This window comes from Ochotona princeps, chromosome 27 (assembly GCF_030435755.1).
Source record: "Ochotona princeps isolate mOchPri1 chromosome 27, mOchPri1.hap1, whole genome shotgun sequence".
Taxonomy (NCBI): domain Eukaryota; kingdom Metazoa; phylum Chordata; class Mammalia; order Lagomorpha; family Ochotonidae; genus Ochotona; species Ochotona princeps.
Genome location: NC_080858.1, coordinates 23,259,735 through 23,331,823, shown reverse-complemented (window position 1 = coordinate 23,331,823; position 72,089 = coordinate 23,259,735).

The following is a 72,089-nucleotide window of genomic DNA, read 5'->3' as shown; positions in this document are numbered from 1 at the left end:
GCTATCTCTTGGAGGATAACAGAGTCCTTGCACACAGAAAAATGTTTCACATGTCGTCATCTGGACCCCTGCCTTACAGCAGAGAGCCAAATGGAAAAGTTAGGAAGTGCATCACCCCACCACTGTGTTCCTCCCAAGTGTTACCTTGGAAACAGATACAGAGTAGGAGCAGAGTGGAAGCATGTCAGAGCTGACCATAGCCTGGCATAGGTCCTGTCCAATTTAAGGCCTCAATGCCAAATATGTGGTGCTCCTGAACATTCTCGTTGGAAAGAAATGTCAGCCTTTGGCACCTGGTCTGCTATGAAAACAGGCACAGCTATTTCCTCCAAGCTATTTGATAAAATGTCAGGTGCCAAAGAACAAAGGCACAGAGGCAGTTGGGAGACAGACTCCTAGGAAAAAGTATTTTATATTTAGTGCCAGGGCGGGAATAAAGAAGTCTGGCAAATATACACGTCAGGTAAGGACAACATGTTCCGATGCCTTTGTGATACCAAAGGGAGAGACGGTGGTAATTGAAGGAATGACTTATATCACCAGGTGGCAAGATAATAAACCTGCAGGCAAGCTGAGAAAGCCCTGCCTTTCAACTCTGTGCTGGGCCAAATCTGGGCTTCACTTCCTCCCAAGCTTCTGCACTTCTCGCCAGGCGAAGGCCCACAGATGGTGCCTCTCCAGGTTTCAAGACACCTCAGCACTTCCCAACCAATTCCTCACTCCAGAACTTAGGACACCCCTGAGCCAGCTACCTATTGAATGGGTTTGCATAGGGAACTACTTATGGGAACCAGCTCCAGTCTTTCTTTCCTTCTTGAAAGTGCCACAAAGCTAGACCCCAACCTGACATCATACTGTGTGGTGGGCACAGCACTCCCACATCCGAATGTACCAAGCCCATTAAGTTCCCAACACCAGTCAGAGCTGCCTCATCCTGCTCAGCAGCACTCACTGCCTGATGCCTATTTCTGAGCTTATGTCAAATCATATTTACGTTGTAGAGACGCTGTTACACATTACCTTCTGTTGTCCCACAGAGCACAGGGATACTTCTCTGATGGGAAAAAGAAATTTGATTTTGACAGAAAAAAAAATTTGAAATACATGGATTTTTATAACTAGCTTTAATTCATAAACTTGTATACAGAAATTTCAAAAATGTCCTGCAATAAAATAAACATCTTTTAATTCTATTTTCTACTAACATTTTGAAGTAGATTATCCTAATCAGATCAGATTGATAAATGAATTGATTAGCAATGGGGAAAATCATAAATATGTATTGGTTAAAATCCAATTAAAATATTAGAAAAGAACTGTATCTTATGGAAGTGTTATAGGATTCTAATGACATCCTAAGAACAATGTTCTCATTTTTCATGATTAAACAAAATCAAATATCCAAAACAAAATAATGAGAACTTGCATTCTACTGTATTTGACAGGCAAAGGGACCGAGATGTCCTCAACAGCTGAGACTGGGAGAAGCGGAAGCAGGGGCTGGGAACTCGATTCACCCACTTGCATGGGTTGTTGGGACCCAAACAGTTCGCAGCCTCTAAGAATGTGTATCAGCAGGAAGCTGTTCATAAGTGGGGAAGGCAGGACTCAAGCCCAGGACTCAGAAATGAGAAGGCAGCCCGAGAGGTGTCCTAACCACCGTGCCACCTTGCCACCTGCCCCCCCCCCCGCCCTCTGCTTTTCTGTGACCACACCAGCACATACTATTTGGTGCTGAAACCCTAAAAGACTCTGCTTCACCTTGAGTCCTTTAAAATTCATTGCTAGAAAAAATGGATTTGGTTAGAATCATAAAGCCTGTAAGGAAAGATTCCCCAGTCAAGTCTTTGACCTGGATTCTCATTCCCACAGCCCCAAGCACAGACAGCATACAGTTCCTGCACACAGAAGCCCTGCACTATCCTGCTGGCATGGGACAAATGGATTCACCCAGGTCTCGTGGACACCAGGAAATATGCCTCCACTTGTTTAAGAGCATCCAACTGGCAATGCAGGAATAATTAGACTGGCCCTGAGAACTGATGTGAGAGGACCTGTGTGCTTTCAACCCCTCTCCTATGTCTGTACAAGGAGGTTATAAATGCAAGAGAAGCTGTGTTTGTGAAGTTAGATATTAAGAGTTTTGTAAAGCTACATTTTATGCTTTATTTTTCAAAGAAGAAATAACACTGGAATTGAGTGCCTTTCTGTTCTGGTTCTCAATTATAATTCTATTATCAGCCTGAAGGAGTGTGCTTTCTCCCAAATGCCATCTAGACTCTCACTAGAAAAAAAAAAACAATTAGCAATATCATCATCAGAAAACAGAAAATAAAAATTTCCTCAACAGAAAAGAAAAAGGGTGTTGGATTAATAATCAAGCCACTACATTACTATCCTCTTATTTTTAAATCATTAATCTTTTCATGAGGATTGCTAACATATGTCTCCTGTGTCTACTGGGTTCACCAGTTTGTGATGCAATGGAAGGAATATTATAACCATCCCCCAAATGGTTACTCTGAGGCACCACATGCCAACATTGCAGGAAATTAGCCCGAGTCTTTTCTGCAGCTCTTTCTCCCCACCTTTGAGTCCCAGGGAGTCTCTGTCAGTTTTGTGCTACTGCAACAACATTATAAGGACAAAAAATCCATTAAGGATACAGTTTGCAAATTGGAACTCCCAAACTGCAACACCACTCTAGTTCAGCCTCTGAAAATGGTGGGAGTTGGTACATGTGGAGAGAAGGCTGTGAGGAAAGATCACATGGGATCCCAGTTGTAGAGAAAGCAGCTGGGTTCAACTCAGGCTTTTTGTGGCCACCCATGTATGAGAGCCACCAAGGGCATGCCCCCACCAGCCCCACCAAGACAGAAGGGCCTCCTGCTGGGCTCACCTGTGAAATACTATAGGTGGATTAGACATGCACCCTCTTTGTGCCATTAATGAAGGACTTCCCAGATGAAGTATATGCATAAGTTCAAGAGACTCATACCTGAAGGCCCTGCTCCACCCCTAGGCATTTTTCCCTGGTGTCCACCTACACTGAAATCCCTGTTACTCCCAGTATCTGCCTCTAGGCTAGAAAGGTGCCTTTCCCCTTTGTTCTCTGTCCTGCTCTTCTGTCCCTCTGCACTCTGCTCTTTCAACTCCTTTCTTTTCTCTCTCAGTCTCCCTCTATTCTGTGGCTGCCCTTCCTTTCAAAATAAAGGCTTGCTTATTGTGTCTGGTGTCTTGGGTTTGTGGCAAAACTATGTAACATATAATGGTTCACATATCTCACAGCAAGGTCCTATATGTACTCTGTCCGTAGACAGATTTTGTCCTTTGTATTTTGTTCCCCCAATTCTGGAATTCTCAAAATTCCATACCATTAGGAGGGCTGAACTGAACATATCCCCAAACTGAAACCAGCTTTACTTCCATAAAGAGCCAGATTAAACATTACAGGCTTTGCAAGACAAGCAGCAAAACCAAGGATACTGTGTGAGTCCTTAATCATGTAACATGTAAAAGGCCATTTTTGGCTCTTCTCTCTGAAAAAAAAAAAAAACAAAAACACGTCTTTCCAAAGGCTGGGTTAGGACTGCAGGTGATGGTTTTCTATCACCTGTCTTAAAGCAACTGAAATTATTTAAAATTCTACTGACCTAATTCTTGAAGCCAATCCAAAAAAAAACATTAAGTCTCCTCTTAATGTTCAGTTACTTTTCCCTAGCTGGCCATTATTTATTGCTAATCACATCATCTCTCTTTAATGTAGTAACAGGTTTCAATTACAGATGGGTCCTTTTCAAGTTTACAGTTTCAACTAGTCTGTGGCACCTTTGGTGAAAGTGCTTTGTGTGGGAGATTCCACAGCAAGGCAGGAAACACTGACAGAAAATTTGCATTGATAATGAGTAAATGTGAAGCCCAAAGTCATAAGGAAAGTGTACAATTTGGAAATTTCCTTCACCTCAATCATAGGATATCTTCTTACAAGAGTATAGTAATAAAATTAGGAGATAAATACATAACAGTATAAATGTCTTTTAATATAACAAAAGAATTCATCTTCAATTCCTTCCAAAGTCTCAACCACTACAGGTTCTTTCTGGGGGCTACACATTTATCTCATAAACATTCCTCATAATGTTCTCCCTTACCTATTAACTCTGAATGCAAAATAGCTCTTCATATTTAGGAGGCAGATGTTGCTATTGTATTAATGAGTGACTCCACATCTATGATCCTAATTGACCCTAAATTGATCCTAAAATGATCCTAATTAGATTTATTTTGGGTTCTGGATTCAGGCAACACTTCATTCCATAAACATGAGAACATTTCCCACTTCAAATGTTCACCCTCAAATGTCTACTTCACAAATGTGTTTATGGTGTGTTTCCAAGAGACTGAGTCCTGAGTTAGAAAATTCTCTGCTACTATTAATAGAAGCCCTGAGGCTGCCTTGCACTAAAGAGGGGTTTACTTATGTCATGGTTTTGGAGGCTGAAGCCAAAGATCAGGAGACCCCAGTGATTCAGTTTCTGAAGAAGCCTCTCAGGTGTGTCACACCATGGGAGCTGTCATCCTGTTAGTGAGAATTGTTAACAGTGGGATGGCATTCTATTAATGCCACAGGAAGAAAGAGGGTTTCTACTCCGGAGCTGGCTTTGCTCACCCCCTCAGGGTTAGTAGCTCTAGCACAGCAGCATCCATCCATTTTGAGGGTAGAGTACCCAAAAACCTCGCTACCTCTCACCTCATACAGGTTTTAGCACCTCAACAGCACCACACAGGGAGCCAAATTTCCAGGACAGTGACCACTGGGGGACACATACAAAATCAAGTCCAAAGCATCACAAGTATCTAGGGAAATACTTAGAACGTTCATTTCCATGACTGTTGTGTTCAAAAACACTGGGTCACAGAAGCCATTCTCACACCAGCCTAGTTAAGGACAGGTGTGGCCAAAGCACTCCATAGCAGTAGGACCAACAGAAGGGCTATTAAAACAGACTGGAGGGCTATGCAGCCTGTGGAGCCCAGAATAAATAAGAAACAGTCTTCCTTCAAAAGAAAAAGGTCTCATATGTGGCAATCTAGATAAACAAATACGAAACCATTGGGAAACTTCTGTAAGAATCCTGACAGATTTTAGACTTTGCCTATGTTTCAAATACCACAGACAAGCACTAAGGGGGTCCTTGGAACAGTCCACCATTTAGCAGGCTACCTCAGTGTTCAAGGATCTCGAAGATATCCTGCAAACCCTTCCTTACAAAGATAATCACAGGCCTTAAACAGCTAGAGTTAAGAATCCACACTAAACAGGGGAGAAATAGCAGCTATCTTAGGAAGAAGGATAGGAAAGAGGTGTGGAGACAACAGATTTCAAAAATGACAGTAACAGGAAAACAAAACATTCAGAAGAACATGGCCATGCAGCCTATCACAACAGGGAGAGGCAAGACAATCTCCACTTAGTCTAGGAAATCAGAAAGTGCTAAGCAAGGAGGCCGTATTTTTTCTTCATTAACATTACTCAACCAAAACAGAGCAGAGGGCCCCATATATGTGGAGGTGAGGCGGCAACGAGCCCAGTCATTCTTCCGCGAACCCAGTGCTCTGAGCAGTTGATTCCAGGGCTACCTCAGGGTCTCTCTGACCTTTGACCCACCACTCCAACCCTGAGTCTCCTCTTCTAGACACTGGGAGTGGCTTTGCCTCAAGTTGCTGTATGTGTATAAGTGCCAGATCTGCCAAAAAGAACACCGTTGCCTTCAGATCTTCTTCCTGGAATCCAATTAACCAATGAAAGTCAAACTCACGCCATGAAAAGACAGAGAATCTAAAGGGACTTTGTTCTGGCCATTGTGTGTGTGTGTTGGGGCATCACCAAAAGCAAAGGAAGTCAAGACCAAAATAAACAAATGGGACTACATCAAACTAAAAAGCTTCATTACAGCAAAGGAAACAATCAACAAAGTAAAAAAAAAAAAAAAGCGACCAACAGAAGAGGAGAAAATCTTTGCACACTACTTAGGGGTCAAGGGACTAACATCCAGAATATACGAAAGAACTCCAGAACAACCATAACAAAAACAAACCAGTTAAAAAATGAGCAATGGAAATGAGCAGACACTTCTCAAAGGAACAAATCCAAAAGGCCAACAGACATACAAAATAATGCTCAAACTCCCTAGCAATAACAGAAATTCAAATACTTGACAGCTTTCATATCTGTGTTATAATGACAGAAACTCAGAAGTAAAAATATCCTAGTCTCAAATTCCCATTCCCAAAGACTCAAGCTACCATAGCTTTGAATGCTGCCCACCCTCAGGCTGGCTGGCTGGCTGGCTATAACCAAAGGCTTATGTGACAAAACATAGAAGAGGCCAGTGGTATTAGATTGCAAACATGAAGTTTCCAGAAAGGTGGGAATTGGACAGAGTTAAAAAATGTTATTACAGCTAATGTTCATACGTCTCTCTAGATTAGATGCTTTGCTTAGAAATCTCCACCTCATTTAACCCTCAAAATAATTCCACAAAATAATATTTCTGTTTTTTATAAGTAGCAAATTAAGATTATGTGAGTAATGTAAAGTGGCATAAATGAAATTTAGACCCTTTTTATCCTAGCGCTTGAGATCTTTTTCAAATATTTAAAATGTATTTATCTGTGAAGCAGAGAGAAGCTCTCACCTGTGGGCTCACTTGCTAAGTGCCTGCCACGGTTGGGGCTGAAGCCAATCACTGTGAATTCAGTCTAGGAGAGTGACAGACACGTGAGGATCTGAGCAGCATTGCTGCCTCCAGAGTACGCCCTAGCAGGACCCTGGAGTAGGAGCTGCAACTGGGATCCTCCCCAAGCTCTCCAACATGGGGTGTGGGCATCCTGGCCACAGGGCTAGACACTGCTCCTGCAACCTAAGGTCTCAATTTCCCTATTCTGTCACCTCAGGCAGAAACCTCACCATGCTAGGAAGCCCTTTTCCATTTCCTATGAAACAGGCATTGTAAATTACACACTGGGAACAGAAAAATCCTGTCTACCTTGAGTAGGCACACTGGCTTGGAGGAAATATTTTGACAAAAATTTCAAATCTGGTGAGACTACTCAAAATAAGCATACACAATTATTCATGTGTGCAAGCACACACAAACCACAGAAATACATGCCTATGGTAATATAAGCAAAAATACCATCTCAGGCTTCCACCTGAATAAATCAGACTTTTATTCCTTCATGCATGTAATATTTTTAGATTTTTACATTCACTAACTATCATGTCTAGGTTATATGAAATGATGTAACACTAAGTCAGATGCTGATGGTTCTGACACAGATGCAATAACAACCCCTTATGGATAATAAAGGGAAGGCATCCATCAGGATAAAGTGTTGTGACTGTAGAACACGGAAAATTCTGTCTGGAAGAGACAGATCAGGCCAAGATTTTATAAGGCAGCAGCATTTTAGCTTCACCTGGCAGTCGGTGTAAACAAGCTTATACAAATGGCATGATCACTCTATCACCTCAGTTAGGCAACCTTAAACACAGCAACTAAAGCTGAAATGAAAGTCTTGTCTTCCTGCCATAGACGCTGGTTTTACAAACTGTGCTTTCCAAGACTCCTGCTCATTTCACAGCACAGACAAAGAAAGAGACAATCACAGGGCAAGATATTAGCAAAGAAACAGAGTGGCAACTTGGCCCCAGAATTTTAAAATATATATATTTACTTAAATATTTTTTTAAAAAATTTTATTTTCATTGGCAGGTCAAATTTACAGAGAGAAAGAGCTTCCATAAACTCGTTCATTCCCCAAGTGGCCACAACCACCAGAGCTGAGCTAATCTGAAGTCAAGAGCTTCTTTAAGGTCTCTCATGTGGATGGTTTGGGGCCATCTTTGACTGCTTTCCCAGGCCACAAGCAGGGAGCTGGATGGGAAGTGGAGCAGCCAGGTTATGAACTGGCACCCATATGGGATCCTGGTCCATGCAAGGTGAGGATTTAGCCACTCGGCTACCACGCCAGGCCCTAAAACTCTTATTTATATTAATTTCACAAGCAGAGAAGTAGATCTTCCACAAGCTGTTTAACTTCCTACATGCCTCCAACAATCAGGACTGGTCCAGCCCAGAGCCAGGAGCAAGAAATTCAGTCTAGATCTTTCACATTGCTGGAGAAACCCAAGTATTTAAACTCTATTGTGCTGTCTTCCTGGTACACGAACACACAGCTGGAGCAGAAGCAGAGGATGAGGTCCATCTCAGGCACCCCGAGATGGGATGGAAGCGACCCAAGTGACAACTTAACCAGTGTGCCACAGCACCCACCCCAGAAATGAGTAAAACCCATAATCCCAATCTGTCCTGCCAACCCTCATTTTCAATCTTTTAGGTGGAGTCAGCTCTTAGCTTAGTGTGCTTACCTGTGCCATGTTCTCTGCCCTCTCTGATGTGACCACTGTCCATACCCAACCCTCTGCCTTCCTTTTTTCATAACTGTAATTCTTTTTCACTTCTCTTTTTCCCTCATTCTATTTTCTTCCCTTTTCCCCCAAATTCTTTCCCATTTCCTGTTATCCTGATCCTCTGTGCCTGTTACAAGTCATGATCTGGGCAATCTTTGGATCACCACAAGAAATATAGTGGTTTCAAGGGCAAACACAACAGCAGCTCTTTGAAAAGCTTATTTATGTGAAAGAGATACAGCAGACTTGGGTTTTAAACTTCTACCTAAATCTAAGTATTAGCCACAGCCCTACATTTATACACCATTGGAGTGTCAGTTCTAAAGTCTCTCCCGACTTCCTACAGATCCCAACCCTGCAGACAAGATCACACGGTGACGATAAATACACACTGCAATTCTCAATGTGTGTCGACTCCTTGCCATTTTCCAGCCATGTGTGCCTGAAGAATTGCTTTTTTCAAAATGGAAAGAACAAGTGTCAAAAATAGGATTATGAAAGAAATTTAATCCACAAGCAATTAAGGCCATACCATTTTAAAATAGAGTAATCTTTTAAAAAGAGCTGTTAGTCCAGTATCATTAGTGAGATTGTAATCACTTGTTTCTTCAAGGAAAGGTATATTTGTCATAGACATACCTGCAAAATTCAACTTCACTATACTCCATTCCAGATTCAGTGAAACTACACAGTAAAGTAACTTTAAAAAAGCAGGGACTATGAGTTAAAATTCAAACTTTCTCATTAGCTAACTTTCAGATCTTAGGACATCAGCTTTATAAAAAATAAGTCCATTTTTAACATCCCATGTGTGGTTTCCATTGTTTTATTAAAGATTTATCTTATTTACTTGAATGACAGAAAGACACCCATAGAGATGATCTTTCATCTATTGATTCATTCCCTAAATCACCACTACACCTAGGGGGCTATGCCAGGATGAAGCCAGGAGCTAGAAACACCATCTGGGTCCCCCATGTGGTGAACAAGGCCAATGTTCACCAGTTGAGCTACTAGGGAGAAGGGCCAAAATTGAGTAACTGGGACATGAGCCAGCCCTCCAGAATGCCATGTTGGTGTCACTGGAAGGAGCTTAATCCACTGTGTCACAGCATCAGCTCAATTTACATGGTTCTCCAAGTGGATAATGAGTAAAGGTAATAGAGAAATATGTGGGAATCATCTGGTTTTCTAATGGTGCACACCTTGCCCCATGCCCCTTTCCCATTCTACACACACAAACACACATACACACACACGCCAGTACCTGTGTGTACATCTCAGATTCCTACATGTGTTGCCACCAGGGGCAAATTTGAATCTTAGAAAGCAGATCATTAACGCAAGAGAGAGGGGGTCAGCTTACATACGCAAGACCAGTACATGTTCCTCAAGCACAGGTTCATATCTGGTTCTCTCCCCTCATTCCTCTTCCTAGTCTAAAACTGAGTTATTTGGACTAAGGCATTTTCTTGCCCATTTCTGTTAAGTTATGTCTATGTAGCAATGGCCATCACATTTGTCTGCACTTGGGTATATAGAACAGTTTGGTTTGCCTCTACTTTTCTCAGTTACCAAGAGCTGAAAATGAGTAAGTTTATCCACCTCATACTTAGACTTCTTTAAGAATTCAATGAACATTTTCTTCTCACATGTAGTTCACTTTAGCTCAACACAAATCATTTAAATGGTCAGAAAAACCAGGAACCTCACTCAGGTGCAGAGTTTTGTGGGCTGTGTACTGCACAACTTCTAGGTGGCCTCATTCACACTGTGCGAATGGTTCCCCTGGTTTGTACAGTGCACATCCTGCATAGCTTTATCAGTGCTGATTCACCCTCCCTTCCTTGGACTGATTATTATGGTAAGACAACATACATTATGGCATTACAATTCCTCATCCTGGAACATTTTTTAGAACAAAAAAGTTCAAAATGACTAAGCAGTAAAGCAAATATTTGCTTCCCTCCGACTATTCCCAATTTATAGTTTTCAATTAATCATTACAAATAACCTTTGGGTTTTCCTACAAAATGATGTACACTAAATGTATGCATATAAATATGCATTATATGCAGTATGGCCATATCTCAATTGACATAGTATATATTGGATTACACGAAGAGTGTGTTCAAAAGATACAGATGCAACCATTTTTATAAACATAATCTGCTTTTTTTCCCTTAATACCCTTATTGTGTAGAGGAGTCATAATAACTTCAGGAAATGGCTTAATCTTTGCAATTACCATCTTCACTTCTGGTGTCATTGCCACATGTCCATCAGAACAGAATAAAATGATTACTGAGCACTTGTAAGCTATTGAAATCATTACTAGGCACTGAAGACATTCACAATGATTGAAATGTCTTCTTAACTATCGGTCACCCCAACCAATCAATAAAACATTCCACCTTTGCACAAAAACTAATGAAAGTGGGAGTCAAGATCAAAGACATTATCAGGTCATGGCATAAAGACTGCTGGCTTCAGTGTAAGAAGGAAATGAGAAAATGCATTTGTGCCCATGTACCACGTATTTCTATACTGAGCAGAGCACAGAAATTCTCTGAATTTCTTATTCTGGATAGTTTCATCTACAACCCTTTCAGAATGACCTAGCTTGAGCCAAGTATGTCTGCTCTGTGTTAGATATTACACTGGGTTGTGTTCAAAACAGGACTTTGGTGACCTCCTACCTCACTCCTTCCCCCATTCTTCACATCTCAGAAATCCAGCAGTCACTCAAGCCACACATCACAATCATTCTCAATTTCCTTCCTCATCCCAACAATCCTCCCAGCAGCAAATCTCATCCTCACATGATCACCTCAGAGCTGGTATCCTGGGGAATCACAGGAAATTACTGTTATGGTGACACTCCGAAATCTTCAGTGCACCGGTGACATAGCAGCTGCCCTGCAGCAGCATGAACACAAGGAAATGATACAGGCTGACTTTGGAAGCGAATTTTATATCCCTCACAGGGATGCCTGGCACCTAACGGCTTTAACAGTTCACAGCACCAATGACTGCTTTTCCATAAAGCAAACATTTTTTAAGGTTTGTGAATAGCACGTTGTTCATTTATGGTATCAACAGTTACAGTGCTTATTAAAAGCACTGAAGTGACAAAGTAATGAGAACTAATGAAAAGTTCTGGCAGATTTTTCTCAGTAAAACCTGACAGCTTTATAAAGGACAAGGAAATTTCCTCTTTGAAAAACAGTATTTTCTGGAACACTTGGTGCAGTTCTGAAGGAAAAAATGGACTGTTTTTAAGAATCTTACTTTCTGGCCGCAGTTGAGAGCAATCCGATTGGCTATTTCATTCTACTATTGACAACAGCTTTGAATTGTCCCTTAGTCATTGTCTTTTTCCTGCTATCATGGAAACTCGGCAACACTGGGATGGGTTTCACATTTCTAGTTATTAATCACCTAGGAAACCAAATATTAAATTCTTTACTCAGAGGCTGAGCAACGGAGAGGTACAGCAAGTTTTCTGAGGAAGAACTGACTGTATCATCACTGAAATGCCCACTATCAAGAGAACACACAGTGCACAGAAGCCCTCTATAAACATTTGCTCACTGAATGAATAAACGCACCAAGAACAAGGTGCCTTTACAAGTAGCCTACCGTGTTGGCCTTGCCATTATAGTTCACACACTCCTCTTTGCTAGCAGTATTCCAGTTATATCCAAGGCACAATAAGACAAATACCTGTTGCATTCTCTTTTTCCTTTCTAGTTTCTTCATCCTGCCTGAGATATGGCATCTCTGAGTAAGTCAGCAGATGGAAATACAAGATCATGAATGGCATTGGGCCCCACCAGGATGTGGTCACATCATGGAGTAACTGAGGCAGCATATACCAAGGACACAGCAGGAATGGCCACCTGAACTTCCCCGACAAGTGCAGAAAGCTAGCTCCTGAAGTGCCACCTGATAAGGATCCCATGTCATTTTGAGGAGAAGCCATACTATAATTCCACATTGGACACACAGTCCGTGTTACTTACAGCTTCTTTCTGAGCCTATAGCTTCTCACTGTTTCTAAGTTTCTAGACAGACATTTACTTGAAATATTTGCCTAGCATTTCTAGGAAGGTCACTGTAAGAAGGAATTGCTTTGTCATTCAAAGGACCAAGTCCTAGCTGAACAGAAGCTAAAGTGATAATGACTGTTTTAAGGAAAGGCGGTGGGGGAGGGAGAGCTTTCATAACCCACGGGCTGCAGTGTTTGGATTCCACGAGTGCCACTGTGAGTCCCAGCTGCTTCACGTCTGCTCCAGCTCCCTGCTAACATTCCTGAGAAAGCACCGAAGGATGATTCCAGTGCTTGGATTCCTGTACGCACATGGGGGACCTGAAGAAGCTCCTGCCTTAGGCACTGTCCACTCCTGGCAGCTCTCTCTGTTCACTGCTGCCGTCTTAGGGGAGTGAACCAGCAGATGAAGATCTCTCTCCCTTTTTCTACCTCTCTAACTCTGCCTTTCAAAGAAAATAAAAACAATGCTTAGAATTTAAAGGAAAGGCAGACTTACCCCTCCAGAATTGAGAGAATCTATTTGAATAGAAAGCTTTATTTTGAAAGAAGGGAATAAGGGGCTGGAGAAATGACTCAATTGGCTAATCCTCTGTCTAAGTACTGGCATCCCATGTGGGCATCAGCTCATGTCCTGGCTGCTCCACATCTCATCCAGTTCCCTGCTTATAGCCTGGGGAAGCAGTGGAGGATAGACCAAAGCCTTGGGACCCTGCACCCACATAGGAGACCCAGGATAAGCTCTAGGCTCCTGGTTTTGGATAGGCTCAGCTCTGAATATAAGTCTCTCTAGGAATCTGTCTTTTTTTTTTTAAACAAAAACAAATCTTTTTAAAAGGTAGTAAGCAATAATGTATTTTTGTTGATTTTCAATAGAAGGAAAACTTGTTACCATCTTTATAGGCAAACACTGAAGGGCCACCATTTCCAAATGTAGAACATGATTTCAGCAATGCAACAGTCACAGTGGCAGGTTTCCACTGTAGAACACTGCTGCTTCAATTGTATGAGGAATTTTGCTAATATTGGCCTTAAGAAATTTCAACTAGAGCTAGACATATTCCATTGCATCTGAAACTTCATCCATTTTATGGCACATAAGAAAAAATTAAAACAGAGCCAGGTGTGACGGTTGTTGCTGCCCTCCAAAGCACTAAAGATGAAATATATCTTGGTATACAAAAATGTAGAATGTCACTCCAGAGGTGAGGTTAAACACAGTCTTACAAAAATAGCATGGGAACATGATCATTGTTTTTACGATATCATCCAAAACACACACAGATCAAGAATACACATATATATGCACATGCAGACGACATTATACATGACAGGAAAGCATCCTCTGCCCTAGAGACTATTATTGAATACATTTTCTTACATAATCACAAATGCATAGGAAAAGACACACAGTTCCTTCGTGGGGAACAAATGAATCACTACCACCTAGTTGCTCTCTAAAATTCTAAGCAAACTCTGGATAATTCCTTTCAATGCAAGGCAAACATCCCTCATCCAAAATGCTTGTTGCCCAAAGTCATCCTGGCTGCAAATGTATTTTGGAATATTTGTATATACAAAATAGAATTTCTTGTGCAAGGCACTTAAATTTAAAAATGAAATAATGTTTCATATACTATTGTAGAGGCAGTCTGAAAGAAATTTAATAGAATGTTTTTAGTTCCAAATTTGGAATTTTTGTACTTTGAAGCATAATATCAGTACTGAAAATTTTCAGATGTCATGTTTCTGGATTTGCAAGGTTCAACGAATATAGTATTAGCATTCTGTGGGCAAAATAGACATCGCTGTAGATATTTCAAAACAAGATATGACTCCCCACGAGGCCTTTCTGAAGACCGCAGGGGTTGTAGCTTGTGGGGGAACAGACTTAACAGATGTGGTCTGCAGAAAGCAGGACTGGAAGAAGCAACTGTCCCCACTGCTGGACCACTGCTGGCCTGCAGGCATACAGATGTCTGCTTTCATCCGCTGCTGCAGGAGTGCCCTTGGATGACTGCCCTGCTCAGCTGCCTTTACAGCTGCTGAAAACCAAGTTGCTAACCTCTTTTCAGCTCCCAGGTTCAGACAAGCTTTCTCCCTCAGCAGGATCCTACCTGCACTCTACTCATGACAGAGTCCAGGTTCCAGGAACTACGTAGGTTATTCATCCATCTGTACTACCCTAGTTCTGGGATGTTAAAAAATAATAAAATATATAAAAACAACCATCACATGATAAGAAAAAATATACACAGGTACCAGACTATTGTCATGCAAAACTTATTTCCTATGGGAAAACTAGGAAATTGTAGAAACAATAAGATCGAGTACATGTATGTTCAGGCATGTATCACTGTCCAATCAATATTCTAAAACCCCTAAATATGCTCACTCATCTAATCCTTGTAAAACCCTTACGGGATGGAGTACTGTGACCATCTTCCTTTTACAAATGAGCAAACAAAAACAAAGAACAGTTTAGTAAGCTTTATCCAAATTCATCCAACTAGTACTGGCAAAACTTGGACTTATATCAGTTTGGCTCAAGCTACGTTCTTAAATCACTATGCAAGCTATGCCTCCAATTCCCCAGTACAGGAAGGAGATACAAAATGTTGAAAGAGCACACACACATACAAGCCCTGTGTCATCCACAAAGGGGACCAAGCTTCCAAGAGAATGTACCATTCATATGGAATCCTTGAGAATGAACAAGGTCATTACCAAAGAGGGTGGGTGACCTCACCGGAGCACAGAGCAACATGTTCTGAGATCATAAAAGGCTGAGCTACACATAGAAAACCGAGAGAGATTCAACAGTGAGCTGGGCATAAGGCATATAGAAGGTTGTGGGGTGAACCAAGCCTGGAACGGATCCTGGAATCCTTTTCTGTGAACCACGCGTAAAGCACTCAGCATCCACTGAGCTCCACCCCACAGTACCTGGGCAGTGGACCACAGCTCCAAGACCAACATCCTGCAGCAATCAACCCTCATGCAAATCAACACCCTGTCCCAGTATAAGCTCCAGTTTTGTGTACCCTGCGTTTTGTGGATAGACTAGCGAACAAGCATTTTTCAGGTGATATTTCAAAGGGGGCAAAAAGCAATGGCAACCAAGTAAGTTGACTGCTGTGCAGGAAAATGCCCAAGATAGCAGAGCTGAGGGAAGGCTAAAGATGAGTACAATTTGTAACTGTATCCATAAAATTCTTAACAGACCACCTATGTAGTAACAATCGCAAAAGGTTATTCTGGAGCTATAAAGTTTGCACCACCTACTCTACTTGCTGTATCTTTATGTGTTTGGATATACACACACTTCAGTGATGCTGCTGCCTACAATATGTTCAGCACAGCACTGTAGTCTATAGGTACATAGTCTGGCATCAATAGGCCACACCATGTAGGCCAGGCATGCGCAGCAGGTTACAGCATCCAATTTTTTACAAGTACACTCTGTGAGGCTCAAACAATCATGAAATCAACTCACACCGCGTTTCTCAGAGCACCTCTCTGTTAAGCTGCATGTCTGCATCCCAACAGTAATCTCTGGGTCCATTTTCAAAAGCACACTTTTTTATCTGAATCACACAAATGGTTCTTTTGAGTTTTTTATTTCATAGGCTTTTACTGAAGAACTCGATGTGTGTTGAAGTCAAGGAGGAACCCATTGTGCGTCAAAAACAATGAGAAGTTCTAAGATAGAAATTTAATAGCACAGCCTCTGCACCTGAGAGGATTACATAAGTGCTGAGATTCACAAATCTTCTCAAAGAGTTCCTGCCAGCTCAACCAGAGGGAAAGGACATTGACACTGGTCTCTGGCCTGAGTCTGCAAAGCTAAGTTCCTGATAGGCAGAGAAAGGCAGCCTGCCTGAAGGCTTGGGGTTCACAGAGGCAGACCTGTAGGACTGTGATCAGCAGGCACTCATTCTTGCTTTCAAGGACACACAGGCAAGACCAAAGGAATGGCAGAGATGCTTAGGAATATAGACACAGGTGGTGAGCAGGCAGTTAGTAAACACCACAGAGAAACCCAGAGAACACTGACTTGGTCCTGAATGACACACATCTAGGGAGAGAACAGCCAAGACAAAAACCTTCGTGCCTGCTCCACAGTGCTGTCAGAATCAGCCCCACTCACAGAGAAAACAACTTGATCTTAAATCTGTTCACTACAATTTTCAAGAAGAAACTTTACTAAATAACTACTAAAAACCATCTAGACTGAAGGAATTAAGACGAAATACTATTCCTTCTATTAATACCATTAGCTGGCAGTTAATGAGATTGGAGGAGCAAGATAAGATAAAGCTGGCCATAGCATCCTGAACTTGCCTTCTAGAATAAAACTTCAATGGTTTTGCTTCAACAAACTTACCATGACCTCTCTTCACACAGTTAAGGAATTTGTCTTTGTTCACTTGGGGAAGTCAAACCTTTTCATGGGCTAATCTGTTGGCCACAGATCACACAGGGTCTGGTCAGAGGCCAACTCTTGGATTTTTAAGGGCCTAACATGAGAGTAAACCACCAAGACAAGTAAAAATGTTCTTTGGTGGTCTCCGTTTCTAGGGGAATGTTTGTGCGTGCCTTTCCTGTTTCTCCTGTAAAAGACTGTTACCTTAATTTTTCTGTCTTGTCTGGGTGCAGTGATGGTTTTGCTTTTATGTATGTATGCATGCATGTATGTATGTGTGTGGATGTATTTATGTATGCATCCATGTATATGTGCTTGATGCATGTGTGTAGCGTGTATATGTGTGCATGTGTATATTGCACACATGTGTTATGTGCATGTATGTGTATTATGTGTGTAGTAGGTGTATGTATGTGTGTAATGTAGCATTGCATGCATGTATTGCATACGTGCATTGTATGTATGCATATGCGTGTGTGTACATATTGTGTAGGCATGTGTATGCATGTACATATATGTGTATGTGAACGTGTGTGCATATCTATGTGTGTGTGTGTATGTAAGGGTCAACAGAAATGTATATTTTTACCAGCAACATTAACAGGAAGCTGACATTGGGGCCAGGACTTTCAGTGAGTCACTCCAGGACGACAAGTTAACTGCTTGTGCCAGATGACCACTCCAGGAAGTATTTGTTTCAAGGTGATGTGAAGAAATAGCATTTTACCTTAGAGTGAGGCACTGCTTATGTAAGGAGCACTCCTGTGTCTTATTGTACACAGAGGACAGAACACACTTGAGCAGAGCACACTGAGAAAGCCCGTGTATCAGTCCCCTGGGACTTGTTATCGCTTCACATACAACGTCTGCTGAAAGCACACACGTGACATCAGACTTACAAACACAACCCCAACAAGGCAAGCATCCGCTTCACTTGTACTTGCTGATCACGTGTGAGCCGAAGGTGCTCATGCACCTACAAGTGAAAGCAGTGTGGTAATTTGTTCACAGTTCATGAAATTCTCCTCATTCAAAGAGTCCTTGGATGATTTAGGGCTTGCCGTAAACAAACATTCTCAAAAACACTTTCATGAAGTGTGGATGAGGCAGCATGCAGAAACGCCGCTTTCAATGGTGCTTACAATGCCAAAACTAAACAAGAATTCTCAGAGCTCCTGGGGTCTCCTGACAATCTGAAGGCTTAGCATTATGTATGCTGAAGACATGGAACACGATTGCAATCCAAGGAAACATTCCTAAAACCAGAAACCTACAAAACATGCAGGAACAAAAATGATGGGCAGAAATGAAAGAAAATGGGCAAGATAGTTTTTGTAAAATCATTTCGGGAACCAAATGAGCACATCTATAATTAAATTATTCATCTACTCAGAACTCTGCTGTATAATGTGATTTCTAGAAAATGATAGTCATGCAATGTTCAAGCTTGGATTTTTATCTTGTGTTTATCCAATCAGGCTAATTCTCTCTACATATTGGATAGTTAGAGAAACACAACGTACCCAAAGGTGATCTCTTGATGCACCCCCTTCCCCACTAAGCCTTGAACCTGAATGTTTCATTTCTGCCTGAAGTGCCGTCTCAGATCTGTGTGATCCAACTGCTCCCCACCACACGCTCAAGGATCCAGAAATTTCTACCTTCTCAAGGCTCCAAGGGAAAAACATAGTTTCCTCTTATAGTCCCCAAATATCCTAAATGTTCTCTTGTACCCATTTGCAGAGTCAACCAGTGGGTGGAGGATTTTTTTTCTCTCCCTCTTTCCTTTCTCATAATTTTGCCTTTAAAATAAGCGTGTAAAAAAAACCAAACAGACAAAATTAACACGGGAATAAAGGATCTTAAAAACTTCCAGAAAAGGAAAAACAAAAGATTAAAAAAAAACCAGGCTACATGCAATGGACAGAGAATCACAAAGGTGTTGTTAACCACTCTTTTAACCAAAATAATTAGTGAAGCATGGAGGTTTATTTTGACTCACAAGGGCCTGGTGATCACACTGGTTTAGGCAAGTGGTGAGGCTGGAGGATGGTGCAAGGATGAAGACATAGAGATCCAGGCTGCAGAGTCGCAGGCTGCACATCATTTCCCCACAGTTATGTGTCTCTCTGTATATAGCTACAATGATTGATGATTGCAACACAGGGGTTCCCTCCCAACAAACTGATCTAATCACTTTCCAAGCATCCACCATCAGCCACCATGAATCAGTTAAGTTCCATCCTTCATCTATTGACATAAGATTGAGGGAATCAACATTTGAACACACAATGAACGCCTGAATTGTTTTCCAAACCATAATGAGTGTCATGTTAGGATAGTAAGAAAGAGGAAAAAGTAGCAATGCCTTTAAAAAGTCTCTGTATGTTTTCTGGAGGCTGTAGCCTCTGGACTAACTCCTCCTATCAAAATTACTTGCAGAGCAAGAGAGCTTATAGCATATGTGTAGGATGTACGGAGGAATCTTTATTAGCCAAGTTTGCAGTGTCAGCTCCCGCTACACTCTAGGAACCACCTTGTGCCACATGGCTGAAGTCAGGGGTTTTTAATCTCCAATTGGCACACCACAGTCAGGAATTTTCCAGTCAACTCAGGCGGTGTGCATTATAAATCATTCATTCAGCTTAACTGGCACACAATCCAATCAGTGTGCACCTTAGGCCAATCAGCTGGCTAGCATGTTTGCAGAAGTAGGTAACTGTGGTTGGACACACTGGAAGCCTAATTAAAGAACCAAAACTGAGTGACACGTACTCATTGCCATGGGACACCAACACCCAGTTGCACCCCGCCATCTTCCCTCTTACCAGGGTGCAACCGTCATGACCCAGACATCTCCCAGATCCCTCACCACCTCCTAAACCCAGCACAGAGATGACAAGGTGTCAACATGGCAAGTTTGGGGGAAGCCACCAATATTCAGACTTCTTCCAGTGTATGCTCACTGACTTTTCAGAATATGCCCGTCCACATGTTCAACACACACATGTAGTCAAATAAAAGCTCAAAAGAAGAAGTGGCTTCAAACCATAGTTACTAGAATTTCTATTCTGATTTTATTAGCCATCACTGAGCCACCTTCCTCTGAACATTTACGAGCACGCTGCACCTTTCAGTTGCCTTCTTCAGAAAAGGTCTGAAACCGTTCCTAAACCAGCAACTCTCAGTCTCCCAAGAATCCACACCTCACATGTCTGGAAGCATTAGTTTAAACCTTCAGCTTTAACTCAGTGGGGTCAACTTAAAAGGGGCTATAGTGATTGCTCCACTGGAAAACACAATATGAAACAAGAAGTTTTTTTTTTTTTATTTTTTGTGATTAAAGAAAAATATTGTAAAAATGGTACTTCCTGGGGAGAGGGTAATATAACAAAGTCTACAGTAACGAAGGTGATGATTTTGACAGCACTTGTGCCCGAACAACAGAAAGTCCTGAAGCCAACCCAGTCTGTTTCTAACCCACTTCCAGGAACAGCACAGAGTGACTCAGAAGCAGAAAAAAAAAAAATACACCGTAAGGTGTTTTGTTTTGTTGCTTTGTTTTTTTATGCATAGGTCAAATCTCAGAAACTACCTGTTCTATTGAATAGCTAGTTGTCTGCTGTGTTGCTAAGGTATTAAGTGCTTAGATTATGTAACATCAAGTCAGCAAATCTCTTGGGAAAACAGCCTGAGTTCACTCTTTTCCCTCCTTCCTTACTGATCCACCATTCAGAGATCACCTGTAAGAACATCAGCACTCTGAGTCACAAAACCAAGCATCTGATTCTGCCATGCCAACCAGAGACTGCTACCAGTTATTAAGCCCAGAAAACACAAATGCAGTCTATCACAAAAAGACCTGTCCCCAGAATTTTGCTCTGAGTATTGTTCTGAAATGGTTCTAGAGACCTAGAACTGTCTAAATGACACTCTCTGGGCCTCACAGCTGATTGTCACTTGGGGCACCCGCACCCCTACCAGAAGGCAACGTTCAAGTCTCACACTTTACTTCTGATCCAGTTTCCTTCTAACACACATCCTGGGACACAGCCTGGTTTCCACCTGCACCACCCCTGAGCATCCTGTGCAGAAAGACAGATCTCTCTCATCCTCTCTTTATCAAAGAAAGGAAAGCATTTATTGCCCTCTAAATGGACAATTGTGGCCAAACTTGTGCAGAGTAAACACTGTTAAAACACATTCACAAACTTTTTCTCCACACATTAAAAAGCTCACCATCTAATAAGGAAAAGAAAAAATGTGAATTATTAATGGTAAGGTGTGGTATAGTCATATAATGAACACTTGACTGCAATTAATTCAATCAATTGTGGCTACCCATAACAACATGAACAAACCTCAGGAACATGGTATTAAGAGAACAAGCCAGCTGCAAAGGTGAACACAGTATGACCCTGCTTACATCAAGTCTAAAGTACACAAAACTGGACTATATTTTGTCTAGGGATACAAACATAAATGACAGAACCATGAAGGAACATTAAAAATTATAGACCACAAGTCCACACATGATTTCCTTTGCACACAGCCAAAAACTACAATTTTCCCACCTGCTCTACAATCTATCATGACCATCCACTGAATCTAAGTGATTTCTGACACATTTATCACAAACGTCTTGAAAACCATCCTCTGTATAACCTCAAAACTTCAAAAAATCATTTTCATTCCACTTCTCATGGAGTTGAAAAACATCTTTGAATACAGGTATCTGATTTATGGCTTGTACACCTTTTAAATACTTCACAAAACTTCCACGAACGATGTAAACATCAACGATAAAATAACATGATCAAGAAATGTACAGTCACAAGAATCTACCACTTTCCTTCTAGAAGTAGCATTATCTTTCAGAGTAGGACTTTCCCCCCTCTTTCATGAGTGAATTTATTTATTTTTCAAGGACAACAGACCTGGGGATAGACAGAGAGCACTCCCATCCACTGCTTAACTTCCCAAATGCCCTCAGATTCTGTATAAACCAGAGCCAGGAATGCTTTGGCAGTCTGGGAACTGCGGCCATTTTGGGCTCCAATTTTCTTCTTAGTAAAATTGGAATAATCACATTGACCTATAGGATAGCACATGCAGAAAACTACCTTAGAGTAGATTGAACCCATGGTAGCCTGCTGTTGGCAACTGCTACCAAATGCAGTGCTGTGTCAGAAACACAAACATGCACAGCATCCAGGTACAGGTTTCCAGGACTCCAAAGTCTAGCAGGAGACATATGATGAATATATAATTTTTTAACACAATTTAAACATATTCATTATAATTCTATAGTAATACAAAAGGAAAATCATCTATTAGCTAAGAAGAAAGGATGCAATCGAATGGGGTCTTGGAGAGCTAAAATTCAAGGCAAATTAAAAACCACTATCATTCTCAAATTAAAAATAACAAATGCCATCGAGCCTATGGAGAAAAAGGTACTCTAATACACTTTCATAGGAATTAAACAGGTATAACTATTAGGGAAGACAGTTTTGCTTTTCTTCCAAAAACCAAAAACAGATCTACCATTTGGTCCAGTTATCATCCCACTACTAGGCATACATCCAAGGGCAATAAAAGCAGCAAATTGAAGAGTTACCTGACTACCATGTTCGCAATAGACAAGATAAGAAACCAAGTAAACCAAGATGCCTATCAAGTAGTGAACAGATATATAAAATGTGGGATATATACACAGAATATTACTCAACCATACAAAAGAATGAAACCCTGACATGTGCCACAAAATATATATAACTAAGAGTAATGAGTCTGAGTGAAATACGGCAGATCCCCCACCCTAGGCCCCAAAAGCATGTTTTCTTTTTACTTGTACTGGTAAATTTATATAGATATGCTGCTAGAGTTTTGATTATGCATTATTAGTTTCAAATTTACTGATAGGAATAAATTGGACATTTTTTTCATTTGATTAGTGTTTACAGCCCTTCCCCCGTGTGTGTGTGAATGCATATAATTATTATATAGCTATATAATATGTTTATAACTTATATTTTTATTATATACCATATATATATATTATAATTTTGATAGAAATATTTTAGGAGTTGGGATTGCGGCATACTTGGCTGAGCCACAACATGGGCAACAATTTAAGTCCTTGCTGTTCCATTTCAGATTCTGTTGCTAGCTAATGGTAAGGGGAAAGTTCCATAGGATGATCCAAGTGACTGGGTCTTGGCCACCCCCATGGGAGATTCTGATGAAACTCCTGGCTCCTGGCTTTGCTGTTGCAGCCATTTGGGAAGTGAACCAATGGATGAAAGAGATCCTTCTGTACCCTAACTTTAGCAAGTAAATAAATATTTTAAATCAATATTGTAAAAGAATATGCAGAATTTGTATACTACTGGGCCTTTCTGAAACACAAGTTGCATAAACCCACTTAGGCTAATCCACCTAAGCAATAATTCCATTCAGAGTGTATCTGCCAAATACACCTCCAGTCCTTGACATTTTCAAAGACAGGAAATTTACTACCTCACAAGTTACTGAATCCCATTTTTAAAAAGCCATTAGAAAACATTTCTCTATATTGAGTCAAAATGCATCATTTCCATAACTTCTCTTCCTTGCTTTTTTAACTCTGGCCTCTAGTCACTCAAAAAACAAATACCTAAAAATCTAAACTCTTGAAAATTTTGACACCTTGTAATAAAATTTCCACTGTGACATAAAATGAAGTAAAAAGAATAATTTCTCAGGTCTTACAGATTCAATCTGTCAATGATCAACATTAACTTTGGAACATAACTTTTGCCATTGATATGCCTTCAAAGTTAAGTTTAGTGTGAAATATAGTATGGGAAGAAGTTTCTCAATTAGAGCTACACTTCCTGTGCTCTTATCTCTCTCGAGTGTGATTCTCCATTTCCCAGAGTTAGGAAATGAAATGATGAATGGCTCCCCTGAAGGACTGCAGAATGAAATTAATATTCATGAAGCGTTACTACTAAATGTCAATTTTGTTCCTATCCTGTGGCTCTCACACCTGTGAAAGTCTAGGTGCTCTCACAGATAAGCACCCTGCAACTAATACTTTCTGGCACTGACATCATTCTTTAGATCAAATAAAATGTATTTTGTAGCAAAATTAGTTTAGTCTGGTTACAGCTCCAGCTAAGGAAACTAAATCTCAGGAGGAAGAAATGAGGAAGAACTGGGGTTCCAACTCTGCGTTTTCTTTCTGTCAATGCAGACTGCGAGACAGCAATGACAGCTCAAGAATGTGGGTTGCTGGCACCCATGTGGGAGACCTGGACTGAGTTCCTAGGTTCCCCTTCAGCCTGTTCCATTCTCAGTCATTTTTGTGCATTTGGACAATGAACCAGCAAAGGAGAAGAGTGTGTGTGTGTGTGTGTGTGTGTGTTTCTCTGCCTCTCAAAAATCAACAGGCTGGCATTGTGGTATAGCAAGGTAAGCCAGTGCCTGCAATGCTGGCATCCCATACACATCTTAATTCATGTCTCAGCTGCTCCACATCTAAGCCAGTGCCCCGCTGATGCACCTGGGAAAGCAGCAGCAGATGACCCAAATGGGAGATCTGAAAGAAGTTCCTGACTCCTGTCTTCAGACTAGCCCAACTCCAGCCATTATGGCCATTTGGGAACTGAAATAGCAGATGAAACACATTCAATCTCTCTCTCTCTCTCTCTTTCTCTCTTTCTCTCTCTCTCTGTCTCCCTTCATCCCCATTTCCAAAACAAAAATTATAAAGATGTATATTCACAAAAAGAATAATTTCATCCTAGGAGTTCTTAGGAATGTAGGGAAGAACTCAGGAACCTAGTCACTAGAGTGCATCGAGTAAACAAAACCCTTAGTCATTACCATCAGCATCCCATCATTTCTTGCATATCTGTATGGACTGGTTCCAGAATCCAGGACTGAAAACAGCCAATATGGAAAAGGCAAAATGATCAGAGCAGCAAAGTACTGAAGCTGAAAATGTAGGAAATCACTCGACATACACAGACAAAAATCTATTTAAAAAATGTCAAATATATACACCAAGGAAATGAGAAAAAAAAGTGCATTTTACCACATATTTCAATTATGGAAATCAGATGAGTCATGCTGCTGCCCTCAGGAATTTGTTCTTCCTTAAAATTATTTTTTAGTCAACCATGCTTAAAATTACAGAATTCTTGGTAACTTCCTTATCTGTCACAGGCTAATAATTGCCAAAACCTTAATGATGGGATATCACCACTAGGGATGGAAAAAGCCTTAAGTATCTATAACCAAAATTAATAAAGTTCCAATGGCTTTTTATCATTTCTCAACTTCAGTACTATCCAAAACAGATCTGACCAGAAACAGACCCACTTTTAGGGATTTTGATTCACTGTTGTGTGTTTTTCTCTTTATTGTTGAAGTCTAGGAGACAAGTGAAATTGGATTATTTCAAGTTACACACATTTCACTGTACATATATGTTGTAAAACAATTCTCAAAATCAAGCTAATTGCAAGTCCACCAGCTCACACAATTAATTCTGTGTGTGAGTTATAAGCATATTTAAGTTCTACCCTCTTGGCAAATTTCAGTTTGACAATATATCATAATTAATGATGATCACTATGTTGTATATCAAATCTACAGAACTTACTCATTTCATAATTGAAAGTTTGTAACCAATGACCTATATCTTTAATTTACTTCACAATCTCAGCCTTAGAATTCACCATTTCACTCTCCGTTGCTCTGACTTTTCTATATCCCACGTATGAGTGAAATCACACTATAGTTGCCATTCTATCTAGCTTGATTAACATAACATCTTGCGTGTACACCTGTGTTGTCACAGACAGCAGGAAGAAGTGAAAAGAACTTCAACTGAGTCCAACTTCTGGTTCTAACAAGTTTCAAAATAAAGTGAATTAGATTATAAACAAAAGCAAAAAAATCCCAATTGTATTCCCTTAAGACATATGGTTTCAGGATAGAAAATGTATGTAGAATAAAGACATGATTTGTTAATTGATTTTTCTTCTAGAATCTCAAGAGATGAAACATTTGTTCAGATCACTAGACAGCTGACAATTGTTCAGCTCTAAGCAATGTGAATCTAGCCCCAAATGCATTTCTTCATTGTTTTTCCTTGTTTGAATTTTTCTTGAAAGGCCCATTACATTAAGGTACTATATTAATACACATTTGGTTAACATCCTGATTTTTTCCATTTTTATCTCAAGAACTGGGTACAAAATATGCCAGGCCATCACAAATAATAAGACTTTCCGATTTCAGTGTATGAGAACCATTCTCCAAAGGTGGAAGTGGAAGAGTGACAAAAAAAACAGACACTGTACAGCAGAATGTACTGGGTGACTCACAGACAGAAACATGATCTCAGGCATCCCTGAGACAGTGGATCCCTGAGCTCCAAGTCAGTATGGACAGGAACAATCTAGGCAAAGGGGCTGCAGCTAATCCAGATGCACTAGGACTTTCTAACGAAGCATTAACCCTCAGGTACCAGATGAAGAACATTTAGGACAAGTCCGCAGGAAATCTTAACACCTCTGTTGTATTCTATCATAGGACTTGGAATAACCATCTGGGTTACCAAGTGCACAAGACAGAAGTTTATGAAAAATGGCTGCAGCCACAGCAAGCTAAATCCGAGAGAAGAAAGTAAGAACCTGTTTATGAGAAGACCTGGATTATGTGACAGGCAGGGATGGAGACAACCCAACAACCAAAGATGATTAAGAGTAGCATTTGAAGAACCCAAACTTTGTCAATAATTTAAACAAATTTTACATTTAATATCATCATTATTTGTAGAAACTGTATCCTTGATCATACCAGAAATTGATTTGCAGTGAAAAACAGTCCATAAATTATTAATTTGAGAGATGCTAGTATTATAACACTGAGGTAATTACTAATAATTTATATTTAGGTTTTGCTTTAAATTGTGCATTTCCAAAAAGTAAAATATACTTGATTTGATTATAACTGATGCAACCAGATACCAAACTTGGGTTCACTGCTTGGAATGATGAAAAAAATGTTTGTGAAAATGATTATGAGGATGACAGCTTTTTACATTGTGTTTTCTGTGTACCAAGCATTCTTGGAAGAGTTTTACATATACGCATTCACTTAATCCTCACAAGAACTCCATAAATGAGACTCTGATAAAATTCTTTTTGTTTGTTTGTTTGTTTGTTTGTTTGTTTTACTGGAAACTCACATACACAGAGAGGAGGAGAGACAAGTATCTTCCATGCACTGATTCACTCCCCAAGCAGCTGCAACAGCTGGAGCTGAGCCAATCCGAAGCCAGGAGCCCAGAGCCTCTTCTCTCAGGTCTCCCACACAGTGCAGGGTCCCAAAGATTTGGGCTGTCTTGACTGCTTTCCCAGGCCACAAGCAGGGAGCTAGATGGGAAGTGGGGCTGCTGGGATTAGAACCAATGCCCATGTGGGATCCTGGAACGTGCAAGGCAAGGACTTTAGCCGTTAGACCACAGCGCTGAGCCCCTCTGGCATAATTCTTAATGATAGAAAACCAGCATAAAATCGAGAACACTATGAAATTTTAAAGAAATTGCAGGTGCTTCAGACTTTAAAGAACACTGTACAATTTTAAAGGATATTGCAGAAGTTATGTAAAATTAATTGATGTCTGCTGAAACAAAATCACAGCATCTAACCCTAAATGATAATACATTCATTAAAATACTCAGAAGTCTCTCAGAATTTCAGCCTGATCTCCTCATGAGAGGGGGCTACCACTGTGTACAGACTAAGGAAGATTACAACCAGTTCATCCATCCAAAAACAACATGACCAACAAAGTACAGATAGAATCCCACAGGACCCACATCATATTGTTAGCAATACCATGAGCCATGAATACAATACTTATATTGCCTTAAGTAAAGTAAAAATTCAACAGAGGTATGGCTGAGCCCATCCTACCAGACATGGCAAACCTGCAGGGCAACAAGTAGCAAAAGAGAGTAAGGTAATCTTGGAAATTCTTGAATAAAAGGGCAGGAAAGCAGCAAACTCTGATGGAGTAGAAAAAAAACAAACAAACCAGGAAGCAGGAAGGGAAATCTCACCATTTAAGTGCGAGAATACTGGGCCCTGGTCTTGTACTCAGACGCTCCACAACCCAGCCAGAGGAAGGGGCCTCAAAGTGGGATGGAGCAGAAAGGGAAGGGGACACAAGAATCATTTCTGGAGCGGGAACAAGCAAAGAGGGAAACTTCTTGGAAACTTTATACGTCATGGGGAGAAAAAAAGTAAAATGGGAAAAGAAGAGATTGTGCAGAAATAAAGTAAAATAAAAAGCAGTATTGCTCCCCCACCTTCTGCCTTCACCTGAAACAAAACAACGGCATTCAGGAACTTCTCTGCGCTGCCAGAGCATCTGCTCCTGAATCAGAAACCCAGTGACTCACAGATGACTTAACAAGAACACAGAGAATAAAACATTTCAGCTAGTAAAAGAAAGAAAAAGAAAAAAACTTCCAATAAGCCAAAGAGAAAAAAATTAATGCCACAATGCAAGATAAATCAAATATTTTCCAACAAGCATTTAAAACTATCGGGAAACAGGCAGAAATCACCAAAACAGCAATAAGTTTAAACACAGAACATACTGAAGAGAAAAAAGGCAAAATCCTCTCATGAATGGAAAGCAAACTAAAGCATCCAAAAATAATTTGCAAGAATAATAGCAGTTAAGACAAACAGGAAGGCAAAAAATAAGCAATGCTACAATTTAAAATGAATATGCAAGAATTATAAATGTCAGTGTACACCATTAAATATAAATCTACAGAAAATGCAAGAAAATATCATACTAATTATGAAAGATTTTAGAATAGCACTCAATAGAAGAGAGATTAAAATGGAAACACACAAAAATTTATAGAGACTCAAAGCAGAAGAAGCAGTAGGTTAACCTTAGTACATAAATATTACAGTATTTTTGTTTCTATTAGTCTTTGCTTTCTTCACACCCAGATCCCATATGGGCACCAGTTCATGTCCCAGCTGCTCCACTTGCCATCCAGCTCCCTGCTTGTGGCCTGGGAGAGCATCGAGGACGGCCCAAAGCCTTGGGACCCTGCAGCTGCATGCGAGACCCAGAAGAGGCTCCCAACTCCTGGCTTCGGATTGGTTCAGTTTTGGCTTTTGCAGCTACTTGGAGAGTGAACCAGTGGGTGGAAGTTCTTTCTCTGTCTCTCCTTCTCTCTTAGAAACCTGAATTTCCAATAAAAATAAATAAATCTTTAAAAAACACCTCTGTTCATAAGAGATACACCCTAAAGCATTATGTGGTAAAGTGACATGGAAATGTGGAAAACAGGTAGATACTGTAAGGGAGATTTTCCTACTACGTGGTCAATGTACCTGCAATTTGACAATATTTCCAAAGACTGCATTGAAAGATAACAGGCTTTTACTTTGAGCAGGGTTTATGCTTGCCGGGTTGTCTGTAACTGACATTCATTGTCCACACTTGTCCCAAGCTACAAGAAAACACATCATGATACCAAGCAAGTCAAGGTGGCCAGGCTCACCCTTCTCAGACTCTGAAGCCCATGGCGAAGCTACAAGTGCACCGCAGTTTTGAGTTTGTACTAAACACAAATCTGGGACTCAGAGCGGCTGCCAACAGTAACATACATCCATGCATGACGCCCATCTGTGTAGCACTTACTGTGTTCAAGGTGACACTGCATGCAACAACCAAAGCTCCAGGTTTTGTAATAGGCACCATCAGGCCCCTCCCCTCTTCTAAAGGAGCCCGGAAGCCTCTCAGGGAGTGGAGAAAGCTGTAGGCTAGGTGGGTGTGCTACACAGAAAACATGACCCAATGACCTGAGCCATCAGCACAACTTCCCAAGATGCGCAGTAGCAGGAACCTGGAATTAAGAGCAGAGCCAAGATGTGAAACAGGTGCTCCTGTTCGAATGTGCTCCTGTCGAGTGTCCAACAGCTTAACCACGAGGCTAAGAATCTGCCCGTTTCTCCATCTCTAAGTGAGGAGACAGAATACATGCCTGGGTGCCTTTCACCTGTGACAAGCTGAGACTGCCAAATGAGATCCACAGTTGCTGAACAGAAGCCCCAGAGCCTGAATGGGACAGAGGCTACCCCTAAACACCTGCAACGCAAAGGAAACACTCATGCATGCTTCGGGGGAAGAGAAAACTTTCATTTTCTTACAGATTTAATTACTTAATTTAAAGACAGGGTAACAGAAAGGAAGAAACAGAGGGCATGATACAGACATCTTCCACCCACTGCTTCACTCTTCAGTGGCCTACAACAGCCTGGGCGGGGCCACAGTGAAGCCAGAAGCCTGAAACTTAGATCTCCCATGTGGGCTGTAGGAATCCAAATTTTTCCCAGTTTTATTTTCTGTAATTACTATGATTATCATTTTATGAATCAGTTCCATAGGCCCTGGGATTTCCCCTACCCCAACACTGAGTTCTCTCATATCATTACATCAGCATAGTTCTTCATAAACAGTCATAGTCCATCATTGTGGGCATGGAAATGGCAGAGTCCAGCATCCCATTGTCAAAACACATCGAACAGCTTCACTGAGTGTCCATCCTTGATCCGGAAGTAGAGATGCACACTGTACCATATCCTCACATCTGGGTATGTCAGTAGGTATAAATCCCCCCGAGTAAAAAGCCACAAAACAAAATCAACAACAGGAAGAAAAATAGAAATTTACAATGCCATGAAGTTAAACAACATGCCACTGGATATGATGGTATCCATTATACAGATACTGTATGTACATCCTCTTAATTGGAAAGCCACAAAACAAAATCAACAACATGAAGAAAAAAATAGAAATTTACATGTGTTTTAATGCTCTGCTATTTGATCCATTTACACCGGCCAGAGTTACTGATATGCTTATGTTTAAATGCAAACATCTCAATGCTGCCTTTTGATGTTTCTTTTTTCTTTTGCTTTAGATGAATGATTTTTAAGTAAATCCTAAGGAACAAAACACATTGTACTTTGTAAAGGCCCTCTTTACCATTTATATTTCTCCTTACTCCTGTTTCAGGCCTGAATTTCAGGATGTTATTTCCCTATAACCTGAGACACGTTCTTCAGCAACAAGAATATTTTTTCAGCCTCAGATAATTCAAAAGCTAAACTATACTACTCATTGAATGAACATTCTGTATGAGATAGGCCCTAAGTTCCCCAACACTCACTCTGATTGATGCTGATCTCACACACACACACACACACACTCTCTCTCTCTCTCTCAAATGGCTAAAGAAAGGTCAAACGGAGCACTGATCTCTCTCTCTCTCTCTCTCTCTCTCTCTCTCTCTCTCTCTCTCTCTCTCTCTCTCTCGGCTAAAGAAAGGTCAAACAGGGAGCACAGCCCGTTTCTCAGCTTGAGGTTTTACCAACAGGGATAGACTGCCATGCAGGCACCATGTCAGAGCTCAAGTCTGCTGAGAACAATTTTCTGGAATAGAGTAGTAGCTGGCAAGGTTTGACAAACAACCAGGGGGTCAGTTTGCCTCCTCACTTGAACATTCCACTAGACTTCCCAACACGCAAGCACCTCTATTCGTACTAAACTTGTTTCTGTCCTTCCTATCACCTTTACAAGAAGCCTAAGCTTCCATACAGCCCCTCCTCCTCGCTACAGAAGCCCACACTTACGAGTGTCTAGGCACAGCACTGGTTCTGTCTCCAGATGAACTGGCCTTTTCCCAATTGTTGGATCTACTCTGCACCAAAACAAAACTCTCTGCTTTTATTTTAATGCCACTGGTGTTGTTTTGATTTATATCCCAGACACAGGTGACTTAATGGAAAGTTCCCATAAACATTTCAATCAGTTCTTTTTAGTTACATAAACACCAGTCTATTTGAGGAAAAAAAATGTTTTTCTTGTTGCCAGTGGAAGAAAGTCAATAAGAAGCCAGGGTCGGTGAAACACTGGAGGCTGCAGACAGCACCCCTTCTTGGCCTGCTGACTGTCTCCGTCTCTGGCCCAGTGTTCCTGGTTTTTGTGTGTGTTGTGGGGTTACAGTTGCCTACTTTGCGTGATCAGCAAACAGTTGAGCAGCTGTACTCCTCCATCAGCCTAAAAACAAAACCAAAAACGCCCATGTGATTAGAATAAAAACTTCCAATGCTTGTTAGGCTTTCAATTTGCATGGCTTTCGCCATCCTGATGAAGATTAAGAGACCTAAAAAAAATCAACTTTTCTTTTACCCAGAATCTCCAACAGCACCGGTATGGAACAATGGCTAACCAGAAGGTTTAAAAAAAAAGTCTCACAAATCTGTCATTGGCAGAAGCAATGAAAAAAAGGCAGTGCCCAAATACGAGAGGATGCGTCATGTTCCTGATGGTCTCAGACAAAAAAAGGATGCAAAAAATATTTCCTTTTACCAAATTTTACAGCGATGGTGCAAATTTATCTGTCTGTGGTCAATGAAAACCTTCCCTGTGAAATACACTTGGGAACTGCTAACAGCACAACAACTTAACAGATGGTTACCAGAACAAGGCCAGCTGGTGGTGTGGGCTACTCCGAGAACTGATAAAAGGGAAGCAATTTGAAGTAGTAGCTCTTTTTAAAAAAATATTTAGTTATTCAAAAGGCAAAGTTAGTGAAAGATATCTTCCATCAATCCAAATGGCTACAACAGCTAGAACTAGGCCAGCATGAAGCCTGGAACTCAGAACTTCAACTGAGTCTACCATTTAAGTGGCAGAGGCCCAAGCACATGGGTTTTCTTCCTTGGCTTTCCCAGGGGTATTAGTAGGAAGCTGGATGAGAAGTAAAGCAGCTAGGACAATTGGTGCTTATATGAGATACTGGGGTTGCTATCGATGGCTTAACCCCTTTGCTGCAAAACCAGCTCATGAATACTTTTCTAAAAAAGATTTATTTTATTTTTATTGGAAAGTCAGATATGCAGAGAGGAAGAGAGACAGAGAAAAGATCTTCTGTCCGCTGATTCACTCCCCAAGCAGCCACACGGCTGGAGCTGAGCTGAACTGAAGCCAGGAGCCCAGAACCTCTTTCAGGTCTCCCACACAGGTGAAGGGTCCCAAGTCTTTGAGCCATCCTCTACTGCCCTCGCAGGCCACAAGCAGGGAGCTGAACAAGAAGCAGGGCCACCGAGATGAGAACCAGTGATCATATATGATCCCTGTGCGTGCAAGGCAAGGACCTAAGCTACTAGGCTACTGGGCCAGGCCCATGAGTACTTCTTAAACAAGTCCTGCATGTCAAAACCACTGGGGCAGGGATAGGCATTTGTTGCATCAAGAGCTGCTTGGGGCAATAGGGCAGCATTGTATTAGAGCATGTTAAACCATAGTCTTTGATATAAGCATCCCATAAAAATGCAAGCTCTAGCCTGAGCTGCTCCTCTTCCAGTGCACTTTCTTGCTAATGCACTTGGAAAAGCAGCAGAGAATGGTCCAGGAACTTAGGCTGTTGCATGCACATGGGAAACCTGGTTAGAATTCCAAGCTCCTGGCTTCAACCTGACCCCTCCCTGGAACTTGCAGCCATTTGGGGAGTTGGCAGATGGAAGTTCACTCTCTCTGTTAACTTTGCCTGTTAATTAATTAATTAATTAATTTCTTTTTGGAAAAGAGCTGTTTGGGTCACCTGCACTCCATTATGGAGTACCCAAATGCAGCTCCTGCTCCTCAGTTCCCAATCCAGCTTTCTCCTAGAAGGTGATCAACTCCCTGGGAAAAAAGCCAGTGATGGACCAGGTGCAGGCATCCCTACCACCCACACAGGACACCTCAATGTTGTTCCAAGCTTGTGGCTAGGACTTGACACAGCCCAAACCACTGCAGCCAGGCGGGGTATGAACCAGTAGATAGAAGACCTCTACTTCTCTCTCTCTATTACACTCTCTCCTTCCAAACAAAATTAACACTGAAAAAAAAAACTGTACCATTTTCCATTAAATGTTTATCCTTCCAGTCAGCTTCTTCCTTTTCCAACAATGCTGACATTCCTAGGAGAGTGAACCTTATCCAGCAAGCAGCACAGGCACCTGACAGACTTTTGGAACGAGAAATCCTACCTCTGCCTCTAGAGTGTCTTACTGAGTAGGTTTTGGGTAGGGAAAAGGATGTATGAAACTCACCAGCTCACATGTTCATATGTAATACTAATTCTATTAAATTTGAAAATCCCAGCTTAAGGAAACAAGAAACGCAAAGGACTCAAGATTTCAGCAAAGCTACATGGTGTCAACATATGGCAGGCAAGAGTACACAAGGTGATGTGAGACAAGCCAAGTGTAAACATCAGAACAGCAAAGATGGAGTCACCTTGGGGGAAGCACTGTCCAAGCAGAAGTGGCTCTGGAAAGACAGCTTGGACACAAGCACTGAATTCTGTCAGAGACAAATGGATTCTCAAGTTCAGGGATTTGGCTGTCTGAAGGCAGAGAAATTGAAACCAGAAGAAGACACTTAAAAATGGACAGATTGTCTTGGGTAGAAGTAAAACTGGAAACATATCTGGGAATGTATCTGTAAAAGTGACATGAAACATGATCATCACGAACCTTAATTTCCTCCTGGAACCAAGTTAGTCATCACAGGTAGAGCAGTTACCTGGGATGACAAGGAACATACCAGCAAAGACGAAGCCTTACAGCATCACCCTGAACTAGGAAACTGATTGCAGTGTGGTGGCTGCCAAGCTGTCAGATAGGAATGAAATGAAGGAAACAAACTTCTGGAAGTAAAGTAGTTCACACAAGCAGGCTTGGCACCACAGACTCACCATGCACAGTGAGAGTGGGATTCTGAAGACCATCAGCCCTTCCTGCTCCTATCTCAGAATCTTATGATTGCTAGGTTTCAGAGAGGAAGATAATGGAGGGCGAAAAACATCTGAAGCCTGACCCAATCTTTGCATGTCTGTCTGTAATTGGAAAAAGAAAAAAAAAGAAAAAAACAGATTTGGGAAATGACACACACAAATGTTACACTAAGGAGTGTGTTCTCCATGGGTCTCCGATTTGGAGGAGGTGACAGTAAGGATAAGGGAGACTGCTTGTCTACCCTGGGCTTCTCACCATGCTGGCTTCTGTAACAGTATGGTGAAGCAATCAAGTCTCCCACCCTTTGGAGGCCATTTGGATTTCCATATCACATGGAAATCTCAAGGGCGTGCCACAGTGAAAGGGCACCTGCTACACAGCTTCACATCAAGCAGACTGATTTGGAGATAAAGATCCTGGGTGCCTCCTGGGATTCCAACATGGCAAATCCCAGAAAACTGGAAGCAAGTAAGATACCGCACAAGCCTTGCCATGGTACAGTCAGCCAGTGTCAGCAAAGTCAGGACATTACAGGATGTTGTGCATTTTACTTGTTCCAATGGTGGATACAGGAAACTATCTTATTTTAGGCCAGCAAAACTAAAACAAAGGAAGCACTGAGCTAGAAGTTAGCCCAATTGATTTCTGTTCCAGCTATGGAATGAGTAAAAAATTGATTCAGTCGAGTAAATACTAACACACCCAAGGCAAAAATCACTGACACTCTCTCTCTGGAATAAAAACCACTCCCCTCCCCGCAAAAAAAAAAAAAAAACACCCTCATTATTGGCAAGTCCTCAGGCTCAATAAATTTGTTCTTATTGAGGATGAATAAAGCAAAGCACACCCAATTATGCAGACCACAAGTGAGAATAAAATGAGGAAATGTACATAGAAAACTTTAGCAAAAATATTTGACATATTCAGCCAGATCAGGAGATCAAGCAGGGACTTCAACATTGTAATGGGAATTGAAATCGAACAAAAGATAAAATGAGTTGTGCCGCTCCCTTACAGACCTACAAATTTCCAGCAGAATAAATATTGTCAATTTCCATCTTTTCTTGGCCGTCTACATTCATATTGAATTTCTTAGCCCTCCACAAATAAAAATAATTGCATATGACATAACATGATCTTCCCTCAGTGGCAAGTACATTGTTTATGAAAACTAAGACTGCAAGGAAAGAATACATGAAGGATATAAAATTATGAGTTGATACATCAAACTCTTATCTTTGGTCCAAATGTAAAAGATGTCCCTACTGTCTTTCTCATCTTTGTAAACCACAACTCCATTTTTCTAGTTGTTCAGATGCAAAACTGAGCCAAGACCGACTTCTTACTTAAACCAACTCTCCAAGTCGAGCCCTCCGGATACCTCAGCAACCTCATCATCAAACATTTAGCACCCAAGCAACTGTTACCACCTGCAAGACAGTCTTTATCAAGAGTCATATAACTGGTCTACCTTCTTTCCCTCTTGCTCCGCTAACTCTGTCTTCACAGAGCAGCCAAAGTGAGCTCCCAGACATTTGGCTTATTGAATCTTCCCTGTGTTTAATATCCTCTGAAGCTTCTCATCCCACTCTAAGTATTAAAAATAAACAAAAAACAAAGAAGCAAAAATTCACCTCAGGGCCTAGGCACTCCTTGGGTTCCTCCTCAACTCCTAGTCTTTTCTCAAACATCACTTCCTAAGTAAGATTTTTTCCTCCACTCCTAAACTGCTACACTTTCCTCTGTGTCCTCTTGATGTCCCTTTTTTGTTTTCTCCATAGCACCTGCTAAGTCTTTTAAAACATACAAAAGTGCTTCAAAAACCTTGCAGAAAAAAGCAATGCAAAAATAACTTTATTGATTATAAAGTTATTATTAAGTATATTATCAGAAAATGAATTTTAACAAAAAAGGAATGAGGAGGAGGGAAGGAAACTATCACTGTAAAATTGGAATCATATCAATGATATCAATGAAATCTGGTCTCTATTAATAAGATTTAATAAAAAATAAATAAAAATTCGAAAATATGAAAAGACAAGCTTATTTTGGTGCAAAAATGTCAAAATGCATGCATAGTTTCTGATAATGCACAATTTCCATGAACAGTGTGAAGACCCATCAACACATGCTCCTTGAAGGCACGGGAGGGACTGGGAAGGCTGTCTCCTCCACAGAAAAGAAAATTCCATGAGCAACAGGTTCCCCACTTGAATCATTACTGGATCCAAAGCTGAAGAATTTTTCATGACTGTTTCTTGGAAAAAAGTATTTACAAGATAGTCCACACATTCATGTCCTGTGGTTTTCAGTTTTTGCATAAGAGATACAAATTGCTTGCATAATCAAAGAAAGTTAAACAGAAGTCCCAGATTTATACACAACCATCTCTTCCAAAGATATTATGAATCAGAAAGTCTAGAAAGTCGACATCAGCAACAAATGTTTCCTGATTGACTAGAAGTGTGAGACTTCTTGTCTGAGTAGCTAACTTGATTTTCGGATACCCCTTTTAACAGAGTGTGATGTGATGGCTGGAGAAAATTCATATTAGTTTATTTGGGAAAACATATCAGGAAAAGAAATCTAAACTCAGCAGCCAGAAAACCACCTTTCCTTCTACTTTTTTTTAATTACTTTAGGAATTTCAACTGATTTAACATGCATTTTACAGTAGCAATAACCTATGCAGTAAAAAGAGCCTCTGACTTGAAACAGCACAAAATTAAATTGGTTTCCTTGGTATCTGATGTGACCTGAGAAGGCTTGGTTGACAGAAGAAGGTTTCCAATTTGTCTTTTCAACCTCCCACTTCTCTTTGTTTAGCAAAGAGGACCCAGGGGCTGAAGTTGGCCTTAGAAGTTAATTCATTGGGTTGACCTGCCCATCCTGTCACATGTTCATGTGGCAAAAGAAGCAAGTAAAAGAACATTGAGTTTTTCTATCGAACAAAAGAGGAAAATTGATTTTTCTTTCATTTGTCCAACTTGCTGGGCTGTGTTGTATGCCTAGGCGAATGCTCACTGGGCTGAAGTCCTTCAGTGGGAACACACGCCCCCTCATGCCGGCACTGGCTCACATACACTGTGTTGTACCACCTGTCGCTCTCTGATCAGGTGCCGACCCCAAACAAGCTGCTGGCCAACCCTCTTCTAATTATGGGTGTCCCTGCTGTCTATTTAATGGAGCTGTTTTCCTGTCTAATCCTGCTGTTGACTAGCATGTGGGCATTTGCTAACATTGAGATTTCACATGGACTGGTAAATAGCAGCTCTCTGCTCTGCCTTATTTATAAGCTTACTGAAAAATAACACCAGAAATATTTGTGCACCCCACTTGAGCTATGAACAATGATGAACCTCCAAAGAGTATGGAAAAGGAGGGTGGCCAGAATGACTTGAGTGGCCAAATCTAAAAATCGTTATATTGGCAGTGATGAATGTTTATAGCATCAGTCACAAGTCATGTGGGTAGCATGTGCCTGGAGTGATGTGATGAGCACATTTCATTTCTGTGGCTTTCTTCCCACATAATCTTTAATCCCCAATTAGCCAAAACAAACCATATCAAAACCTACCCCAACTGAACATTCTGTAAAATACCTCACTGCCTCAGAACTGTAAAGTCATGGAAAACAAAATGCCTGAGAAACAGTTCTGGACCACCTGACTCATTCTAGATCAGAAGGAGATATTAGTGAAAAACTAGCAGTTACAATGGAGTTTGGAATTTAGTTCCTAGTCGTGCCCCGATGTTGGTTTCTCAGTTGTGGCAATGGAAAGGCCGTCTCCTCCAAGGGAGGTTGCAGAAATCCTGCTCCCACTCTACCGTAGCTGCTGCTTCATGCTCACGTCTCCTCGCATGGAACCCGTTGAGGTCCCTGATAGGCAGTGTACACTGAAGTGCTCCTGATAGCAGCTCAGTTGACAGCTCTAGGGTATGCATTTGGGGACTACACTCCCCTCCCTGTCTGCTCGTTCATCCATATCATGTCCAGTCAGAGGTCCCCCAAAAGCTTACCCCAGAAATCTCTCATGTCAGTTCCACAAGTGAGGTAACTGACACCTGTCTAGACAACAAGAAGAAAGGTAAACAAACTGACCATCAGTGATGTCTCTTGAACCAAGCACAGAATCAAGTCACAAGGAAAGTCATCACCCTGAAATCTGTGAGACAGGTGCATCCAGAGACATACCCAGGAGATGTGTTCACTTGGTGTAGACTTAGCCGGAGCTATCAGCACTGAGGAACACACCAATGGTCATTTTTGGAAAACTGCCAGAGGTCATATGTGGATCAACATGATACTGAGGAACACCTGGGAGCACCTGTCCATTACTGGATAGACAGATAATCAGCGTGAAGATATGCCCCAAGTGCTCTGTCTCGCAGAGGACAGCTCTCCAGCCATGCCCTTATCTCACATTGAGGAAGGCTACGTCTCCCTCCCAAGCTCTACCAGCATCACCAAGGAGGAGAAAATGGGAACTGGCCAAAAACAAAACAAAGAAATCACTTGCAAAATCTCATAATGCAGCCCTACTAAAAGATTAAAATTAAATGGAAATAGTCTAAGGTGCTTCCCTTAATCCATATCCTCGCATCACAACAGCAGACAAGGAGGGCTCCGATATAGCAGAGTCACAGGGGAGTGATCTGCAGGACACACGTCACTAGGGAAGACGAACACAAGAGTACAGAGAAAGCTGAAGCCTCTAGAACCTGCAGCTCGAGCACAGATTAAACACAACACAGCTTGTGACCAAGTTAACACAAATCCTCACCCTCACTCTAATGGCATATTTACTTCAGTTTGTATTATCCAGCACATCATGTCTGGCTTTCGACAAAATAATTATGAGCTATGCTAGAAGGCTAGGAAAACAAAGTCTAAAGAGTAAGCAAGCACCAGAAATAGATTCAGTTAGGATTAACATCAGTGTTCAAACTATTAGATAGGTAATGTGAAATAATTTGTTATGTGAAGGGTACATCCAAGATCTACCAAAGTCCAGACTCCAGATTTGGAAGCTGGGCTGTGACCTAACACGTCAAGCTCCTGCCTGCAATGCTCACATTCCTTCATGGGGGCTGGCTTACCCCCGCTGCTTCACTTCCAGCCCAGCTGCTATCAATGGCCTGGAGAAGCAGTGGTAGATGGCCCACACACCTGGGAGATGGAGATGAAGCTCCTAGCTCTTGGCTTTGGCAGGGTCCACCTCTGGTCATTGTGGTCATCTGGGGAGTGAACCAGTGAGTGAAAGATCTCTTTGCATCTCTCCTTCTCTCTCTGCATAACCGATTTTAAATAAATAAATAAATAAAATAATATCATTGTTGCCATTTCAAATGAAAATGCAGATTGTCCTATAATGGGACACTGGGACAATATAGTATCTTCTGCACTTTACGAACCATTCTACTTTAGGACATTGGGTCAATGTGATATCTTTTCACACATTGTATGATACCCATGTGCTTCATGAGCTATTCAATTGCTTTTGGCGGAAAAGAGTGAATAACTTTAAACAAAAGAGGATTAAGTTACATTTTGGCAATATGTTGGTTACCTTCGTCCAAGTGGGTTGTTTTGACATCACCACTGTGACGATTGTTTGAGAATAATGTGGCCACTTATGCCAAGTCTAACCTCATCATAGCCAGTAGTAGGCCTGAAATTGTTACAATTTATTCCTCTTTATGGTTTCTCCTAGCACCTTTTAAGGTCTGTCAAGCAGCTGTCTCTTTTGAAATTCAACTAACTGATGAAATTGTTTTCTTCATTTACAAAACTGTACATAATTTGTGCATTTATGATACACATATCAATTATTCAAGTGGACAAAGAGAAATGCCATTTTATCTCTAATAGAAATTGAATATTTGGAAAACAACCAATGTGTTTATAAACATTTTTATGGAAATTCTTAAAGATAACCAACGTCTTCAGTAAGATACTCTCTTTATTTCTTATCTATCATTGAATGTGGCCAAGTGGTTCAGCTCTAATGCGATTTATTTCAACAATGAAATTTTTATTATCTAACCAATTTATTACCACAATTGCATTAGTATTGAGCCAATAATCATACAACTATCTTGTTTGTTTTCTCCACCACAGCTTTTCGTTTCAATGGACATTTGTTTAGTCTGATTCGTGGTGGCTGCAGCTTAGAAACCAATATTTCAAAGGTGTAGCAACAAGCATCATCAGTGAAGAGCTAGTCATACCAAAAGTAAATAACCAATAAGTGAACCCAGAGTGTGATTGTGAATCCTCTGCCACTTCTGGAGTGGACAGAATTACCTTCCGCCCAAGACACAGATTACAACTCATTAACAAAATAAGAAACAGCAACAGCTTTTGAAGCAGCAATGCAGGACACTATACGTTACTACCCAGCAGAGGTTGTTCCAACATATTTATTTATGAACATTGATTATTTGAAATACACTACTTTCATGAGAACATCTGTTACGTTGCACATCAGTTGGACATTTAGTGAAAGCAATGTTGCTGTAAAGTTTGTCATTTTTACAAAAATGACAAAATATTTTCAAATGTTCTAATCACTCATCTGTTTTCTCAAAAGAACTCTAGAAGTATTTATTTCACAATTATAAATGATGCATCTATTGTTAAATTTCAGTTTTTATAGGTGGCCTATTTGTAGGCAAATCAGATATAATGGGCTAAAATGTCCCATTCTGGGAAAGTTGAAACATGGAACTACTGGATCTATAGAAAGAACACATTGATCACTGAATCTTTCCTGCTCTCAAATTGCAGGGATGAATGAACAATCCTTCCGATGAATCCGTCTTTTCCCTTGAGTGTGTCTACTCCCCTGATGCCCTCTTAGTGCCTCTGCATATGCATCAAGGTAATGAAAGGTCTAAGTACAAACCCTTGTGTACTAAGACACATGTACAGCATCTGTTGAGACCTTCTACTTTGGCTTAACACAGTAATTATGGAAGATTTGCTTATTAATTCTTAAAACTGTACTTCTAATTAGAGAATCTGGACAGATGCAATCTGTATCCTACCAAACACTCTTGCAGCAGGAAGATGGTAAAAAGCCTTGGGCCTCTGCACCCGTATAGGAGATGTGGAAGACATTCCTCGCTCCTAACAGCTCCCACTGTTGCAGCCATTTTGGGAGTGAACCAATGGATGGAAGATAACTCTTAAAAATTAAATTAAAATAAATTAACATGGAACAAACTTTCTAGCTTATGGGTATTCAGGTCAGCCACAGGCAAGAGTAGAGCCTTCAGTGGCAATTAGCTGTCCCAGTTCTCTAGACAGAATTTCCATGTCCATTTTCCACTTGTTTGAATATGGAGAAGTAGGGGGTGATGGCAGTTTCTTACTCTGGATATAACTGTAAATGTGATTTTGAAGGAAGTGGCTTGCTCTGTGAGTTAGCCACACAATGTACTGAAAATCTTTCCAGGAGACCAAAATGAGAATCTAATTTTTCAACACCTCTAATAAACTTCAAATCACCCATATATTTCATTCATTATAATATTGATCATTCATATTTTTACTTTTATGAATTTAAAATATACCCTGAAGTCCATGGAATTACTGTAGTCATTGTTAAACATATGACATTTTGGACACAATTCTTTTAAACTCTCAAGGACAGTTTCTGTTAGATCAAGAAGGCACCAGCATCTACACACTTTAGTTTGAATGAAAGAGATTAATTTCGAATAAAAATCCCATTTCACTTGAGATTTTAGAGCCTTTTATGTTTCCTGTACTAAACTATCAATAAAAGAATGAGTGGGACTCACATACCATTGCCTCAAGGTCTCATGAGTATTTATTTCTACAACATTCTTTTCTCAAATGAAAAAAGCTCCTGCACATCTTAAGTTGTGACTTGTCGGTGTGAAAATCCATTATAACTAGTGCTTAATTCTGAAGCTGTCTGCATTTGATGGTTAAAGCTCGACCTCTGCTTGCTAAATCCAGACTCACAGAACAAAATAAATGATAGTAAAGTTCAGAAACACAGTTTAAAAAAGAGCAGCAGCAAACTAAAAATAACCCAAAGTTGTTTTGCTCCCCTAAAGATCTAATACAACATTCCTGCTTCATTCACAAGAAATTGGTGTTGGGCAGACAACACTAACAGGCATTCATTTTCTCTGGCCAAGTTCTACACCTATGAGAAATAAGATTCTCAAAACTTTCAGAGTCAAAAAAAGATCAAGATGTCAATTTCATTGTTAACAAAATCTGTATCTCAGAGAATGGGTAGGTATGTAGCAGAAATCGAATTCCTAATACTTAAGCCAAGAATTACACTCAGCATGTACCCCTACAGCAATGAGCCAATCCATCTCTACACATTTGAGCTTTCTCCCTATAAACACCCTACAGACAGCAGCCTCCCATAAGTAGCATAGAACAGTGAATTAAGACTGACATGGCCAGGTCTTCCCTAGATTTCACTTAGTCCCTAAGAATAGAATAGATGATAAAAGGAGAGCCTAAATTCTCAACAAAGTATCATCTTCACACAGGCATGGACTTTCTCTCTCTTGTTTAACACCATCCTGTTGGTACCTCCTAAATAAGTCACTACCTGGCACATAGTGAAGCTCAGTGGTAGAGCTGGAAAAGCATCCTGTTATAACAGGAAAGCATGTTGTTGACCAGCATCATTTCCTCCATGAAAAGTATCAACAGAATATAACAGTGTTTATGCTGGGGAGATGGCATTCAACTCAGCTCCTCTTTCACACATATTAACTGTACAGACCTGAAGAAGCAATGTGATAATCCAACATATTTGCATAGTCTGTCATAATTCCACTGATGCCCTACTTTTGCCTGCCACATGCAAGCCTCATTAGGCCAATGGGAATTTGGAGAATTTCACAGAGGTTTCTCTCTGCCCAAAGGATCCCTAAATTTTTCTGCTGGAAAACAGATCCAGGCTCCCTGCAGATTGAACAAATTCTTTGTTTTAAGCTTTTTATTAAGAAAAAGAGGATAGCTTTCTCGTATTTCATAGAGTTCTAAGAGATAATCATACTTCATTCTCTCCCTCCCTAAATCCCCTCTCCTTCTTTCCTTTAATTTTTGCAATTACATAATTTCCAAACACTTCATAATCACAGGCTTCCTGCACCACTACCCATAATGTTCAAAAAGTAACAGTGGGAACACTGCTGTGCCACAGGAACATAGACATGAGTTAGAACAATGATGAACTCATAAGGTAAGTTTCATTCTTGCACATTGTTTTGGTTTGTTTTGTGCACTCTACTATGTGGTAGTTAACATAGATTCTTTGTCTCATCTATTACAAACAAGAATTAGGCATATAAAAATGAAATAGGAGTAAAGTCATATCAAGGCCTCTACAGGAACTAAGACATAGTAATAATAAAATCTTACTTGTGAAGTTATGTTACAACTCTTTCTAGATAAGGCCCATCCTAAATGGAAATGATAATCTTCACATCTCCCACAAAGCCACCAGGATGTCAAAGATCTTCATATGTACAAGCCCTGGGTAGGGACCAACGCGAATTTTAATTGTAACTGTCAAACAGCGTGGATGCTTCTTTGTTTTTGAAAGTGTTTTGTCTGTTCCCAGCTACAATTCAATTAATGTTTGAGAGAACGTACTCTTAAAAGTCCCAATATCATTTGTCCTTGTTGATATCAGAGTGGAATGAAAACTGAATGAAAACAAAAAATACAGGATATTGAGATCTGTTGGCTTTGTTTTAATTTTATTTGTTCTTTTCACTGCAATTATTTGCAACAGATCAATTTAAATTTTGAAATAATATAGTAAAAAGTAACAATGCCCCTTAAATCTACATTTTAAATTGTTCTTAAATATACATAATCTATTTGGTTTTAAAATCCTTTAATATATGGTTCAACAATTGTACTTCTGATCATATCTCAGAAGGAACTAAAAGCAGGCAGTCAAGTACATATCTACACACGTGTTCAAAGCACCATTATTTATTCAACAGCCAAAAAGTAGAAAAGATGGCTCCTGTGTTCAGATCAGCTCAGTACTGGCCGTTGTGACCACTTGGAGAGTGAACCAGTAAATAGAAGACCTCTCCCTCCTTCCCTCCCTCATTCCCTCCTTCTCTCAGTACTCCCTCTCCTCTCCCCTTCTCTCTGCAAATCTGCGTTTCAAGTTAAAAAGAGAAAAAAATAAACACTCTCTGAACAAACTTATTATGTCACTGTACAACAAAATGATTTGAATGTGCCAAAACAAAACAGAGTCCTGCTGTCACGACCTCTGCTTGTGTCTGGTGCACTTTAATTCTGCCTAGACCACTTGTATCCCTTGGTAGCCACTGTGCTTTGTCTTCAAGCTCAGGCTGATAAGGTGATGTTCTGTCTCCTATCTCAAATCTTCATGAAAATGCCTATGGGTTTTGATCACACTAGTTTAAAATTTCCAACTAAAGGCTCCACTCTGGCCTGTCCGTTCCAGCTCAGTACACAGCTGGGAGCCTGGAGTTTGATCTGCGACCTCTGCATGGCTAGCAAGGACCCAAGCTCTTTAGCCATCTTTTGTTGCCTGTGAGGGTGCAACCTGAAGCAGTGCTGGAACCTGAGCACAGGCATTCCAAAACAGGAACTGGCTTCCCAAGCAGCACCTTAACTGTTGTGCCAAATGCCCAAACTTAGCGTCTCATTTTATTTTTTCTTTAAAATTTAAGTTAGTACCAACCTTGCTCCAGGTAGTCTCTGAACCAACCAGCCCCATTCCATCACCATATCCATCTTATGTTTCCTCCTCTGAATTCTATCTTGTGTTTCTATCTCTTGGAACATTCGCCACTCTGTGCAATTGCTGACTTGTCGGCTTCCCTTGACAACAGCTTCCTGTTTGCTATCTCTGCACCCCAACGTGCCTCAGATGTGTTCTAGATGCTCAATACATGCTAGCTCAATGGATGAATGAATGAGACAACAGAGCAGTAATGCAAATAGAGATCCAAAGTCCATGATCTTTCCACGTTGTCACTATTATTTCACTATCTCTAGGTGTGGTTATTTTAAAATGGCATCAAGGAAGAGGCATAACAGCACCCTGAACAGTCTTTTCTACCACGTCCTTTATTTATCCAAGGTGGGGAAGGAGATGCCTGATGGAAGAGCAGGTGATGCCGAATGCTTTATCCACTGCAGCAGGTGTGCACCATCAAAGGCATGCAGAAAGCATGCCCAAAACAGGAATGCAAGAGTCAGCCTTCAAAATCTGCACAAAATTCTTTGCCTGCTGATGGAGGGGTTATAATCACATCAGAGGCTCTTCAGGCAAAGCAGAATCCTAAACATGTAGTACAGACACAAGCCCGCTGCTTTGATGCTTATGGATTCACAAATATGATTGACTTCTCAGGAACACAAGAAAAAAAAGTGCCATACATAAATTCAAGCTCCAAGGCAACTGGCCTAACAACTTTTTCAGAGCCTCACAAAGCTATTTTAAAAATACCCACGTCATTTAAGGGAAAATTTCCAAGCATCTCAAACGTTCTGCTATAATGCTTCTCAAACAAACAAACAAACAAACAAATAACAACAAAAAAACACCTATTGTACTTTAAAAGGGCCTGGGGATTTCTTGGATTAAGAATAAATAAAGATTCCTGTAGCTCAGCCCCAGTCTCTAACATGAGATTCTCTTGAGGGCTCAACTGGCACAGCAGCCTTCACATTCTGCAGGTGATCCTGACGGAGCAGCCTTGCTGCTGTGGGTTGGAATGGTGAACCAATCCTCCAATGTGTTCATTTTTTTTAGTCTTGATATAAGTGTTTACATTACCAAACAAATCTAAGTGTAGAATATTCCTGTTTTCAAACATCATTTTCAAGCTATAGACAAGGTTTTGAATACAATCAACTTGTATTTTAACTTATAAAGAACTACTGATATGTAAGACTGAAGAACTGAGACGAAATGTTATCACTGCCCACAGTAGAACTCCTGGAAGTCCACCGGGGCGGGCAGTACAGAAAACAAAACAAATGTGAACAAAAATCTGTTCTTCAGCCATTGTTCATTCACTACCAAATCTTCATTATTTGTATTTCCCATTAAGCTGGAAGGCACATACGCCAAGGATCATAATATCCAATCATGCTTCTTGATCATCAGGCATCAGGACCCACTACTCATAGCAATGAGCAGCTTCCTGTGGCCAGGCACACCTTCACCACGGAGGCCAAAGTACCAGGGTCTCCATCTCACCCACAGCTGCTCAGCCAGGGATGGCACTGTGTCACCTCCACAAGGCCAGGCCTCTTTCTGCCTCTGAGATCACACTAACCACCTTCCTCCACATTATGGTACCCTCACATCTTTCCTGAAAAGTCTGAGTATGACTCGATTCCTTCACCTGTGGCTGTTGGGCAGATTTTTGAAGTCCCATTTTTTTTCTAATAATTTGACAGACAAGAAGCTGCAAGGAAAAGTCACTTGATTCAGATCATGCAAGTAAGCGGGCTTTTTAAAAAAGATTTATTTATTTTTATTGCAAAGTCAGATATACAGAGAGGAGGAGGGAATCCATCCATTGATTCACTCCCCAAGTGGCCTCCCATCTGAAGCCAGGAGCCCAGAGCCTCTTCCAGGTCTCCCATGCAGGTGCAGGGTCACAAGGCTTTGGGCCATCCTTGACTGCTTTCCCAGGCCACAAGCAGGGAGCTGGATGGGAAGTGGGGCTGCCAGGATCAGAACCGGCGCCCATATTGGATCCTGGTGTGTTCAAGGTGAAGACTTTAGCCGGTAGGCTACCATGCCTGGCCCAAGTCCACGTTTTGACCTACGTTCCATATGAGAAAAAAGGGCTCCTCAGTTTCAGCCTGTCCTCATATGTCTTTGCCACTCAGTTCCTTGTTAGAGGCAATTGCATCTTAAACGATACTCCATGTATAACAGACAATGAATGTATGTACATAAAAAATAGATAAAATAGGTATTCTATGTATTTTAATTTTCACATGTATCACCAAAGTATGCAGAACTTTTATTTTTTTAAAGATAAGTTTATCTTGGTATAAAAACTTATAAAATGAGAAATTTTCAAAAAGTTATGGGAAATGCATATTATAAGAAGACTATACATGGATTTTTAAAACTTATTTATGTAAAGAGATTTCATATACTTCACAATATAGATTTAGGAGCCTAGTGCTCCTTCCACACTGTGCTCCCTTCTGCCCTTGTTTCCCACTCACTCTCATCCTTCCTTACTTCTTTATTTCTTTTCAATTTTTACAATGGCATACTTTCATTTTACTTTGCAATCACAGGCTTAACACCCACTGAGTAGCTATTTTAACAAACAGGAAATAGAAGGGCTGGCACGATGGCTCAATTGGCTAATTCTCTACCTGCAAGCACCTTATAGGGATCAGTTCATGTCCCAGCAGCTCCACTTTCCACTTTCCATCCAGCTCCCTGTTTGTGGCCTGGGAAAGCAGTGGAGGATGAACCAAACATTGAGACCTTCCCTGTACCTGCATGGGAGACCTGGAAGTGATCCTGGCTCATGGTTCCAGGTCAGCTCAGCTCTGGCTATTGCAGTCATTTGAGAAGTAAACCAGCAGATGGAAGATTTTTCTGTCTCTGTCTCTGTAAATCTGCCTTTCCAATATAAAAAAACAAGGCTTTTTTTAAAAAAGAAAAATAGGAAGTAGGAAAAAAGCCCACTGTTTCTGAAGAGTGGAGACAGAAGCTGCAAACTATGATTAAACCTCAAGATGGCAATCCCACCGACATAGATTACCATTTTTGTACTCTGAATATTATCACAGATCAGGGAAAGACAAAACACTTGTCTTTTGTGACTGGCTTATTTCACTAAGCATTATGGTTTGCAGTTGCAAAAGACTAAAATACAAACAGGCCAATTCAGAGAAAAAAATGAAGATGTTACAGAAGTGGAAAGTGACAAACAGAATTTAATCCTCTATCTTGTAAATCCAAGCCCAATGTTTTACCTAAAATGTCACTGCCTTACGTCACCAACTTCCAGTCAAACAAAACTCAATTATAACGTTAGTTGGCAGATCACCCCAATCTCAAAAGAAATGCTTATGGAAAACCCACTTCTTATATGAAACTCACTTTCAATTTTCTGATACTGGATTATTCATACACAAGCTAAGCAGAGGACAGTGATGCTGCTATGCAGTCTATGACACACACAACACTTATAAGACTTCATACAGACAGACACAAAGAAGTGTCTGGATGAAAATGTCAATAGTGTCAATGTTTATACACGCCACCCTACATCAAAGCTTCCCCAGCATAAATCAGAACAATGATTTCATACAAATTTTAACGTATTTCCATTCAGTTATTTATTCTTAACAAGTATATTTAGGATTTGTTGAGAGCCCATTTGCCAGGTACTCAGCTGACTAATGTCACAAAGACACATGGATCTTGCGCCCAGCATGGTAGCCTAGTGGCTAAAGTCCTCACCTTGCATGCACCGGGATTCCATGTGGGTGCTTGTTCTAATCCTGGCAGCCCCACTTCCCATCAAGCTCCCTGCCTGTAGCCTGGGAAAGCATTCAAGGACGGCCCAAAACCTTGGGACCCTGTACCCATGTGGGAGACCCGGAAGAGACTCTGGGCTCTTGGCTTCATATGGGCCCATCTCCAGCCAGTGTGTGGCCACTTGGGGAGTGAATCATCTGACAGAAGATCTTCCTCTCTGTATATCTGACTTTCCAATAAAAATAAATAATAAGTCTTTTAAAAAAGACACATGGATCTTACAACACATGGAGCATACAACATTTAAGGACATGAAAGCAAAGCAAATGTGAATTAAAGCAAATTTGCTTGAGACCACTTAGCACAGTTGGAAAAATTAATCCCATCCATGCGTGGGAGAGCCCCTTTTCCTTAGGGTCTTAGGGTCTGACAGAGAGGACCCTACCAAGATCCTAGGAATGTTTAATGTGGTGTGGAACTCAGAAACCAGTGCCTGAGGCAAGGTCTTTTGTCCTTGGACCAGCACCAGGATCTTTCAGATATTGCTGCTGCACTTGACTTCTGGTCCTTGCTCCGCTGTGTCCAGTACATGCCCACCTCCAGTGGGTCCCTCCAATAAACCCAGGCCCAGTGAGCCCAGTCACCTGGGGTCTCACCACCCAGGACACTGCACAACAGATTAGGGCTGAGGCCCTTTTCTGACCCATTCCCTGTCCACTTCCCTATTCTTTCTTGGGACTCTGCCCTTCAACCAGAATCTAAACAGGACTCATCTCTACAGACTTAGGAATGCAGATTAAAAAAACAAAATAAAAGCATGTCTGAGTCTTTAGATTCCTGTATAGTCGCTATAACAAAACAAGAGCAAGCTTCTGTGACCCTCCACCTAGACTTCTGATGGTAGCCACCTACTGGGTACACACTGTACACTGGTGCAACCCTGCATACCTGTCCAGTGAAAACCTAGGACTCCTGAGTCAGGACACATGAAAGTGGCAACACAAGTGTCCTTTCTACTCCATGCAATTCTTAGAGTAGAAAGGACAACACAGCCAAAATAACTAAGTCACTCTCATTTTAGTGAAGATATACTGACTGGTTTTATTTACATTCTTCTCCAATTTATATGGAATCCAGAATCAATGGAGCACATTTTGATTCTGATTTGCCTATAATGAGTAGGTTTCTTCAGTTACTTGACATCTTTTATCTCAGTGGTCTGGGACACACATGCGACCAGCCTCGTTACTGTCATATCCCCCCCAAACATTCCCAGAGCAGCTGTCAGTGCAATAAGGGAGCCTGTCTGTTAAAAGCAAGATGACATCTAGGGCCCACCCCAGGCCAGCATGCAGAGCAGGTGACATGTGTCACTTAGCATTTCTAGTTCCCACTTCCTAGTGTCCTTGTCTCCATCTTCAGGGACACAAGGCTATGGTTGACTGACACAGGAACACACACACACACATCTCCCGTCAAAACTCTCAGGAGATACCCTAATGAATTCAACTCAAACATTACTAACTGATGCTGTTTAAATTGAAACCACTCCAGGAATAGCCACATCATGATTGACTTGAAGGCCAGAGAGACAGAATGAGAACAATATGTTTAGGCAAGAGGGATGTACAACCCCATAAAATCTAAAGGAATTGTCAATGCCAGTATCACAAACTGATTCAGGTTAAATGTCGGATGGCCCATAGTGACCTATATTGATCCATGTTTTTAAAAAGGATGGATGTATATCAGGATCTATTGATGAGTGTTGCCTAGAAAAACACATGTCACAGTCCAGTGAGATTATGTACATGAAGTTTTTACAAGTGGACAGTAAGAGGATTCTTACTGCATATCAAAATCTGTTCTATGAGTTTTACTCTTTATTTATGATTTATAATAACTGAGAAACAGCAGTTGCTATGCCTATTTCACATATGAATTGACCCTGTTTTGTTGAAATCTATGATCACAGCATACTCCCATGAAACATATTAATCCAGGCATAGATGTGTTACCAAAACTGGTGAATTTATGTAGGAAGTTATACTTTCCTCCCTCTCACCTGCTGAACAATATATCTATAACTTCTTGGAAGCAAAAGAAATTTGAGGATGTCTTAGAAAAGTCATCTTGGAATTGCAAACATCCTTGATGCCTTCCAAGTTTAAATATCTTCCAAGACAACTATTGGCTTAAATTAGACAATTCCACAAGGTGTCCACAGAGACAACACTGGAAACATTGTGAAAATGCACAAGAAGTTTTTGGAAACTGTAATAGTATCATAAATTTTTTAAAAATCACTCTAAAATAGTGGTATCATTAATATTTTGAACACAATATTTGCCTCTAATAAGCATGTATACAGCTAGATTTGTCCTGGATTTCTGAGCTCAAGCCTATAACACAGCCATTACCATTTAAAACCATTGTCATTGACTATATAAAAATGTTTGCATGCCTTATAACCATGCTTATATAACAGTTACATAGGAAAAGCTGTCTGTGCTCACATGTGATTAGTTATTTTCAACATCATGAAAATTTAGAGGAATTGAGCACAGCATTTCTGGTCAAATTTTCCACATCATCTTCAGTGATCTTAATTTCTAACATTTTCTGAACTAGTCTTGATTGCATTTTTTTTCCAGTCTTCATATTCCTTGGCAGTACCCATCACATTTACTTGGTAGACTAAAGTCCGAAACACTTAATCTTCTTTTGGGCCACTACCTGTAGTCAGATGCTCCTTGATTTAATGATGGGGTTACATCCCAATAAATCCATTACAAGCTGAAAGTATGATAAGCCAAGTATGCCTTTTAACCTAACATATTGAACGCTGATAATTTCTTGACAGGATACATCATAGAAAAAAAAAATTTCTTCTTGTGATCCCAGGCATTATTGCCCAACACTACAAGAGAGAATCTGATCATGTATCTGTAGTCTACGGAAAAACTCAAATTCATAACTGAAGTTATTCATAACTGAATACATACTACTTTTATACCATTGTGAAGTAATTCATACCATCCTAGGTCTGGGACCATCTGCTACTTCTTCACTAACAGAAGGATGCTCCTTTCAATATTTCCTGAAACCCATATGACTGAAAGTGCTCAGCTTCCGGAGGAGGAAAGGGAAAGCCTGTTAGAAACCCTTATGGTGAAGCAGGAAATGATTCATCACAGACACACTACAACCTAACCAAGTTGCCTTCTGTGTTCGCAAATGCTGAAGAGCAGTGTGTCAAGAGAAGAACCCTGAAAACCATGCAGTACAAGAACAGACCAAATCTAAATCATCTGAATGTTGCTAATGCTGACAACCGCTACGGAAAATATGCTGGGAACCAAGCATAGGTAGATTAATAGCTGGGCATTCAAGCACAATTTTCATAGAAGAACCGAGACAGAAAGTATCAAAAGAAAGCTGAAGCAACACATACTGAACAGACAATGTGAAGTCTAAGATCAGTGTTGCTTGCATTTTTCCAAATCTCCTTTTCCAAGCCCTGGCTTGCATTTTTACTTTTTAAATGCTGTTATTTAATAAATAGAAGCATGAATGTAATCTCTTTTACTATACTTTCTAAATGCTTCTGTAGTCTTTTACCTTCACTTCCACACCTTCACCAACAGCACTAAGTTTCTGTATACTAATTTGACTCAGGTTCAAGTTGACACCTATCTGTATGCAATGCTTTGCCTAATCATTAACTAAAAAGTCTTCTTCTTTAGTCTTCTTAAGTGCCATCTCTGTCCTATGTCAAGTGCCCAGATATCTTTGGGTTTCTTTGTAAATTATTGTTTTCCACTAATCTATTTTCTTTATTTGCACCACTCTCATGTTATCTTTAAGAATAAGGGTGTTTTCTTCACCCAAACTTAGTAAAACTTAAAATAATCACAGATCTTCCAGGTGACTCACTTTGCTGCAATTGGTAGAACTGCAATGTTTTTTATATCCAAATGCTATTCCATTATGTATGCATGCCACATTTCTTTCTCTATCCATCTGATGATGGGCACCTTGGCTGAGTCCAAGGATTTGGCTATTGTGAGCTATACTTCTATAATCACGGTGATGCACATATTTGTTTGATATAACATGTTCATCTATTTTGCGTATATACCCAGAAGTAGAATTGCTGGAACACATGACAAGTCTATTTCTACTTTTTAAGAAACCTCCAAAGTATTTTCCATATTGTCATGTTCCTAATTACTAGATTCAGTTCTTCTTAGTCACTGTGATGTCCTCATAAATCCATGCCATCTATTTGAACAATGCTTTCTTGGCTTTTTTCAGCCACAAGTATTTCTGTATAAATTTCAGATCTTGTCAATATGCATAAAAAAGAGTAATGAAAAATTTCATATTCAGTTAGCATCAAAGTCATGGATATATTTTGTGAGGACTGTTACTTTTACAATATTATACACTGAAATATTCAAGACTATTTCAAGTCCTTACATTTTAGGTTTTATTTAATTTCTCATAAAATGCTTATCATGAATGATCAAATAAGCATAACTAAAGTTTATTCATTTATTTAAAAAACAGAGACACAGAAAGAAAGCTCATCTATTTGTTGGTTCACTCACCCAAGCATCCACAACACCTAGAGCTAGGCCAAAGCAAGCCAGGAGCCTGGAACTTAACCTGGGTCTCCTGCATGGCTGGTGCTGACTCAACAAATTGAGCCATAATCTGCTGCTTCCCAGGGGGCTCATGAGCAGGAAGCTGGATCAAAAGCAGAATAGCAGAGCCTTAAACCAAGTACTACCATGTACTTGAACTGCATTCCACAAATTTGATGAGGTATAATTTTATTATCATTTAGTTTATAATGATAACTGCTTTCCATTGTGACTACTTCCTGGTCCTGCCAATCATCAAGAAACATATTTCTCATTGTGCAAACATGTGGAAATTCCCCGATTATCTTCTTGTGGCTAATTTCTTAAATAATGAAAATGTGGTTCAAGATAAATAAAATTTTGATTTTTTTTTAACAATCAAATGGCTTTATGACATGACATTTGAACAGCAGTTTTAAATACTCTATTTAAGCAGCAGGAATTTTTATAATCTTTTATTGTCCCTTTTCTTTCATGTTGTCTTACCTACTTATTTTTATAATTATGATTTTTATATGCACATATTTCATTTCTAAGATTGTTTGCAGGAATAGCATTTGGAGGAAAGTTTGCCTCTTTAGAACCATGAGGAAACCTAAAGGTTCAGTGCAGCTTCCACGGAGGGCAGTGAGTCCACACTGAGCACCTGACAGAGCAATGGCTGCTGCGTTTGCATCTTGCTGAGGCAATGAACCCCTCTGGAATCTCAAAAGGCAAGGACTTTCCCTCTTCTCTTGCTGCAACCTAGATGCCAGGTAGCATCTGGCCTCGGGAGATCAGGTCCAACCCTTCAAAACTCCTCAAGGACCCCACAGAGGTTCACCATGAATTGCCCATCTCAACCCTCTTGTTTCTGACCTTTCTTGTTTCCAGCACACACACTCGATGCCAGCCCATTTTTCTTTCACCACATTTGAATTATTTATGAATAATTATTTCTCCCAGATGGATGTGTTGCCTTCAAAGGAAACTCAAGGACTGGGCTGACTTGTGTAAAGCACCACCCCAAGAGTGGCACTCCGACTTCATTGTGTTTCAGTTTTTTATTTTAGGAATTTGACATGACTTGCCTCTTATCATTCCCTTGTAAGAATAAAATGAGGTTGATAAAGTGCCACAATCTCAGTGTTTCAATTTTACCAAAAATCATAAATTGAAACTATATTTCCAAAGTGGTGCTCTTTGTGGGTGGACCTTGGGGACTTGGTCAGTCATAAGGATGGAATCCTCACAAATGGGATTCATGCCTTTATACCCAGAGATGTATCCTGTCCCTTTCTCTGTGTGACATCACAGTTAGAAAGTGCTAGAATGCGCCCAGCCGCGTGGCCTAGCGGCTAAAGTCCTCGCCTTGAAAACCCCGGGATCCCATACGGGCGCCGGTTCTAATCCCGGCTGCTCCACTTCCCATCCAGGTCCCTGCTTGTGGCCTGGGAAAGCAGCTGAGGACGGCCCAAAGCCTTGGGACCCTGCACCCGCGTGGGAGACCAGGAAGAGGTTCCTGGTCCCGGCATCGGATTGGCGCGCATCGGCCCATTGCAGCTCACTTGGGGAGTGAATCATCGGACGGAAGATCTTCCTCTCTGTCTCTCCTCCTCTGTGTATATCCGGCTTTCCAATAATAATAAAATCTTAAAAAAAAAAAAAAGAAAGAAAGTGCTAGAATGAAAAGCAGATGCTCACTACACTGAGGTTCCAGCACCTTGACTTGGGACTTTCCAGCTCCCAAAACTGTGGAAAATACATCTCGTTTCTCTTGAGTCACCTGGTTTGTGTATTGGCTACAGAAGCCCAAAGGAAATGAGACTGTAGGCAGACCAACTCAACAAGAAGTCCATGACAGCCCTTCTGAATGACTGAGACTGAAAAATAACTCAGATGTTAAATACAGGGTTTGTTTGGGACACCAATATTGCTAAAGTGTTAGCTCTCTTTTTCTTACTAAAAATCCAGTCTACTATACAAGTAAAGATAATTCTGCCTTACAGATTTTACACTGTAATTACTGTTAAGAACTGTAATCATTTAAGTATAATTAGCATCAAGTGGAATTTTACAAACCAGTGAATGGTGGCATAATTACAGATTTAGGCTGTCTACTACTACAAAATTAAGTTTAAAAATTTTAAGCAAAATATGTGCTACAGTGAATGCATATTCATAAGTACACAGCGTATTGCCCATAAACCCAAGTGAGCTTGTGAGATTCACATCAAAGACACAAATCCAATTCTCCGTTTCTTCAAAGATACCATATTAATTCGTTTTTTCTTATTACGTCACATTCAACTGTCCATAACAAGTCATGGACTCCATAGGATTGAAAGTTAAGAATACAAAGAAGTGTCTCTCTCGACTATGTTTACTTGCCAAATGAGGACATCTTTATTTGCTCTCCCAGCTTCTTAACAAAACAGCAATTATTCACTAGAAGCAACAAAAATAATGAAAAGCAGGAAAAAAAAATACCATCTTTCGCTTCCAGAACTCCTACCATAAAGTTTACCTGCAAAACACCAGGGACTCTGGGCAGAAGAAAGGCTGAGGGTGGGGCCTGGTGTGGTTGCTCAATGGCTAGATCCTCACCTTGCAAATGCTGGGATCTCATATGGGCAACAGCTGCTCCACTTCCCACCCAGCTCTCTGCTTATGGCCTGGGAAAGCAGTCGAGGATGGCCCAAAGCTTTGGGACCCTGCACCCACGTGGGAGACCTGGGGGAGGCTCCTGGCTCTTGGCTCCTGGCTTTGGGTGGGCCCAGCTCTGGCTATTGCAGCCATCTGGAGAGTAAACCATTAAGTGGAAGATATTTTTCTCTGCCTCTCCTCTCTGTAAATCTCATCTGCATTTCCATTAAAAAAAAAATAAGTAAATCTTGGAGAGGAGAGGAGAGGAGAGGAGAGGAGAGGAGAGGAGAGGAGAGGAGAGGAGAGAGGAGAGGGAAGAGAAAAAGAGAATAAAGGCTGAGTGTGAACTCACAGCTCCTGGGGCTCTAGTAGTTACAGAATTTCCCCCAAAATAAGAATTCCCATTTTAGGAGAATTAACTTATGACTATGATGAGAAACATTAAGACCTAGAGGAAGAGGACAGTCCTGTAGAGATCTGACTCCTTTTGGTGTTCACACAAGCCCACAAAACATCAGGGGCACACCACAGTGTCTTGTTCTTTCTGTTATCTCACCCCTAATTTTAGACAAGCAAAGCAAAGTGACTGGGAGATAGGCAAGAAGAAGGAATAGCATGCCTGGGCCCTGGAGGCTTTGACTGGAGCCACTGCTCTGTCCTGACAGAAAAGCCAATGTGTCTCAGATTTTAAAGAGTAGGAAATTGGTAGCTTTGACAAAATACTCTTTAAAACAAAACAAATAAAAAAATGAACAAGATGACGATCACAGCCCTCTTCCTGCCCACGTCTCTCCTCTCGCTTTCTCCCAGAGATGGCTAAGCCCCAAGTGACAGAGTCATCATCAGAAAGACACTAAGACAGACTTGCTTCCAATCAGTGGGGCTGTGGAGACAGGTTGGGATGAAATGAGGCCAGTGAGGTACACAAACCAAGGAAAAGGCATCTATTGAAATACAAAAAAAAAAAAATTGGACAGTGAAGAAGTTTGTGCTCTTTCAAAGAGATTACAGCTTTGAATTCTTTCTCTAGGAAAAAAAAATGAAAGGTCTGCCACTGAATCCAAATATTCAAAGAAGAAAAACAAAGAGGAGAAAAGGAATTTCAGAAATGCAAAGGAAAGGACAAAGAAATTATGGCAGAAGACAGCCACGTGTGCAAACACACACACACACACACACAGAGTCAAGAATACACAGTGAACAGTGTTTTGCAACCACAGAAAACAAAAGCAAGAGGAACTATCCTCTGAGAGCAAACATGGAGAAAACAGGCTTGAAATATATAAGAAATTTAAGAAATGCATTATTGCTACATTTTTCTGAGGAACTTAACAAATAAAACAGAACAAAAAATTCCCAGCCAAAATAGAGGGAAACGACCCTGAAATAATGGCTTCAATCTGCAGGTCAAAGAAGTAGATCATGTTCCAGGAAAATAATTGAAATAATGAGATTAGCCCTAAAATATACTCACAAGAAGTTCCTGAACTACAAGGAGAAAAAAGAAAACATGTAGAATTATCCAGACCAGAAAACAAAAATGACATGCAAGGCTAGCCTCCAGTTTCTGCAGATGCTGTCATTGCTAGGAAACAGTTTGACAACACAATGACACTGCCCAAGAGGGGAAAGGTGACCCTAGAAATGCATACTTGCCAAGTACTAATGGTTAATTACTGTATTTTAATCGACAAGCTCCATTCAGATACCTCCAGTTATTCCAACCTTGCTCTTTATTGCAAAAGAAAAGCCCAGATACAATTTTGCTTTTTCCTTGCTGCATCTTTTTGGTTTCTTTTTTGGGAATCATTTCACCTTTTTTTGCATTTTGTTGTATTGACTTTGTTATGAAAAGTCCTTCAAATTAGGTTTATCTGATATTCACTCACCCATAATCAGACTCGGGTTATGAAGGAAATACCACAATATCTTAATCAGGTGATCATGTTAAAGAACACTAGAAATGAACAAGATGACATAATATTCCTCCTCATATACTGAATGGAGAATGACTAATGCAGATATTAAGGGCTTAAACCATCAGATAGAGAATGCAAATATACTTGTGACTAAATATTTTTAAATAAAGTATTATAGAAGTTTCCTGTCATACCACCATTCCAACTCAAATTTCTTTCCTTCCTTAAGAGAAACTGTATTTATTTTTGCCTTTAAATCTGCTTTATCCATTGAAAATATTGTCAAGCATTTTTGTGATAACCTATAGACATTTCATTTCAATGTCTAAATGTTAATATTCCATGAAGGAGATGAAGCACAGTCTAAGCAACTATTCTTAAACTGCTGGGCATTTAGTTTGCCTTTAACTTTTTAGTATTTCAAACAATGCTGCAATAAGCCATCTTGTACATGTGTTTTCATGGACATATACAGATACTTCTTTGAATAGATACCTAAAAGGGAAAACTTGAAAGTTACAATAGTTTTTTTAATGTGTAGGAGGTACCAAAAGACAGACGACAGATATAGAGACAAGAATCTTCCCAGATGGCTATTAACAACTAGAACTGAACCAGCCAAAGTCAGGAGCCAGAACACCATTCAGGTCTCCCCAGTAGAGGGCAGGGACACCACTACTAGAGCCATCATCACAACTGCCTCCCTGGGTATGCTACAACAGGCTGAGCTAGAATTCTAGCCAAAGTTCTTGGTGATGGGATGCCAGTATTCTCCCATCCAAGTACTAACCAGGCCCGACCCTGCTTAGCTTCCAAGATCAGACGAGATCGGGCGCGTTCAGGGTGGTATAGCCATAGATGATGCCAGTATTCTGAGCAACATCTTAACCACTGTGAAGAAAGAAATTTATAATTTCTATATTTTAAAGAATCTGATCTAGAATCCAGTCTAAGATAGTAATGAACAACTATTGGGATAAATGCAGGGCAAGCACCTGTCATGTACCTGGGCATGGTTTGGAGAATTGGTTCCATGACTCCACCACAACTTTACAGCCATGCACATTCGTTCCCAATTTGTTTCCTCGTTTATTAAGCAATAATTGAAATATACGCCTTGTGCATTTCAAGTCACAGATTTTGAAAAAAGAAAAAGCTTTTGGCCTTTACAATACTACATAAATTCAGGCAAAGCCAGAGTAACTTTAACTAATCTATGTTAACTGCACTTACATAACACGCCATGAACTACCTGTACATGACCAGTTCCAATGACATACAATGACAAATGTGTGAGCTACTGGGTGGAGCAGGCTTAGGTTGCACAGTTTTCCTTCCTTTCCTGTCATTACCTTTTACAAATAACACATTAGCTTTTTGACAAGCCACACACCCATTGACTACTCTGAGCTTCAATCACTTCTTATTACCTTTCTTTATGATGAGAAATTAAAATTTCCAAAATGACTTTCACTGTGATAGAAAAATATTAAAAGCAAATATTATATCCTTCATATTTCAACTTTAAATCTTCTCATGAAACTAAGTTAATTAAAGAAGCTAATCATCATATGATTATTTTAAATGAATCACAAAGACAACATGTAGCCACTAACAGGTTGTCTTCGAGTCTGTCATAGTTGATGAAGAATTTCCTTTTAGATGATTTGAAGTTCTTTTTAATATGTCTCAATGTAATAATTTCATCCTCTGAGAAAAAGAGTAAATGAAATTCATTATTACTGAGTGCATACAAGGTCACCTAGCACCTTTCTGCTAAAATATTACAAGTGGAAAATAACACCATTAGTAAGGTATCCATCACTTTGATGAAATGGGATTGACATTCACTCTCACATGTATCTTATTTCTTATGACACACATGAATAGAGCCAGGGACCTCCTCATGAGCATTAAAACGGTTGCTAAAAACTATTTAAATAATAGTATGTGGAAGGACTTTGTTAAATGCAAAGATTTTTATCATAAAAAATATTAAATACTTATGTACATATTTTACTGGAAAATATGAATGACAGAAGTGTCAGTTTGATAAATACAATTAGCTAAACATAAACAATCTAGTTGGTTTATCAACACTGAAAGGTCTTAAGAATTTGGTGCAACATAAATGTGTAAGAAAAAGTTGTATATCATGGGCTAAGGAAGCTAAGAAGCATGCATTTGGTTAGAAGGCTATTCAGATGCTCCCCACAGTCGAGTACCCTGGTTTCCTTATTAGAGATAAAGCACCTCAGAAAAATGTGTAAATGAGACAACATGTGGGTTGAAATAAAGTCCTCCAGTTTAACGTTTTCCTTGGAACGAACTTGGTGATGTATACTCTTGAATAAGAATCTTTCCCTATAATTATGCCACACTCATTCTCTGCAAGTCATTCAGGCCAATTCTTCAGAGAGCAGCATTTCACTCCAGAACACAGTCAAATGGGGATTTCGCTATAAGCCCACGTGTCTAGTTTGCCCTCTGTAGGAACCTGTGGGACTAATGATGATAAAAACCCCACTATCTGGCCTCTTTCTCAAGGCTTCTGTGAACTGGCCTGCCACTGGCAACACATTGTCAAAGACTGACTCGATCTTCAATAACGACTTTGTGTTGAAATTTTGCCATTCTCTAATTTTCAACTTTTCCTACTTTTCATGGTTCTAGCTTCTAGGATTTTTTTCCATTTAACAAGCATTTAGAAATATCTTTATTGTTTAAAGGGCCTGGTGGACAAATCTGAAAGTATAGCAAAACACATTTAAAAAATGAGGGGAAGGGGCTTGGCAGCGTGGCCTAGTGGCTAAGGTCCTCGCCTTGATCCCATATGGCCGCTGGTTCTAGTCCCGGCAGCTCCAATTCCTCTCTGTCTCTCCTCCTCTCAGTATATCTGACTTTGTAATAAAAATAAAATAAATCTTTAAAAAAAAAAAAAAAAAAAATGAGGGGAAGGGGAAACACCAAATATGTAATCTAAGGGCAAGTTCAGATATTTCTGTTTTCCAGAGATACGACAAAATGCCACCCAAGACCTATGGTTTTACACATGTGGAAATACCACAGCACCAGCTTAACCAAGTGATCCCATGTATATGGCAGCTTGTGGCTTCACTTCTCATCAAGTTCCCTGCTGATGTGCCTGGAAAAGCAGCAGAAGATGGCCCAAGTGGGAGATGTGATACAAGCTCCCGACGCCTGGCTTCAGACAGTCCAAGCTCCAGCCGTTGCAGCTATTTGGGAAGTGAATCAGCAAGTGAAACATGTCTGTGTCTCTCGCTGTCTTATCCTTTCTTTCTCTAACTCTTCCAAATAAATAAATCTTTTTTTAAAAAAATCCTATTTCACACATATCTAAAAAGTAACTACTAAGATTCCTCCAGTTTTCTGAGTTGGACCTTCAGTATTTTCTCCCTTATCTTCTACCAGTCATACTTGGCCTGTCCTCACAGATCAAAGCCATTTTCTGGTGAGGTGAACAAATGAGTGGCCATCCTTTTTGCCCGTCCCTTCCGTAAGTTCCACCGTACGAAGTAATCATGAGACACTGAAACAACAGCATGTGTTCCTCTGCCTGATTTACTCGAGTGCATGGCTCTAACAACTAGACATCAAAATTTGATTTTGGAATATTCCAGCTGTGCCTTAGGTTTCAGCCAAGCCTTCCCTGCCTCTGACAAATACTTCCTAACCTTGAGAGGCTCAACAGATGTCTATGACACCCCCTCTCCCTACCCCTATGTGAGTTCTTAGCACAACACATCTCCACATCTCCATTCCAAGGACCCTGACTTGTCTTTTATTACTGCATTTCTGAAACTTTCTTTTTGAAGTTTTTCCTGTTTGCTTTCTTCTCAGTGATGTAACCACCTTCTATGCTTCCCACCAATCCATCTACGCAGATGAGTTCTAAATCTGTATCCCAAATCAGCCAGGATTCTCCGCCTTGGTATATACAAGACTGCCTTCTTTGAAGAGTCTCATGCTCTGGGCTTCTTCTCCCTACACCACCACATCCAGCTGTGGCACATTCAGTGGATAACCTCATCAACATGGGATCTAGACTCCATTTCCCCTATTGTGATGCAGAATCTCACTAAATCCTATATAAATGCCTTCCAGTGGACCTGATTAAGGAGTCGTTCCTATTCAGTGTGCTGATGCATTGCCTCCAAATTTTATTACATCTGTGTTTGACCATGATACTCCTCTGTTCAACTTCCTGGACATTCTAGAATCTGAACCCTTCACTTCTCCTCCTGACTGTCTAAATCCTCTACCATAGGCCCCAAGTCTCCTTTGGTCCTTCTCTTCCTCAATAACGCTTAGTTCATTTGTAAACCCCAGTAAATGAGTCACCTGTCATTCCAAACACTCCCAAAAGCCCTCAATCACATTGTTTTCCATTTTGTCTATTAGGAAGACATCACCCACAAAATCAATACCATTAAAAAATGTGATAATTTCCCTGGTCTCTTTTTTTAAGCTATTTTTCTCACACTTGAATCCCTGCATAGAGTAAGGAGTTTAACTTACATTATTGAGTTACATTTTTACTTCTTTCATAGCTTCTAACAAATTCAAGTTTCCCTAAAAACAGGAAGGTTCCCTGTTTGTATCACACCATGCTAAAAGAAGTCAAGAACACACAGCAAGAACAAAACTCTCAGATGACATGCCTGCTCCACTATGAATCACAAGCAAGTAAGATTTCTGCTTATGTTTTAGGTAAAAGGAAAGTTCAATTTAGGGCAAATTCCTGGAATTTGTGCGTAGTGGGTAATGTGAATAATCACAGAAAAATTGGGTAGGTAAAGAATAGCAAAATATTTGTGTATGTCAGTTATTTAATCACCCAATATTTATTCAGTGCCTCTCAACTTCCTCACGTTATTTCAGAAGCAGAAATTCTTAAAAAGATAAAGCATGCCACTATGTGAAATGCTCAAAGGCTCGTTGTAAGTGGTTGTACTGTGTAGAAGCTTTCCTTGAGAAAAAACATCAGCAAAGCCATCTTCAGTGTTTACAAAGCTGCCTTTTAACTCAGAAGCTGCCTAGGGTGGAAAGGCAGAAACTCAAAAAAGCACCAAGCAAGTGCACTCAGTTCACCTTTGAATTTTTATTTTTAGTAGCTTCTGACTTTTGGACACATAAAAATTGCAAGGTAGATCTAAAGGAGAAGTGAGGCGGCTCTGAGCTTGCAAATAAAAGGTGAAAACAAGAAAAGCAAAATGCAAGTAAAACAGCACAGGGAACAATAAAATAAATTTAAAATGTCAGCCATAAAAAGAATCTTGGTGCAAGCTCTTAACAGATGCAAGTGATTTTTTTTTAAAGATTTATTCATTTTATTACAGCCAGATATACACAGAGAGGAGAGACAGAGAGGAAGATCTTCCGTCCGATGATTCACTCCCCAAGTGAGCCGCAACGGGCCGATCCAAAGCCGGGAACCAGGAACCTCTTCCAGGTCTCCCACGCAGGTGCAGGGTACCAGTGCATTAGGCCGTCCTCGACTGCTTTCCCAGGCCACAAGCAGGGAGCTGGATGGGAAGTGGAGCAGCCGGGATTAGAACCGGCGCCCATATGGGATCCCGGGGCCCTCAAGGCGAGGACTTTAGCCACTAGGCCATGCCGCCAGGCCTGCAAGTGATTTTTATACTCTAAAAAGCAACACCAGAGGTATCTGGAACTAAAACAACAAATGTTATCTGAAAAGAATATTAGATTTTGTGGCTTTTTAGATACAATAAAAATCTTTTGCACTGATTAGAATTTCCTTAGGACATAGCAGTGTGTTCATCTTCAAGAAATAAATATAAACATATTGGGTTTAGAACTTTTATTTCCTTTTTAATATTGTTTACATAGTTGAGAGGTATGCACACCCTTGTGGCATCTGATTAGGAGAGGGTTAGGCTTGGAGGAAGGTAGGTAGGACAAATGTTTCAGGGTTTTTTTTTTCTCCTATGTCCACAGTGGAGGAGAGGAGGGAACACCCACCAGTATGTGCATTGGCTGGTGCAGTGATTGGCTGGTGCACACAAGAGTCAAGTCTGATGTCACTCCAGGCGAGATTTCTTGGGGGACTGCCTGACTAGACAATTAGACTCAGACCCTGACCACAGGAAGAATCACAGGATGTGTGGTCCAAACTTGGAGTGCATGTATCAGGACTGGCTCTCCTCAGTTGCTGAGGCCTGTGCAGTGGACAGCATGTCCAGGTGCGCACAGGGAAAATGAAGGACAATGCATCTAGGACATCAAGAAACAACTATCTTATCAGAGGAGAGAAGGCAGAACTGGTTGAACAATTCTGGCCAAGCTCTGCAGCATGTTCCTGGGTCTGTGGATGCACTAAAGTAGCTTTGTCAACCAAGAAACCTTGGAGAAATTTTCTCATTCCTGGAGCAATGAGACTGACAACATCTCAGAACTATCAGAACCATCCAAGTAACACCCTCAGAACACTGTTTCCCATGTCAAGGTCTCCAGGTGTCATAAAGGACCATCCCCTATTCTTGGATGCCAATTCAGAATTTTTTCTTATAAATGGTTTGTGTGGATTTTACCAAATCACTCAGATCCATAACAATTATAACACATTTATATCTTTACATATATCAAATGTTCAAAAGCATACATTGCAAAATAAATTAAGGTCAAATTATCTCAACAGCAAGCATGAAATAATCTGTGTTGATTATTTTCATACCTATTGGAATATAATAAATTTGCTGGTGCATTTTATACACTGTCCTGCCACACCCACAGGGGGAATGCCTTTCCACACTTCTGTATAGCTCTCTGCTCTGTGCCTTGTTGTTGTTTTTCTTATTCCCTTTCTCCTATTAAATCCCATGGTTTCTTGCTCTAGAATTGTTCCCACAATTTCTCTACCTAGGCATCAGTAACTTCCCAACGTTGCCCCATTTAGGGGGACTCATTCATTCGGATATTCTTTACTGTATATTTTCCTTTACCATAGGTAGACATTTCCCAACATGAAAAGGTTTTATACAGTTTAAGCACCATCTTAACTGATGTGGGTTAACAGGTATAGAGGAAGCTAGGGCATCCCCAATCATGACTGCAAGTGACCCAAGGACCTCTAAGTAGAAAGACAGCAAAATTTGTACTCAGGCCCACAGGAAGTGTGTAGGAGGATCATAATCACTCTGAATGATGATCGTGTAAGACATCACAGAGGACTGGCAGCTCAGTGAGGCAAGTTGAGTGGCTCACGGTCATGCCCAGGCAAGGTTGGGGTTCTGAAATTTCTAATTGCTTCCCTCCCTTCCTGTCTCCTGTGCACTCTTCACATGAAATTTTACCTCATTTTTGCCTTTGATGACAATTCCACATAGTTATTTTTAACCTTATCTCAATGTATAAGGGGTAGCAAATCATACCTTTCCCTTTTTCTCTTCCTCTACAAAGATTCCAGATCCTTAAACTCTGTACATTGAATCCGGCCCTCTATAGGACAATGCACTGTTGTAAGGGCTGTCACGGCTTATGAATGACATTCATGATTTGGAATAATGTATTCTTAATTCAAGAAGACATTCACAGAATGTGTATGGAAAAATAATGTCTGTGAGGCAAAAATCAAAACAATGCATTTAGGAATGAATTAAAATTTTTTCTTCAAATATCTTGAGGACATTTGTCCTCATCCACTTGAACTGTGACACCCAATTCCTGTTCATGAAATAAATAATGGAAATTTGTTTCTCACAGTTCTACAGGCTGGAAACTGACACTCAAACACCAACACGGGCTATTCTGGTATGGGCTGTTTTCCACTTACCACTTTAATAAGAACCTTAATCCCACTCCTGCAGGCCATTCTATTAATACCCAGTTATTTCCCCAAGACAACACGTCCAAACATCATCCCTTACTATGGGTTTGGATATCAACATTTGTATTTTGGGGTTGTTACAGGTTGAGTAGGACTTGTCTCTCCAAAACTCATGCAGGTGTTTAAACTCCGACTTCTTAGTGTTCAGGGTGAAGAGTGGACATTTGCTCTGATTATGGCATCTGAAAGGTGGCTCTGCTGGGAACAAGCTCTCAGAGGGCGGTTCTTGTCAGGGTGGGCAGAGCAAAAGTGACTCTGGATGACCAGCCTGCCTGCAGAAGTCCCTGTCTTCTCAAGCAGACACTTAGAAAATGCAAGCCAAGGGGCTGCTGCCTGCTCTCCTCCTCCATTCTGAAGATATGTAAAACCCCAGTGCCCTCACCCTAGGTGACCATTTTCCACACAGTCACTCCACCATGTGGAAGTGGTCCCTGGCCTTCTCCCAGGAGGAGACAGTCCATTAGAGCCTCTCCTCTGATTAATCCCTTTGCCTGAATTAAAAGCCTCTCCTCCTCTCAAGCTTGTCTGAATGCCTCAGAACTTAACAGTTGTCCCAAGAACTAGTTGGTTATTTGTGTTCAAGTTTCATCTGGCTGCTCTTTCTGCTTGCTTGCTCACCAAGTGATTGCCCCTCCACACCCACCATCATCAGCCTCTAAGTGCTAGACCCTGGGGTTACCCAACTCTGAACCAGCACAACCCATCAAGACTGGAAGCTGAAGCAAACCTCTTTTCAAGGAGCTCTTATACATTTTGCTTAAGAAACGGCTAATGCAGGGGAACACAAATTTTCAGGCTATGGCAGCCTGCAACAGATAAGACCAAAGAAAAGGAAAATAAAAAAAGGATAAGCACTTAATATCTGCTAACCAACAGGGGACAACATAAATTAGAATGAAAGATTTCTCAACCTGATAGAGCACCTAATTGAACACCCGGGAGGAACAAAAGCATTCTCTTTTTCTACGGGTCTTAAAAATAAAACCAGATTGTATTTCAGACCAAGATTAGATATGGTCCTCTCAGGAGACAGTAAATAGATGACCTCTTAAGTTCCCTTCCCACCCTGAGACTTTATTTTTTATGATCACAGTTAGAGACATTCTGCTGGGAAACATTGATTTCTGGCAAAGGGCATATCTCCAAACAGCCATTTCTCATGGCTTTGTGTATGATTTGTATCAATGCCATAATCTTCAAAGACTGGAGACATGGCTTCCCTCTAATGAAAATTCCTAGGCTTCCATGCTTATTTCTTTGGGAAGATTTACATCTCTATGATGTCTTAGAGTTCTTAACTCATTGTGATCCCATTCTGCTATTTATATGGAATCTGGTTAATAAAGAAAGTAAGAAACCATGGCAATATAAACTTGGAGTATAACTTCATGTCAAAGTATTTTCAAATGCTATCTCTATGACTTATTAGATTGCATTTTTAACCTATTAGTTTCCTTTCATTTATAAGGTTTTACAGGAAGGAGCAGATTAATCAGCACAGAAAAACAACCTTAGAGGGCTGGGCTCACTCTGCAAGGTGGGCTGCTGGTACAGCACTTAAAATGTCAGTTAGGCCATCTACACCTTACATCACTGTGCCTGATTAAAGTCTAGCTCCACATGGAATTTCATCTTCCTGATAATGACACCTCACAAGGCTGCTCAAATACTCCCTTCCACCCACATGGGTGGCCCAGATGAGGTCCCGACCTGCTGCCTTCAGCCTGACCTGGACCTAGTTGTTGTGACATCTGGGGACAGAACTAGTAGATGGGAGGAGATCTCGTTCATCATTTCTCTGTATCTTACATTAATTAAATATGTCTGTTAAAAAATCTTAGATGTCTTATGTACCCTTTCACCCTCCTGTCATACATACACGGTTACCACTATAACAGGGGATAGAAAATTCAACAGGTCAAAGAGACAAAGATATAAATTCCCTCAATCACGAAATTCCTCTGAGCCCTGTCCCATATGCCAAAATTCTGCTATACATTTATGTCCAGGTACAATACACCACTTGACCTGGAAACTCTGTTACTCCCCCCAGTCTCATGTTAGAATCACACATAGCCCTGAGTTTAAATACTAATTTCAAGCACTACATATATTCAATGGAAGTTCTAGGTAAACAAAAAAAATTAGCCAAACCTGAAGATAACATGTTAGGTCATTTTGTAAAAATTATTACCAGGCCATAATCTTAGATCATTTGAGGATCTTATGAATCAAAATAGTAGAGAAGAGTAAAATATTGGTTATATGAAAAGCAAAAAAAATTCTGCCAAGTTTTACTTTACTGCAATGCTTACTGTAACTTGGAAATGCATGGTTGGAATTTTTAGATTAGATCAGCAAAATAATATATACTCATAACACAAGACAAACTACTTTTACCAATTTGGAGAACTTTCACCAATATATTCTATTTTCCTGCATATTTCTGTTCATACTGTATAAACATTTGTCCTTGTGGTCCAGCACTGCACCTATGTCACAACGCTTGGCTTTAGTCCACACTATACTAGAACACTTTGTGTTCTAGCTTCCTGCTAATGCACTGCTGCAACCCAGGGAGCCACAGCCTTATGCAGGGCTGGAGGGGCAGTGGTGTACAAATAGAACAGAAAACCGCCTCAAAGATTAGTGAAGACTTAAAGGAGGGAGGGGTGTGGCAGGAGAGAACTGTGAAGGATGCAGCACTTCACAGCTTTGGAGGGCAGCTTTTACTCTGGGGATAGCAGCTTGCAATCAATGCTGACTAGTCTCCAGGGCCATTAGATTAGTGAGGGACAGGTGGGAGCAGAGAGATGGGATGGCCTTCTTTGAACTTGCTGCCTTCAGAACATTCACATCCTCAGCGTTGCACTTTGTCAACCCTGGCTTGACTTTGGTGACCATTTATATTAGTGCCCAAAACCTTATTTGGCACAAAAAACAAACAAAAATACCTTTGAACTCCATATACAGTAGGGTCTTTCTGAAAAGTTCATGGAAATGTACATTTTGGAAAAAATTGTGCATGCATGGATTTCAAAATTCTTATGAAAATAAATTAAATTTTTATTAAGATTTATTTACTTACTTATTTATTTGAAGAAGAGAGATACAGAAAGAGAGACAAACATCTTCCATTTGCTTGTTTACTCACCAAATGGTTGTAAAAGGCCAGGACTGGTCCAGGTCTAAGCCAGGAGTCAGGAACTACAGCTGAGTCTCCCAAGAGGATAACAGATGTGCAAGTACTCAAGTCATCCTCCATTGCCTTCCCAGGCTCAGTAACAGGAAGCTGGATTGAAGACAGAGCAGCTAGAATTTTGGGGGGGTGCTCATATGAGATGCCAACACTGCCGGCAGCAGTTTAGCTCACTGTGCCACAATGAGCATCCCAAATTTATCTTTCTTATCTTTTAATGTCATTCTTCTGTTGATTTATTTTTAAATATCCTCACATATAAGTATAGAAACATTAACTTCCTTAATGATTCTTTACATTAAAATTTTATTTTGTAAATACTCATTTAAAGGATTTTTTAAAATGTAAATGGTATCAAAGGACCTTAAGAAACTACTCATTGAACTATTTTGTCTAATGAATTGTCAAAAATTACCTTATCTAGTTAGTCAAAGGATACAAGAATCCAGTTACATAAGAGGATTAGTTCACTAGATCTATAATACAACACAGTATCTATAATTGGTAAAAGAATATTATATTACTGAGTACTATCAAGAAAAAATTTACATATTCTCATGATAGAAAATAATATGAGGCATTATATATGTAAATTACCACTATCCATTTTTGCAGTACATACCTATATCAAACTATGTTTTATGCAATAAGCATACACCTTTTTCATCTAAAATTAATTTTTGAAAAACTATCTACAAAAAATAATTGAGTTATTTTACATGATAATTTCACAGGTGGTGTCTGAGGCTAGAACCACAAGAGTCAAATATTTACAAATTACACTCTTTCTCTTTGTCCCAAACTATGCCTATTCATTAGAGAGGGTTATCAGTGATCAGAGACTTAAGGGAATGTAGCAAACAAATCGGTGCCTACACCACACTTTTTCTTTGGAAAACTCTCTAATATGTATAATAAATCTTAGAAATAGGGCCTGACGGTGTGGCCTAGTGGTTGAAGTCCTCACCTTGGATGCACCAGGATCCCATATGGGCGCTGGTTCTAATGCCAGCAGCCCCGCTTCCCATCCAGCTCCCTGCTTGTGGCCTGGGAAAGCAGTCAAGGATGGCCCAAAGCCTTGGGATCCTGCACCCGCGTGGGAGACTGGGAAAGAGGTTCTGGGCTCCCGGCTTTGGATTGGTGCAGCACTGGCCGTTGCGGTCACTTGGGGAGTGAATCAGTGGACAGAAGGTCTTTCTCTGTCTCTCCTCCTCTCTGTGTATCTGACTTTGCAATAAAAATAAATAAATCTTCTTTTTAAAAAAAAAATCTTAGAAACAAAGGCAAAAAATTAACCAATGCTTGGTGTGCTCAAAATGCCTAAGTGGTTTTCTTGGTAACCAAGCAAAAGACTTCCCCATTGGGCTTGGAACTCAAGGTTCCCCGCACCCCCAAGCTGTGAGTCAGCCAGCTTCCCCAGCCCTCTCCTTTGCAGGTGTTAGCCCTGGCCCTGCACTCCACCAGCAAGGATTATTCCAGAGTTCCTGCATGCTGTCAGTTGGAACTTCAGGCTTTCCTTTCCTCAAGGCGATTCAATATCACTGTCTGCCTGAGGTCCTTTCTCGTCTTTCTCATGGTGTAGTTTCCTTCCTTCCAGCTTTCATAGTACTTCTTTCCCTTCCTGCAGCTCTTAGCTTTCGCCATGAAACCTTGTAGTATAACACCACAACATTTCCATAGGGATCTTTTTCCCTGGAATAATTGCAAATACCACATAATTTTTTTTAAAATGCTAGTTAAAAACTAAAGCTGTCATTGTATAAAACTATCAGTTCATAACCAGCTGGGTTGGGCATATGTTTATCTTCCTTAGGGGGGACTGCAAGATCCTTTAGGAGAAAGACTGTTTAATCCAGCATTGCTTCTTCCTTCTCCTTGCTAGTTATTACTTAAGATTCAAAACATAACTCTTCAATCCCACTATGCTACAGGTGCTGTACTGGTCCCTAAAGGTAGAATGCCATGCCAAGTAAAACTGATCCTTCCCCTAACAGAGCCAGCACCATCCAGCAAGGAGGAAAGAAAAACAAGCAGGAAATTAAGATGAAGTGGGAAAACACAGGTGCTACTGCCTGGCCTTGAAAAAGCACTGAGCAGTGTAAGTTGGTTTCAAAGAGCCGTAAGAAGCTAAAGCTTAAAATAGAGGCTATAAAGACAACCTTACTGACAAGAAAGGATCATGAAACACATCCTGAGCAGAGCTAAAGAGTGCAGCTTTGTTCTACGTGAGTGAAAGTTGCTAAGCAAAGATAAGACTTGATCAAACTTAACATGCTTCTTACATAAAGCTCCAAATATATTTGCTTATTTCCTAATAAATATCTGTTCAGTTACCTAAACAGTGCCTGCTTTCTAAGAGAATTTAGTGTGGCTAACATGTTTATCTACAGTGCAGTGTATACAAATTCGCATGCTTTCACTTTCTTTTCCTAAAGATTTTTTTTTTTTTGAAAGGCAGATTTACACAGAG